The 72,089-nt window shown below is 34.7% G+C and overlaps 4 protein-coding genes, 1 non-coding gene and 2 pseudogenes across 6 annotated transcripts; 4 read left to right on the forward strand and 3 right to left on the reverse strand.

The window, feature by feature from the left end:
- Positions 1–9,486: 9,486 nt before the first annotated feature.
- LOC120120668 (ras-related protein Rab7) lies at positions 9,487–11,957 on the reverse strand. The gene is made up of 7 exons (XM_039140243.1): positions 11,868–11,957; positions 11,663–11,689; positions 11,434–11,533; positions 10,765–10,911; positions 10,592–10,672; positions 10,338–10,483; positions 9,487–9,709 (listed from the first exon to the last, which is right to left on the reverse strand). Exons 1-7 carry the CDS (start codon positions 11,918–11,920, stop codon positions 9,643–9,645), a joined length of 621 nt encoding a protein of 206 aa, XP_038996174.1. The 5' UTR covers positions 11,921–11,957; the 3' UTR covers positions 9,487–9,642.
- Positions 11,958–17,399: 5,442 nt separating this feature from the next.
- LOC120120658 lies at positions 17,400–22,988 on the forward strand (annotated as a pseudogene).
- A 1,858-nt stretch (positions 22,989–24,846) lies between these two features.
- Positions 24,847–25,683, forward strand: LOC120120657 (probable CCR4-associated factor 1 homolog 11). Its single transcript, XM_039140234.1, has one exon. It carries the CDS (start codon positions 24,847–24,849, stop codon positions 25,681–25,683), a length of 837 nt encoding a protein of 278 aa, XP_038996165.1.
- Positions 25,684–35,317: 9,634 nt separating this feature from the next.
- Positions 35,318–39,315, forward strand: LOC120120660 (cyclase-associated protein 1-like). Its single transcript, XM_039140235.1, has 10 exons — positions 35,318–35,751; positions 36,320–36,488; positions 36,805–36,869; positions 36,959–37,265; positions 37,339–37,486; positions 37,583–37,692; positions 37,853–37,908; positions 37,991–38,047; positions 38,228–38,368; positions 39,065–39,315. The coding sequence occupies exons 1-10, from the start codon at positions 35,476–35,478 to the stop codon at positions 39,149–39,151; spliced, it is 1,416 nt and encodes a 471-aa protein (XP_038996166.1). The 5' UTR covers positions 35,318–35,475; the 3' UTR covers positions 39,152–39,315.
- Positions 39,316–41,224: 1,909 nt separating this feature from the next.
- Positions 41,225–43,236, reverse strand: LOC120120659 (annotated as a pseudogene).
- Positions 43,237–47,231: 3,995 nt separating this feature from the next.
- Positions 47,232–47,321, forward strand: LOC120120677. Its single transcript, XR_005515916.1, has one exon. It is a non-coding gene; the product is annotated as a small nucleolar RNA U30 (small nucleolar RNA).
- A 3,912-nt stretch (positions 47,322–51,233) lies between these two features.
- LOC120120661 (transcription factor bHLH63-like) lies at positions 51,234–66,234 on the reverse strand. 2 transcript variants are annotated; one of them, XM_039140236.1, is made up of 6 exons: positions 66,228–66,234; positions 52,664–53,200; positions 52,351–52,569; positions 52,129–52,263; positions 51,664–52,027; positions 51,234–51,339 (listed from the first exon to the last, which is right to left on the reverse strand). In XM_039140236.1, exons 2-6 carry the CDS (start codon positions 53,165–53,167, stop codon positions 51,302–51,304), a joined length of 1,260 nt encoding a protein of 419 aa, XP_038996167.1. In that variant the 5' UTR covers positions 53,168–53,200; positions 66,228–66,234; the 3' UTR covers positions 51,234–51,301. The 2 variants fall into 2 exon arrangements, with proteins under 2 accessions (XP_038996167.1, XP_038996168.1); XM_039140237.1 differs by lacking the exon at positions 66,228–66,234 and having other exon boundaries at positions 52,664–53,312.
- Between the last annotated feature and the right edge of the window lie 5,855 nt (positions 66,235–72,089).

The following is a 72,089-nucleotide window of genomic DNA, read 5'->3' on the forward strand; positions in this document are numbered from 1 at the left end:
GCATGGATATTTGAGTGCTTGAAAGAAACCACAATCGCCACCTCTCTTGCAGATTAACTCTGAAAGAGTTAGCTTCAATCCCTTGCAGCGGACGTGGCATTTCGGTTACACGAAACAATTCACGGGTGCGAGAAAAATTTGTGACTAACATCCCATTTGATGCAGCCATTTTTTTCTGTAAATCAACTACTAGTCTTGGGTGGTAAATATGTCCGTTTTGCATCCAAGTAAGAGCTTGTCCACCGAGCTTTGCAAAGAGTTGACCCAAACGAAAATAAGTCGTTTTAACCAACGCCGTGACTGGTAAATGACACGCCCCCTTTAAGGTTGAATTTATTGCTTCAGCCAAGTTTGTTGTCATATGACCATAGCGATACCCCCCGTCATATGCATTTGTCCACATTTCTTTGCTGATGTCCATAATGTACTCGCACCCCTTCTTATTTTTGCCAAACAGCTCTTGTAGCATCGACTCAAACCTTTGAGGTAAGAGTTCGTAACCTAAGCCATTAGGAATATGTAATAGTTAATATGAAGTATAAATAAGTAATAAGAAATTGATAGAAAAATTGGGAAAAAGTAACATACCCATCCGCACGACTAACTGACGTTCATCGTTCTTCTTGTATTTTCCGTAATAGTTTGCAGCAATATGACGGACACAATAACGATGTTGAACATGTGGAGGTCTATACATTGTACCCAAAGAGTCCATTACTTCTTTTATCCCGGCTCCTCGGTCTGAAATAATGCATACTCGTTCCCTGGTGACAACATGTAAACGTAAATTTTTAAGGAAAAAAGCCCAAGACTCAGTGTCTTCTCCTTGAACGAGGGCAAACGCAACAGGAAGAATATTGCGGTTTCCATCTTGGACCACAACCAATAATAAAACTTGCTTGTATTTCCCATACAAGAAAGTACCATCAATTTGGACAACTGGTTTACAGTACTTGACTGCATTAATACACTGAGGGTAAGTCCAAAAGACACGGTAAAATTGGCAGCAATCGCGAACCATTCGATCATTCACGTAATGATGTTGAGTTTTGAACTCAACAATTGTCCCGGGATTAAGTCTTTGCATAACATGAAACCAACTGGGCAGCTCGTTGTAAGAGGAATCCCATTCGCCATGAAGTTTGCAAATGGCATTCTGTTTTGTCAACCACGCTTTTTTTATATGAGACAGTGTACCCATATTGTGACTGTATAGCAGAAATCAACACTGCAACAGCTATATGAGAGCTTTGCTTCACAATGGACATGATTGCTTGACAAATAACGTTGGAGTCCAAGTTGGGATGATCCTGGTTTATACCTGTTGCACAACATGTATGAGGACCGTTGTATCTGGTTAGTTCCCATAAGTTGTTCTTCCTCTTCCTCTTTGATACACGGACCATCCATTGACATCCGTTGTCACGTTGGACACAGTAGTATACATATTTCTCCGTGTTAGATCGATCAACTCGGGACTGAACTGAGTTACGAATATTGTAACTCTTTATTGCCATCATTGTTTTCTCCTTCGATGCGAACTCCATTCCAATATGTAAATTACCGTCATTGACTGATGATTGAAGTCCATAGTTGCCAACATCAGGAAGATCTGGAAATCCAGGCTCATACATTGCATCATAATCAGCCTCATACATATGTGCAGGAAGTTCGGCTGGTGTTGTATTTATCGGAACGTCATCCTCGTCATCATCAGAATGTACGTTAAACTGTGGTGAGTCAGGTTCAACGAATAATCCCGTTTCAGCACCATCTGCACCTGGCTCCCGCAGAGGTTCTTCTGGTGGAGATGAGGGTTCCTCCGATAATCCAATGTTGAGGTCAAATAAGTTCCCGCTTGCGTGTCCTCCCCTTGAACTTGAGGCCATTGTATCATGTGGGATGTGAATAGACTGTCGTCTCGTTGACATTTCCATATGTAAGTCGAAAACATTGGCAGATGAATGTCTGCCCCTTGAAGTAGAAGAGATGTTGCCATATGGATTATTGGTGAAGCCACGTGGGTTGAGATCATAAGCAGTTGCAGATGAATGCCTTCCTATTGAACTTGATGGCATGGTATCTGGCGTTGGATCCGCCATTAATGATGTGAAATCATTACAATCAGTTGTGTCGGGCTATCAACTTGATCAGTTTGATATGCAATGCCAAAGTGAGAGGAATATGAGAGACCACGAGTTACACGAACCTCAATAAAAGTGGCATACATTTCAATAAGAGATTGTGAACTCCCCATATGAGCATCAACCATCATAGAAACATCATCATCGTTTGAAAGCTGAAATGATGTATACGTGAGCGGAAAAAGTTCAGTAGGAAATTTGTAATGAAGTGAAGATAGTCTTCTCTGGCCTGCTACACGAATCTTTAACGAAATTTTTGTGATTAACTCCTCAATTGTGATGTTTCTCTTCAAGGTTAAGGGGATATAATGATCTGACTCAAAAATAACCCCCTCTTCAGCTTCCTTAATTAGTTCATCATACAAAACAACAGCAGAAAGACGACTCATTTTCAGAGAATTTGAGAATTTAGAGTTTGGGAATTTGAGAATTTGAAAGCTTGTGAACTGAAGTTTGTTTTGAAAGTTTATAATATGTTGCATATAATAGTGTCTATAATCGGAGTACTATTCACATGAAGGCGCGTTCCCGGGGGCGCGCCTTCCATTATTTCAGAGAATATGTTATCATTGCCCTATTATGTCACTCATGTCCCTCGGGGACACTAGATATATCAGTACCTATTATTTCACTATTCACATGAATGCGCGTTCCCGGGGGCGCGCCTTCCATTATTTTGTCATAGAATATGTTATCATTGCCCTATTATGTCACTCATGTCCCTCGGGGACACTAGATATATCAGTAAATCAGGTAAATTATAACCAAAATTTAACTTCTTTTGAAAGTTCAGCAAGTTAAGAATAACTTAAATTAAAACGTTATGTGAAGTTTGAATAAATTAGATAAAATGTTATGGATAAATTGAATAAATGTGAAGTGATAAGTTGATTGTGACATTGAAATTGTATGGAATGACCATTGAAATGTGACATTGAATAAATTGCCAATTCACCCCCCTCTTGGCCGATTCTGTCGATCGATTAACTCAACATAAGTTGATTTTAATATATACATTTTAATATATATGTTAATGATAAAATCATATGTATGGATAAATTTAATTTCAATTTAAGTATTGTGAACTATAATTGGAATATAACTTTTAATTTCGAATACAATTGGAATATTAAGTTGAAATTTAATGTTAAATTTCGAATACTATAATTTATATTTTAAATTTAAATTTCGAATAATATTATTTTTATTTTTATTTTAAATTTTGAATAATATAATTTGTATTTTAAAAACATTTATCAAACATTTAATGTTAAACGTGAATAAAAAATAACATTAAAAAATATGTATGTAACAACCATGAAACATTTAAATAACATAACCAAATTACATAAAATTCTGAAATATAATTATTTAAATAACATTAAATACAACTGGATCACCGATGTCTTCTTCTCGAATTAGTTCCACATGGCGGTGGTTGTCTATTTCGTGGAGGATTTCTTCGTGGAACTTGTTCTTCAGTCTCCTCATCTTCACTATCATCATCAACATCATTTTCTTCATTTGGTGTAGATGACGCTGAATGGGCTGAAGGGACTGTATAAAATAACGACCCTGGAGGAGTGCTAGTAACAATCCCACCGCTCCCCGGGAACTGTGAAAACTGTGGAAACATTGGCATCGATGTCTGTGATCCAGATGGAGATTGAGGTGTCTGCGGAGAAGAATCACCAGCCAAATAAGATGCATATGAACCATATGCTGGATCATTAAACATAGTCGTATATGCACCTCCATATGGTATAAAACCCTGCGGGCTAGGAATGTAACCTGGCGGGCTAGGAATGTAACCCTGCGGGCTCGGAATATAACCCTGCGGAGATGGCATATAAACTGGTGGGCTTGGCATATGAAGTGGAGGGCTGGGCATGTACCCCTGCGGCATCGACGAATAAGGATGTTGTGGTGGGACTGATGCAGAACCGGTAGCGCCTTCTCTCCATCCACGCATCGGGGGACGATGATATTGAGACGGTTGACGTCTTTCTCGGTGCCTAGGAATGTTAACCCCTCGTGCTTCCGTCGAAAGTAGAAACGGCTTCCCATTTTCATTAAACCAGTCCATATAGTTATCGTAACCATGACCAGTTTCAGCGTAATATTATCGAGGGGCCAACAGTGTATATCGGTTCTCCCAAAGTGCAATCCAATCTTGTGTCTCACCACCCAGTTAACATCTTTCTTTCCTCGTCTATCTATGTTATGCACGTCGTCTAAATTCCTAGGAGCTCCAGGAATATATTGCGTACAACCATACTGACGGAGCACGTGATCAACTAGATGCCACTCAATAATAGCATAACATATAAGAGGTATAACCGATATCCATACCTCTAATGACCCACTAAGGTGGGGTGGGATGCAAGCTTTCACTTCATCGCTCGCATAAGGTATCCACTGAAACTGAAATATAAATATACAATTCAAATAAATAAAATATTCTAATTATATCTAACATTTTAAATTAAAATATTAATAATTAAACAAATTTAAAAACATACCTCAGACCCAGCTTTCGTATCAATAAGTAAACGAATTTCCTCTAACCCAGTAGGTATACTTTTATGGTCCTTTCTTTTCATCGACCACCTATGAAATATAATATAAACTAAATATCACCCTATTTAATTGAAAATATTTAAATCAAAATTTAGTTCGAAAATTACCTCAACAATAAGGGGAATACGTATGGTTCATTCACGATCAGGCATAAGAAAGGCATGGGGAACCACGCCCATGATTGTAGAAGCAAAAGACATCCACCGATAGCAATTTTCTTATAATTCGTCGCCCGACACATTTCTCTAAAGAGAAATGCCAAAACTGCAGCGCCCCAACTATATCTTCCAGCTTCATCAAAATCGATCAGATGCCGCAACCACATACAATGCACCTGGTTGCGAGATTTGTCGGGCATCAATATTCCTCCAATTATTCGTAGAATATATGCCCGAGCACATGCCTTTGCTTGATCCTCTGAAGCATTTTCATTTAAAACCTCAAAATTAGCTTTCAACCAAGATAAAGCTATTCTACCTCCATTAAACTCTGGCGGAGCAGCTCCAAGATAATCAATGCACATTGATTGCCAATCACCATCCACCATACCACACATCATATTTCCGTCGACGGGAAGCCCCAGATGCATAGAGACATCCTCCAATGTAATTGTCGCCTCTCCACATGGAAGGTGAAAAGTGTGTGTCTCGGGCCTCCACCTCTCAATCAGTGCAGAAATTAGGACATGTTCGAGTTTGCAACCGCCTATAATTGTTGCAATATACCCGAACCCGGCAGAAGCCAAATATGGCAAAATACGTTCCGGTGTCGGTATACGTGGATTTTTAATAAAAGTCTCTAAAATACGATCAATATCCTAAATAATATACATTATAAAAATAAAAATTAATATAAATTCATAATAACTTTAAAATAAAAATAAATTTAAATATTAACATTAATTATAAAAAATTTACCATATCGCTAAAATGTCTGGAGATATGATCAATATCCAATCGCAACAGCATTTCGTTTTCCATTATAACTGTAGACAAAACAATATAATTAGCAAAAAAAAATTAATAATTCTAAATAAATAATAATTATATAAATATTATTTTAATAAAAAAATAATATTTACATAAATATATTAATATAAAAAATAATAACTATTTAAAAAATACTAACATAAAAATAAATTCTTACCACTAATAACAAATTTAAAACTCAAATAGTTGGAGAATTTGAGTTATATAAGAGAGGAGAATATGATTTTGGTGTGAAGAATGAGGGAGGGTTGAGGGGGTTTATATAGGGGAGGAGGAGGGGTAGTTAGGAAAAACGGATGGGGGCATTTATGGCATTTAATGGAAGGCGCGTCCCTGGGGATGCGCTTTCCACACGTGGCAGTCGAGTCAGTGAAGGCGCGTCCCCGGGGATACGCCTTCCACACGTGGCATCCAACTCAGCGAAAACACGGGTAAAGCGCGTCCCCGGGGACGCGCCTTTCCCAACTCAGCAGAAAGGGTGCTACTTCGGGAAATATTGGTCAAACGGTGTCAGAAAGGGAATATTAAAGAAAATTAGTGTCAGTTATGTCAAATAGCCGATTTTCCTACCATTTCCACTGTTGAGTGTCACTGTTTGATAGATGGATGCAGGTGAGGTGTCGGCAGCAACATCATAGAGCGGCGGCGGCAGTAGCAGCTAGGGTTAGGATTATAAAACCCTATTCATCTCGGGTCGGATCCTTTGCTGGGTCCTGGATTCGGGTCGTGTTCCAACTGGGTTCTGTTGGGTTGATGGTTGGGGCTGCTGGGTTTCTCTTTGTAATTGGGTCAGACCTTTGTTGGGCTTCAGGTTAAGCCTAGGTTGGGCCTCGTAATTTAGTGGCCTGCAAAATTTTGTACATTTGTATTAAAATAATAATAAAAATAATAGTAATAATAATAAAACAATAAAGTTAAATAAAAAAAACCTGGACAAAAAGGGTGTCTATAAGGAGGATGTTAAATGTTAAACTAGGGTGATGATAGGTTGGGATTGGAATCAATGATGTCTTAGGAACTGTGAATTTTTTTTGTCTGCTGGTCCGTTTAAGTTGGGATGTCTGAAGTTTTTGCAGCGTATTCTCTTATGCTGGTTCTTTCAATATGTCTTACTACAGCTTTTCTGCTGCAGGTTTTTTGATGACCTCCGACCTTATGGCATTGTCCAGTTTTGTTCCTTGCATTGCCATCCCCCTCATGGCTATCTTGTTGCTGCCAATGTACACACATTCTGCATATTGGCTTTGGAAGCAGGTTTATTCTTGTCTTCCATGGCCTTCAGGATTCCGAATACATTATATGAATACACATCTCTTAGCATAAATCTACAATCGCAGGATTCTATCTTTTAGCTAAGATAGAAGAAGCAATGGATAAAGTAATAAACAAATGGACCCATCATGTTGTAAGTGGGCACATCCGTAAGCACTTGTGCGCTGCCATGGTTCCTGTGTTTTTTGACACTTATGCTGGCGAAGAGGACGATTGAAACAAACAGGTAACCTTCTTCGTTTGTAGTAAAACGACGATTCTTAATCACTGCATTAAAGCCTTCATTGTCAACATCTCTTTGACCAAATCGTAATTTCGTATTCATTTTAAAATCTAGAATGGTATTTCAGATGCTTGCCATCAGATGTAATGTTTGGTAGATTTCTACCGAACTTCCAACTCGCACCAATTCTAATATTTTCTTGTCTAAATATCGACAACGAATAAGCCTTCCTTTGTAGTAAGAAAACCGAAACAGTCGGTTAAGTAATTCATTCTTGCTGGTAACTCTTTGCATCTTTCTATCATATGACACTTTTAGTTCTGGAATTTAATGAATTATTGTAAGAGAGTAGATGACGGGGTGCATGTAATCTAGCAGCAAGGGCAATGATGGTGTTAAATAAGTTGCGGTCATTGGGCTAAATGTGTGGATGTTAATAATGTCGGAGTAGCCAACGGTAACAGTGACATGTTGGTTGCAGCAGTGTTAGCAACGTATCGTGTTTAGAGGTTAATTTAGCGGGAATGCTTTTCGGTGATTAGCTTCTCTTAGTTTCCCCAAGCAGCTCGATCGAACTGCTAATTTAGTTTTTTCGAGAATCTGTTGTGATTGATAAGTCTGAAATGCATTACTCATGAGGGTCCTTACGTATGCAGGATAAGCCTAGTGAGGACATGGAAGGTTTCATGGACAGAGGTGAATGAGAATGGTTGCAATATGGAAAGTAGGGAGTATGCCTACACCAGTGTTCAGTCTGAGGATTCACATTCACGTTGAGCTGCAATTCTATTTTGTTTCTAACTACATTCATATTCTCATGTAACAAGAACAATATCCTGCTACAAACACTGCCATGTTTGTAAATACTTAATAGCCAAAAAACAGATATATTATTTTCTTAAGCGTTGATGGATTTCTTACACCTTTAACCCTTTTGTTTCTTCCATTTAGAGATTCAGTTCTGCGATTGAGACTTCAAAAAAAGGGCGTGTTTAAATAATGAAAACTAAGCGTTGATGGATTTCTTACACCTTTAACCCTTTTGTTTCTTCCAAGTTTTCATTATTTTTGTCTTTGTAGACCAAAAGGCAACTAACTACAAAGAAGACAACATATATATATACTTTCTACGTAAGCAGTAGAGCTACTTGCATGTGGTTTGTTGTCCTTCAAAGAGGATAGCCAAAGTCATGGTGAAATCAAATAATTCAACTCTCATTGAACGATTTAAGATTAGAAAAGATCACAATGAAAAGATGTACGGAATGTTGTTTGTAAGCTTTGATTGTTTCTTTCTGTTTTATTGTTGGAATTGTAATATTATGGAAGATTGAATGATGAGAATGCCTGCAATCTTTCATATTTGAAGAACTGAGATGATTGTCCTTCTGTAACCTTTTGCTTCTTCTGTTACTGACAAAGCTGGTTGGTTAAAAAAACATGAATAGCAATACAGGCATCTAGGGAAAATATAAAAGACCACTGACAGTGTTGGTTTGCAGCGACGTCTATGTTGCATGTGAATTTTTATTTTTTATTTTAAAAATCCGATCAAACATAAAATCATTTGATAATGAAAACAAATAAAAAGTCGGCTTTTTTTGGAAAATGTAACAAGAATAAGATAAATAAAATAACGTGCATTAAACTTGTTCAGGTCGAATTGGGGACTGATTTCGACCTCAATTTTGAGACGTCAAAATCAACTGGAAAAATCTTGGAAGTCGACAATCATCAATTTCTTTTCTCTAGCTCCAATATCGCCGCCAAAAACCGGAATAGCGATCAACCAACAACCCTTTTTGCGAGCTGAAGCACAGATCTCGCTCGTCTGCTGGTGTGATCTACAATGACAGCACCCGTTTAAGGTTGAGAGAACACCTTCTAGGTCGGATTGATGGGTGAGATGTTGTGGGGAGTCCACAAGATGGGCACCTAGGTATAGGAGAGACGCTTTTGTGGGGTGCGAGCGTACATGGTGAGGGAGTAGGCAGCTGAGAGGAGATGAGAAGCCATGGTTGCACCATTACGCCTATCCCAATCCAGCCTAAGCAGGTTTGGGACCAGAGATGGGCTTTGGGTACGGAGTTTCCATGGAGTTGAGTAGAGATTGAGCACCTAAACAAACAGCTGGGGATAACCAATTCTCTAATACTGGCTCGCACCACACGTCCAACTATCAGGAGATACGAGAAGTACGGTTTACCATAGGCAAAAGTAGGAATGCTAAACAAGTGAGGCAAAGGCACCAAACAAACCACTAAATCCAGCCAGAAAATCAAATAACAGACCATTTGTTTCTCATACAATTACTAACGTACGGTGTATAGTCCCACTTTGAGTCCATAAAAATGGTTGTGAAGGCCAAATCATTCGTGAAACTTGAAAGATGATTATTGTGCAAACATAAGCCAAAAAAATAGCATAAAGTATTTCAACATTCACATCCAGTTGACCTTGGTTGGCTGCTGCTTACAACGTCAATGGTGTCGGGCAAGTATCTACAGGAACAAAATATCCATCACAACATAAGAAAACAAGAAATTAAGTATTATTCACACAATACCAAAAAAAAGCAAAAGTAAAAAATGATTTCAGAATCCAAGCTTTTAACAACTTTTATTCTGCGACAATGGGACCTTGAAAATCAATATTTCAGGCAAATGTCCTTAATTCCTGGATGCCAAAAAAAATTCTCCCCATAATTTGAAATGCTAAAATGCTACAAAGAAAGATGATCGACTAAAGCATGAAATAACTAAAATCAAATACATTTGAAATAATAGTTGGTTCATTCAATTATCATATTGCAGTTCATTATGTAGCAACTAATTAGTGTGAGTACAGCTAAAGGTTTTTCTCAATATTGCATGTGAATGTTGTTAATTCTCAGATACCAAAATTGAAAATTCCCCTCATAATTTGAAATGATAAAATGCTACACAGTAAGATGATTGACTAATGCGTGAAATAAACTAAAATTGGATGCATTTGAAACGAATCAGTTCATTCAATTATCGTATTAAATTTCTCTATGTAGCAACAAATTAGTGTCAAGTACATATAAAGGTTTTTGCATGATTCAAAATTAAGAATTATTTGTTAACTGATTATGATTTGTTAACTTACATTTCTTCCTCTTCCCCACTCTTTAGGGCATTCTTTGCTATGCATTGGAATGCTTCTTCCACATTAACTCCCTCCTTGGCAGATGTCTCAAAATATGGGATATTTCCTTTTGAGGCACACCATGCTCGAGCCTTTTTCTCAGATACCTAAAGAATCCACAAGAAGCGGATAATTGTACCTTTGTAGAGAAGTGAGAGATGACATGTAATACTACTACAGAGGAAGAAAGAAGAATAAAAAATAAATATACATACTACTCTACTGTTTCCACCATCCACATCAATTTTGTTTCCCAAAACAACAAATGGGAAATTCTCTGGATCCGAAGGGCTTGCCTGCAAGAGGTTTCTCAAATTATCATTTCTCTATTTGATAAATCCTATAGAGCTGGTTTGCTGGTTTTAAACAGAATTCAGATTAAATGTACTTGAATAAGAAACTCTTCTCTCCAATTGTTAAGGTTTTCAAATGATTTCATCGAGTTGACATCATATACAAGAACACAGCAATCAGCACCGCGGTAGAAAGCAACACCTAGGCTCTGGAATCTTTCCTGACCAGCAGTATCCCAGATCTGGGAAACAAAATAATGTTGAAAAACCTTCTTAACGAAGATAAATTTGTGCAGTGATCATATCAACCAAAGTCCAATCAATACGCAATAAACCATAATTCCCAAGTCAGCCATAGCCCATCACAAATTTGCTTCTAGTCAATGCTACAACTAGAGAAAAAGTGATCATATCCGAGCTTTTTCCATGAATAAAAAAGAAAGTGCACTAGCACCTCCAAATTAGTGGAATCACATAGTAAAGTAAGATGCATTTGCAACAAATCATAGATGTTTTTAGTAAATCCAGGTTAAGCTCTATTCCACCATAGCTAAGCTTTAGTACAAGAGCTAGAGATAAGAATGAAGCCACTTCTTCATCATAAACACTAACCAGCACGAGAAATTAAGATCCCAAAAACCAAATGCAACAGCCGAAGCAAGCTCATCAAAATGTTAAAAAGAAATGCTTGTACTTGAGCTCAAGAAAAAAGATACTAACTTTATACAAAATCAGACATGTTTGTTCTCAGCATGAAATCTAACCTGTAAAGTGAATAGCCTATCCTCAAACTGCACTTCCTTTGTCAAGAAATCGGCTCCGATCGTTGCCTTATACTGATTGCTAAACTTCTTATTCACATATCTAAAAGCAAATTGTAAAGGCAAGCAAAAAAAAAAGTTCGAATCGATAACAACTACAATTAATTAATAACTACATACAAGTATACAACTTCAATGTCTTAGTAATCAATAAAATACAACTACAGGATACTGATTCATCAAAGACGTCTTCCCCACCCTGCAAATCACAGATCAATAACAATCACAAACATTGGATTGCATAGAAAACATACATACAAAAATTCTAAAAATTACAGGCCGAATTAACTAAGGCTGAACAACTTATGTATCCAGCAATTCCAATAGAAAGATGAGAGAGTAATAGGGGAAGCCTCAAGGAAAAGGAATTAACTAACCCGCTATCGCCGAGGATGATGACTTTCAAAAGGGTTCTACGGCGCGACGGCATCGTAAGGACACTAAGGATCTATATGATAAAGAAAAACGAAATGGGAAATTCAGTATATAGTGAGTGAGTTGCTGTTGGACTTTTTTGGTCCGACAGAGAATTCCGTAGGAAAATTGGGTGAAGTTTCCAGCGCTTTCCCCCTTCACAGTTTTTTTTAAAATAAAATTTTGGAAATTATATTTATTTTGGGTAAACTATACTAGTAACCACCCAACTATAGTCTTTTTTCATTTTGACCACTATTTTTGAATTTTTGTCAATCAAATCACTTAATTATTTAAATGTATTTGCCGTAATAGTTAACGGAAGTCCTGATGTGGCAACTAGAAAATTTGATATAATTACATATTTGGTTATTTTTACTTATATATTCTATTAATTTTGTCATAATTTTAATACGTTAAAATAAAATTAATCTTCAAATGGAATGGTGTCAAATATCACCATTCAATTTGATGATTACATTTATTTTATTTTAATTTATTAAATTAAAATAAAATTAATCTTCAAATGGAATGGTGCCATGTGTCACCATTCAATTTGATGATTATATTTATTTTATTTTAATTTAGTCCTAATTTTAATAAATTAAAATAAAATTAATCTTCAAATTGGATGGTGACCATTCAATTTGATTATTACATTTATTTTCTTTTAATTAATTAATTTAATTTTAATTTAATTTATGTGTCACCCCTAGTGAAAGATAAATAAATCAAATAGAGGTGGCCATGGGAATCGATCCAGGGTCTCCTCGGTGATATGAAGAAAAACTAACCAGTAGAGTAGCCAATTTACTTGGATCAAAGAATACTATATAACATATATATCTTATATCATAGGCCAAAGCTAAATGTTTGACCCAAGCTAACATTTAAAAAAAAATTATTTTTATCTTAACTTCATATATTAAATTTAGAAAAAATAACCTCATTGACCAAAAATGCCTTATAATATACGATTTTAACCAACTTTTTTTGGATTTGCCAAAATAACCAACTAAATCGCAATGCGATCGATAATTCGCAACGCGATCTCCGGTATCGCAAATCAGTTTCCAGATTCGCAACGCGAACTTCAACTATCGCAATGCGAACTTGGACTATCGCAATGCGAACTTGGACTATCGCAATGCGATAGTCGACTATCACAATGCGAATATGTAAATCGCAATGCGATAGTCGAAGTTCGCATTGCGATAGTCCAAGTTCGCATTGCGATTTACATATTCGCATTGCGATAGTCCATTGCGATAGTCCAAGTTCGCATTGCGATTTACATATTCGCATTGCGATAGTCCATTGCGATAGTCCAAGTTCGCATTGCGATTTATTCCAAATTCGTTACGATAGTCCAAAATCGCAACAACTGGTGGTATTGCATTTGTTTCTTAAGAATTTTCTCTAAAAAGATAGTATTCGCGCGGACGTGTCGAAGACACGTATTACCACAACCACGACCACGACCACGATCACGACCCGACCCGACCCGAGACGAGACGAGACGGGCGGCGGCGGCGCGCGAGAGACCCCCTTGTTCTCTATCACTCAACAAGAAAGTGGGAAAGCCAAGCCTTAACTATCATTCCCAATAGTGTTTCCAATACTATGTGGGATTGAGCATTACCAACACTTGTTTCCAATACAATGTGATTATTCAGGAAACAATTAACAATCATGCACCTTAAAACAACTGAATCAGCAACCAATTGCATTAGGATTATACGATTAAATATGTCATAATTAAAAGTCAATCTACAATCAATCGCGATTATTGCAATTTTAAGCAAAACATTCAAAAATAATATCACTATTTAAGGCTCAATCCCACATAGTATTGGGAATAAGTGTTGGTAATGCTCAATCTCACATAGTATTGGAAACACTATTGGGAATGGTATTTAAGGCTTGGCTTTCCCACTTCCTTGTTGAGTGATAGAGAACAAGGGGGACTCTCGTGCGCCGCCGCCGCCACCGTCCGTCTCGTCTCATCTCGTCTCGGGTTGAGGTCGGGGTCGTGGTCGTGGTAATACGTGTCTTCGACACGTCCGCGCGAATACTATCTTTTTAGAGAAAATTCTTAAGAAACAAATGCAATACCACCAATCGTTGCGATTTTGGACTATCGCAATGAATTTGGAATAAATCGCAATGTGAATATGTAAATCGCAATGCGAACTTCGACTATCGCATTGCGATTTACATATTCGCATTGCAATAGTCGACTATCGCAATGCGAAAATGTAAATCGCAATGCGATAGTCGACTATCGCATTGCGATTTACATATTCGCATTGCGATAGTCCAAGTTCGCATTGCGATAGTCCAAGTTCGCATTGCGATAGTCGAAGTTCGCGTTGCGAATCTGGAAACTGATTTGCGATACCGGAGATCGCGTTGCGAATTATCGATCGCATTACGATTTAGTTGGTCATTTTGGCAAATCCAAAAAAATTGGTTAAAATCATATATTATAAGGCATTTTTGGTCAATGAGGTTATTTTCTCTTAAATTTAATTCAATTCTTAACATTATATATTTAAGATAAAAATAAAATTTAAAATATATTTTAAACATATGAATTTAAGATAATATATATATATATATATATGTAAATTTAGGATAAAAATAAAAACTATTTTTTAATTTTAGTTTGAGTCAAACTATTAGCTTTGGCCTATGATATATATATATATATTAGCCCAGTGTTTGAGTCCATTTTCTTCTCACCAAAGACACCCAAGATTGATTCCCTTGGTCACTTCCATGTGCTTAAATTTTCTTTCCATAAATATATTAAATTTAAATAAATTAATTAAAATAAAAAAAATGCAATTATCAAATTGAATGGTAACACATGGCACCATTCCATTTGAAGGTTAATTTTATTTTAATTTATTAAAATTATGACAAAATTGATAGAATATATAAGAGTGACCAAATATGTAATTATACCAATTTTCTAACTGCCACGCCAGCACTTTCATTAACTGTTAATGACAAGTGATCTGATTGAATGCATTTAAATAATTAAATGGCTTGATTGACAAAAATTCAAAAATAGTGGTCAAAGTGAAAAGGAGCTATAGTTAGGTGGTTACTGTTATAGTTTACCCTTTTATTTTTTAATTAGCATTTAAGGAATATTTCTGAAAAATAGGATAAACTAGTGTTCAATCAACAATTATTTAAATCGTTTTGTTTTGATCACCTGATTATTATTTTTAATTATATCTAATGCTATGTTTTTGTTTCATTTTAATCACATGTTAAAATTTTTAATAGAACTACTGACGCGATATTTTTATTTTATTATGATAATGTGATATCATTTTATAATAACACGTCAACACTACCATTAATTTTTTTAACAGCTGAGGACTTAAATTAAACCAAAATGTAACATTAGGTATGATTATGAAAAAGTTAAAATTAATATAAGGGTAAACTATGGAGTTGGTCATTTGACTATTGAAAAAAGGCACGAACCAATTAACTTCAGTAGTTAAACGAATGTTTGTTATCTCTAAAAGTCTCAAATTCAAGCACTAGAGATTACAAGGATATTTAAGCTTCTATTGTCAAAATGGTTGGAGATTTTTAAAATAAATATTATTTTATAATCACTCTAGATTAATAAAAAAAACTATAAAAAAGGGAAAAATACTTTAAATATCAGTGGACTTTAAAGGTTGACTCATGTATACCACTAAACTTCTAATTTTATTAATTATAGCATTGAACTTTATTTTCCACTTTAATTATGTCACTCCATCATTAAGTCACTAACGACAGGTGACATGACTAACAATTAATGACATGACAACTATACCAAAAAATATATTAAAATTTGAACTCGTCGTGTGAATTGAATCAAAATTTTATGGAATGCTTTGTGTCCCCATAAAGAGTTATAATTATTTGTCATATTTTATGATATTCGTCTTATGGATACAATGAATTCCATATACACTAACAAATTTCCCCTCCTCCTATTTTTTTTCTTTGAGTTTGTGCCATTTTTTTTATAAAATAGATCAATTTTTTCTTCTTTGATTTTGTTTAGTCGGTGACGTCATCGATTTTGATGTTAGTTGTCGATTGTCGATTATCTCTTTTTTTAGCTTTTTTAATAAGAATAATTCTACTTTTGTAGTACATTTTTTTATGGGTTGGATTTGACAACGCCTCGACTTATCAAGATGACGCTTATTTGAAATCTTATTGATCTTTTCATTTATGGAACTTCAAATTAAATCTGGATGCGCGATTTTGCGTTCTTGGATATTACTCGTGACGCTCAACTCTAATTTGCGGTTCTCAATGGTCTTTCAATAGCTTAATTCCTTTTTGTAGTTCTTTTGCCGATGCAATCAGATTTGTTCATATTCAAGGGCGAAACTAAAAATTTATTATAGCGGGGTTAAGATATTTTTTATTTTTCATAAATACAATTTTCTTAATTGAGGGTCTGAAATTTTTTTCTTTATTTATTTTTCAAAAATATATATTTTTAATATTAATCAATACTTAAAAAAATAATTCACGGGGCCAAGGGGCTTTTTGTATCTATTTTTGTATGAGTATTTTAGTTGGATTTTTAACCTTTTTCATATATGATTCTTATATAATCTAAAGTGTCTATTTTCAATGTTATAGAAAAATGCATACTTTTTAAAAATAGATGTTTATATTAAAAAATTACACTAACAAATGACTTAAATTTCAAATTAATTTTATAACACTTACATTTCTCAAAATCTTTTCCGTCATGACTATTTGGCCAACAAAACTAACTCTTGTGCTTATTTTAAAATAAAGAGTAAAATATATTTACTATGTTAATTTCCTACAAACTTTCCACTGTCTTTCTAGTACTATAAAAATTTAGATTTTTCTATTAACACATGTATTAAGAATAAATTGCCTATTTACATTTTATACACCGATTTAATAATTTGTAATTTTATACTTCTTAAAAAAATTTATTTTATAACTAAATTATTTAAGTATTATAATTTAATTATATTATTTTAATATTTAAATTATGATTGGAATTTAAAATTTAAAATATAAAAATATAAATATAAAATTGTCCAAATCAAAACTTACGAACTAACAAAGGGTGAATTATATTATTCTTTACTTAACTATATTCTCTCTTCTATTTTGTTAATTATATTTTTAATTTTTTTAATTTATTCAATGAATTTTTAATTATTTTTATTTTAATTATTCTGAATTATTTTATTTTTATTTTAATATGACATTAAATTTTTATTATTACTTAATATAAAATAATTTAAAATATAAAATAAAAATAAAAGTGATCAGATATCACTTAACATCGTAAATGATGATCGTTCACAGGTGATTTGCTCCACCGTGATAGAGTTAAAAAATAAATTTATCGAAGGTGATTGCAAATTTTACTGGATCGACCAGATCTCCACCCTTTTTCTGATTCGGCCCGACTTCGAAAACCATTACGTTAAAGAGCAAGCGCGAGAGAAGAGATAAAAGAGGGAAAAACACACTAGCCTGCATCTACAAAACTGAATAAAAGTTGTTTCAATCTTCTTAGATCTCTTAGATTCAAAGTTTCACCCAGCGATGGCACAGCCTTTGGTGAAGAAGGATGACGATCGCGACGATGAAGGTAAATTCTATTATGATTTCCTTCGATTCCTATACTCCATTTTTTCTCTCTCTATTCTTTAATTCTATTTTGTTTCGAATTAATTGTTCCTTTTGTGTTTAGTTAATTGTGAATCTTAGATTTGAACTTCTAGATCTGTGCGATTTTGATTAATATGGTGATTTAGAGATGCATTTTGTGATTTGTAGATCTAATCTCGAGAGACTACAATTTAGTTCTAGTTGATCCGATCTCTGCTCTTGCTTTGCTAGATTTTCAGTGTTTGACATGGCAATGTATCTTGTCAGTTTCGAACTCTTAATGATTGCAGTTAATTTTAGTTGATTTGTGTGGAGATGTGAATTTTTTCGGGACTATTTGTATATATTAGCATTGAGTTATGTTCGTAGGCTTATTGAGTTCTCCTAGCTTTGTAGGTGTTCAGGGAAGGCTTTTAATTGGTTATTTTGTAATTATGTTTTTAAAACAGTGGACTTCTCTCCCTTTTTGGGGATTGAGAAGGGTGCGGTTCTTCAAGAAGCTAGGGTTTTCAATGATCCCCAGCTTGATCCTCGAAGATGCTCTCAGGTTTATACTGTTTAAGCCATCTTGAATGTCTTTTCTATTTTCATTTTTAGTGAATGTTTTTAAATTCTCTATGTAGGTTATCACAAAACTTCTTTATCTACTGAATCAAGGAGAAACATTCACTAAGGTTAGTTTTTCTTTTTTATTTATGCCTGAAAAGATTAGATTCATTTTTTCTTTTTTAGTTTGTTAAATTGCAATTGACCTCTGTTTTATAGGTTTCCACTGTAGGTAGCATGTATACTCTGTTGTGATGAAATTTCCCTTGTTGACTGACTATTTGTTGGTGTTGTATGGATAGGTGGAAGCTACAGAAGTTTTCTTTGCCGTGACTAAGCTTTTCCAATCAAAGGATATAGGCTTGAGGAGAATGGTCTATGTGATGATAAAGGAGCTATCCCCATCAGCAGATGAGGTTGTATGTCTTGATTTTTTTTTTGTTTTCTGAATAATTTGTTTTTCTTGTGGATGCTAATTATTTATTATTCTTTCTGAAAATAGGTTATTATTGTCACTAGCTCTCTTATGAAGGACATGACTAGCAAGACTGATATGTATCGAGCAAATGCTATTCGTGTTCTTTGTCGGATAACGGATGGAACACTTCTAACTCAGATAGAGCGATACTTGAAACAAGCAATTGTTGACAAAAATCCAGTTGTCGCAAGTGCAGCATTAGTCAGTGGCATCCATTTACTGCAGGTAATTCTTTTTTAATGGTTGTTCTATTGTATAGTTCTTTAATTAATTATCAAAAAGTCTAATAATTTATTAACATGTTATAAATATTTTGGCAGACAAACCCTGAGATCGTGAAAAGATGGAGTAATGAGGTTCAAGAAGCTGTTCAATCAAGAGCAGCCCTTGTGCAGTTTCATGCCCTGGCATTGCTTCACCAGGTAAGTTACATTCCTTCTTCAGAAAGTTTCACGAGCCTTTTGATTTCTTCTGACTAATTTCAGCAGCTGGTGTAATGTTTACTGATTTTAACACATAGATTGCATGGTTCAGTTGTCCTGGTTAGATAAGTACCTAATAGATCTGCAGCTAGCGGTAGTAAATAAAACAGAGTAGCTTCATGCAGTATGAATCCATAGTACTTTTGCATGGCTACATGGCTGTATAACACTGTATATGCATGGTTGGATTTGGGTTGATTATCATTCAATTGTTCTTTTCATATTAAAACTGAGTAACAACTATGTTGAATTTATCTGATTTAATATTTGCAGATACGGCAAAATGATCGACTGGCTGTTAATAAGCTGGTTAGTAGTTTGACAAAGGGAAGTGTCCGCTCACCATTAGCTCAATGCCTATTGATACGTTATACTAGTCAGGTATACACCATCTCTAATATATTTGCCCATCATTCTTTCTATTCATGGATATAGCAAAAATAATTGTAGATTCTGCAGGTTATTCGTGAGTCAGCCAACACTCAAGCAGGGGATCGCCCTTTTTATGATTTTCTTGAGGGCTGTCTGCGCCATAAGGCTGAGATGGTGATTTTTGAGGCTGCTAGAGCTATCACCGAGCTCAGTGGTGTGACAAGCCGAGAATTAACACCAGCAATTACAGTTCTTCAGCTCTTTTTAAGCTCTTCTAAGCCAGTGCTGAGATTTGCTGCAGTTCGAACTTTGAACAAGGTTGATATATTTTCCAGTGCTAAATAATATACCATGCTATTAAATCAACATATATTTTACTGGTTGATGGAAAATTAAAGTCAAGTGCTTTAGTGAGAGGAACTAGGGTAGTTATCCACTTTTCTGAAATTCAAACACACTATGGAGATTGCTGAAAGTGCTTTTACTATATTGTTTAGCAAAGATATAATACTTTTCAATCGTAATTGATTGTTGTTTCTTTTTACTTAAGATGCATGTACTATTCGGTTCATTCTGATTTTTGACTATGACAATATCTTTTCAGGTTGCAATGACTCATCCCATGGCTGTCACTAACTGCAATATTGACATGGAGAGTTTAATTTCTGACCAAAATAGAAGCATTGCCACACTTGCAATTACTACCCTTCTTAAGACTGGAAATGAGTCTAGTGTGGATCGCTTGATGAAGCAGATAACTAATTTTATGTCTGATATTGCTGATGAATTCAAAATTGTTGTTGTGGATGCCATAAGATCACTATGCTTAAAATTTCCATTGAAGCACAGAGCTTTGTAAGGGATACTTGGCTTTGCATTATTCATCACTTGGCCCATCACTTGGCCTCGGCTAATTCTTCTTTTCTAGTGCCTTAAAGCATTTTTTATCCATTGTTATCTTCAGGATGAATTTCTTAAGCAATATTCTAAGGGAAGAAGGTGGATTTGAGTACAAAAAGGCCATTGTAGATTCAATCGTGATTCTAATCAGAGATATCCCGGAAGCAAAAGAGACTGGATTGCTTCACTTATGTGAGTTCATTGAAGATTGTGAATTCACATATCTTTCCACACAGGTAGCGTTTTCATCTTATCTGTCATGCTCTTTTTTCTTTTTCCTTTTTTTGTCCCTTCATTTAAATTTGTCTAAATATTATATTATATTATAGATACTTCATTTTCTGGGGATTGAAGGCCCAAAAACTTCAGATCCAAGCAAATATATACGGTACATTTACAACCGTGTCCATCTTGAGAATGCAACTGTTCGGGCTGCTGCAGTGAGCACCCTAGCAAAATTTGGTGCTATGGTTGATACACTGAAGGTATGAAATCTTAATTTCTCGCTTTTATTTTTGTGAAGTATTCTCATCCTTTGACTCATTGCTTACCTAATTAATTTGGAAAATCTTGCTATTTTTTGCAGCCTCGGATATTTGTTCTCTTAAGACGCTGTCTCTTTGACAATGATGACGAGGTCAGCTTACCATCAATAATGTCATGTTTGTGCCATTGTATTATATGTTTATGTGTGCATTATTGTCTGTTTATTTGTTATTCATGTTTGTTGCATTCTTAATCTCAGGGAACTTGAATATGCTGTTTTTTCTCTCTTAATATACCAATATTTTAAGGACTTCTAAATCTTTTGTTGTAGGTTCGTGACAGGGCTACACTCTATCTTAATACACTTGGCGGTGATGGTGCAATTGTTCAAACTGGTGATGATGTAAAGGAGTTTCTCTTTGGTTCACTCGATATCCCTCTGGTTAACCTGGAGAACAGTTTGAAGAATTATGTGAGTTTCTAAATTTTGGTTACACTTTTTCTGCTTTTTACATCATCTCATGTATATAATTTGGGTCCAGGAGCCATCAGAAGAGTCGTTTGACATTAATTCTGTGCCAAGGGAGGTCAAGACTCAGCCACTTGCCGAGAAGAAAGCTCCAGGGAAAAAACCAACTGGTCTTGGTGCTCCTCCTGCTGGCCCTCCATCAACTGCTGATGCTTATGAGAAGCTGCTTTCATCAATTCCTGAGTTTGCGAACTTTGGCAAGCTTTTCAAGGTACTTCTATCTACTTTTTTGTGTTTTCCATGCATGTAATGATGTAGAGATTAATCCAATTTTGAAATTACTAATGCCTTGTTTACAATTTTTATGGCCAGTCCTCTGCACCTGTGGAGCTGACAGAAGCAGAAACAGAATATGCGGTTAATGTTGTCAAACATATTTTTTGACAGTCATGTTGTTTTTCAGTATGACTGCACCAATACCATTCCAGAGCAGTTATTGGAGAATGTAATAATCCAATTACACAAAGCATCTGTAAATTACTTAAATGTTACAGAGTATCCATTAATTAATCTGCGTTTTACCAGGTCATTGTTATTGTGGATGCTTCAGAGGCTGAGGAGTTTGCTGAAGTTGCTTCAAAGCCTTTAAGATCACTTCCATATGATTCACCTGGACAGACCTTTGTGGCATTTGAGAAGCCAGAGGGGACCCCAGCTGTTGGAAAGTTTTCAAATATGCTGAGGTTCATCGTAAAAAGAGGTGGCTTCTCCTTTTGCTGACATAGTCTGAGGCTTTTTGTAACCGACCATTATTTGAAAGTGTAATCACCATAAATCAAGTTTAAATTGGTTCTGAATTATCACACTTGGTGAAGACCACAGCAGGTTTAAGTGGGTTCTGGATGATTGCGTGTTTCGTGAAGAAATTTCTTTTACCCCCTTGCCTTACTTTTAACTTGAATTGAGGGATTTTTAAATTTCATTAATACGCTGTTGTGAATATATTTTCGGTTTTCCATTCCCATCTCATGCTTGCATTGGTCTTTCTAGGTTGATCCAAGTACTGGTGAGGCCGAGGATGATGGAGTAGAGGACGAGTACCAATTAGAGGAGCTTGAAGTTGTTGCAGCTGATTACATATTAAAGGTGGGCGTCTCTAATTTTAGGAATGCTTGGGAAAGCATGGGTGCAGATTGCGAACGTGTCGATGAATATGGCCTTGGCCCCAGGGAAAGCCTGGCTGAAGCTGTTAATGCTGTCATAAATCTTCTTGGCATGCAACCTTGCGAGGTAAGTTTACAGTGTTATTTACTTTCTTTTGCTCTGTGCCGTTGCAATGGATATGCGTTTTACCCTTGGTCTTAATTGCTTTACATTAGACTAAAATACCTTGTATTTTTTTTCACTGCAATTCTATTGTAATTGGACAATCTTTTTGTGGTGGTATCCATCCAGGGCACGGAGGTTGTCCCTAACAATTCAAGATCGCACACGTGTCTTCTATCAGGAGTATACATCGGCAATGTGAAGGTGCTTGTGAGGCTACAGTTCGGACTTGACGGTCCAAAGGATGTAGCAATGAAACTTGCTGTTAGATCTGAAGATGAAGCTGTTAGTGATGCAATCCATGAGATTGTAGCCAGTGGCTAGGTTGTCGCGAATCGACTGTTTTTGCCACTAATCCGGCTCCTATATATATAATTTTTTTTGGCTATTTTATATGGCACCGAAGTAGATGCTGCAGAACTGGATAAGGTCGTAGAAAGAACTGCAATCATTGTCGTTTTACCTTACTATTTCTTTATACAGAATTCTTATGTGGGATTACTGATTCCATCAAGCTTTGGTCGAGAACTACATTGCGTCTTCTCAATTGTCATGAATGGAACGTTTTATTACTTTGCATTATGACTTTTTTGTTAGGTTAATATTATTCTTAATTTTGATAAGCCCTATCTGATTGAATGTCTATATAAGATTTGAAATTAAATTTGCACAATTTTTTTAATAAAAATAATTATATAATTTATTTCAAATTTAAGGTTTTAAGAGTTAATATAACTTATTCAGCATTAGAAAAGTTCATATTTTAGCATATTTTTAATAAGAAAATGTATAAATACATAGAAATCCTTAATTTGAATTAGATGATTTCTAACTCGAACAAACACACACAGTTTGATAAACTCAAGAGATAAGGTCATATTTCATAGGGCAAATCACCAAAGAAAATAGTAGTACTAATACACCCTTACGAATGCTTGAGAGGAGCCGATAGATTTGTTCTAGGGAACTCCTGTTTTCGGGTTTAGGGTAATAAGCCCTAGTTTATCCTTAAATATAGCATAGTGTCATAAATAAGACATTATTAGACCTTTTATTATAGGATTAATTATAAAATAAGTGTCCAAACTATACTACTTTTTACGAATAGGTGTCTAAACTATTTTTTGAATGATCTAGGTGCCTAACGTTATAAAAGCTACCACTTTAGGTGCCCGAGCCAAACAATAGTTAATTTTCTCCATTAAGTAAAATGTGTCACTTTCTGATAATTTTGAAAATTATTTATTTTTTAAGAAATTAAAAATATTATTATATTTATAAAAAAAACCATAATTTCTCGTAAGTTACACAAAATCTTACTTTAAAACCCTAAATCCCTAACCTAGCATGTCGTCGTCGCCATTTTCGGTCATGACCACTATTGTCGACGTACTCCCTGCCATCCTCCTAGTTATACGTTGTCGTAGTTGTCGACGTTGGCTGTCGGAGTCGCGATTTTCATCCTAGGATTCACGTGATACAAAATATCAATTGACTGTCGATCGATTATGATTTCATAGGAGTATTGATCATCGAGGGAGGTGAGGTCGACTGGAGTTTCGTCAACTGTAAAGGTCGACGGTCAACACGGGTTTAGGGGTTGAAATGAAAGTTTTTAAAGTTTTGGAGCTATTTAAAAAATGTGTTTTTAAAAAATATTTTAGATTTTTTTAATTTTAAATAAAATTTTAAAATTATTAGAATGTGACTCGTGTCATTTAACGATTTGAGCATCTAAATTTGTGTAAAAATATACTTTTAGATTTTTTAATTTATTTTTTTTAAATTACTAGAATGTGACATGTGTCACTTAACGGAGAAAATTAACGGCGTTTACGGCTCGAGCATCTAAAGTTGTAATGTTTATAACGTTAGACGCATGGATCATTCAAAAAATTAATGAAGTAATTTAAAAGAATGATAACGGCTAGCTATTTCAGAATTTAAACGGGTTTTGGGTGGAGCTCGGGCCAGCTAATTCAAAATTTTCTTGACAAAAAGTTACTTGAGGAAGAAGTAGCCGACTTATACATCTATATAAATGATCTAATAATGCTTATGTATTACAACTGAATATATTTAGCGGTAAAGTAGGGATCGTTACCCTAAACCCAGAAACTATTATTGTTCCTCCATTGCATTACAGAAGCCATAAAGTCGGTAGATCACTGATTAGCACAACAAAAAGTATGGAGATGCTTCGCAAGAAACCAGTTATTGTGAGACGAGTCTTCGCGGATGGGTTAGAGTACGAGTTCAAGTTGATTAGGAGTGCTATTCCTATGTATCGTTTTGTCTCGATGGATACTGAATTCCCTGGTACTATCTTTAAACCCAGTAAGCAAATCATCCAAGAAGGTGACCCTGCTATCAACTACGAGTATTTGAGATCCAATGTCGATGCGCTACAAGTAATCCAACTCGGGTTGACCCTTTCAGACTCAGAGGGTAACTTACCGGATTTCGGTACTGCATTATGTTATGTTTGGGAGTTTAATTTCTCAGACTTTGATGTTGATAAGGATGACTGTGATTTGGAGTCCATCGAATTATTGAAGCGGCAAGGTATCGACTTTGTGAAGAACAGAGAGAAGGGTATCGCTTCTAGTGATTTTGCGATGTTGATGTGGAATTCGGGATTGTTGAACAATTGTTTCGGAGGCTTAACATGGCTTACCTTCCATGGCGCTTACGATTTCGGATTCTTGATGAAGATCCTAACTCAACATCCACTGCCAGTTCATATCCAAGGTTTTATGAGAGAATTGGTTCATATTTTTGGTCGGAAGATATTTGACATCAAGCATACTTTCAAGTTTTTTGGCTTGTTTGGTGGTTTGGAGAAGGTGGCGCAGATGTTGAACGTTGCTCGTCTAGCTGGGTCGAGCCATCAGGCTGGATCCGACAGTCTGCTGACGCTTCACTGCTTCATGGAGTTGAAGAGATACGGAGTATTTGAACACAACCAGAGTCCTCATATGCTGCCTGCACTTGCACTATATGGCCTGATTTCAGTTCTAGGATGAGAATTCTTCTAGCCTTTTTTTGTAATCTTCTTTTATAACATAAAATTCTTGATTCAATCCTTAAAGTTGAAGAAATTTTAAATGATATATTCTTTGGAATTCAATCAATTTACTTTAATGTACCATAAGAAAAGCATCGAATGCTTTGAGTTTTTGCCTCGGTTGCCAACATTGATTGAAACAATGGGAACCAGTTTTATGTAAAAAGAAATAAAAAGAAATCAATTTAACTCTACACCTGCACTGGTGTAGTACATACACAAAAGACCGACAGGAGGAAACCGAACCCTCTGTCATCAAGGCGGCACTGAGGGGGTGACTAATCGCCTAACAGCCTACCACCACCGTAGTGCAAATGCACATATTTCTAATCAAGATTTTCCATTCGAGTAGGTTGAGTTGCCCTGCGAAACCATGTATTGAAAGCTGTGATCAAGTGGGGGAAATCTTCGACATTTTGGGTTGAGAAGCTGAGACATTGTTGCAACAATACTTGCACATCCGACATTGGCAGCGTCGAGATGATTCGCAGGAATGTCTCCTCCAATTCAAGGTAGAGTGTTTTATGGCTGGGAAGCATAGGTGAGACATTGCCCTTGCACACTAGCAGAAAGGAAAGCATTAGTCCACAAGCTTCATTTCAACCTGAAATGTACAGAAACTAAACCATTTTAACAACTTATGACGGACAATAAAATAAGAAACACACTGCCTTCTCTAAAACTCAAGCACCACAAATGCGTAGCAACCGAAGTTCTAAATGTAATGGCATTGATTCTTTCTACCTCTGGCTTGTTAGTCTCAAACTTTTAATGGATGCGGTTAATTTTAGTTGATTTGTGTGGAGATGTGAATCTCGGGACTATATGTATATATTAGCATTGAGTTCTATTCGTAGGGTTGTTGAGTTCTCCTAGCTTTGTATGTGTTCAGGGAAGGCTTTTAATTGGTTATTTTATCAACTTATGACAGACAAGAAAACAAGAAATACCCCCCCAGCTTGATCCTCGAAGATGCTCTCAGGTTTCTACTGTATCTTATGTATTTGCTATTTTCATTTTTAGTGAATGTTTTTAAATTCTCTATGTAGGTGATCACAAAACTTGTTTATCTACTGAATCAAGGAGGAACATTCACCAAGGTTAGTTTTTCTTTTTATTTATGGCTGAAAAGATTAGATTCGCTTTTTATTTTCTTTTTCAGTTTGCTAAATTACAATTGACCTCTGTTTTACAGGTTTCCAATGTAGGTAGTATGTGATGAGATTTCCCTTTTTGCTGTTGCTACAGAAGTTACCTTTGCTGTGACTAAGGCTTTCCAATCAAAGGATATAGGCTTGAGGAGAATGGTCTATGGGATGATAAAGGAGCTATCTCCATCAGCAGATTAGGTTGCTGAAATAAGTTGTTTTGCTTGTGGATGCTTATTACTTTTTATGCTTTCTGAATATTATGTTTTGCTTGTGGATACTAATTTTTTCTTGTTCTTTCTGAAAATAAGTTATCATTGGCACTAGCTCTCTTATGAAGGATATGACTAGCAATACTGATATGTATAAAGCAAATACATGAAACAAGCAATCATCGACAAAAATCCAATTGTCGCAGGTGCAGAATTAGTCAGTACTGGTATCCATTTACTGCAGGTAATCAAAAGTCTGATGATTTGTTAACATGGTGTAAATATTTTGGCAGACGAATCCTGAGCTTGTGAAAAGATGGAGTAAAGAGGTTCAAGAAGCTGTTCAATCAAGAGCAGCCAGCCCTTGTGCAGTTTCATGCTCTGGCATGGCTTCACCAGGTAAGTTCCATTCCTTGTTCACAAAGTTTTCGGATTTTATTTGGTAGTTGAGGTCAGCTGCTCTGTTCAAGCCTAACCTGTTGACCAATTTATGTCTTGTCTCTAATTCCTTGTGAATAGGTTGTGGCTCACAGCTTTTTGATTTCTTCCGACTAATTTAAGCAGCTTGCGTTATGTTTAGAAAACATATACTTAGTTTTCAATCGTAATTGATTGTCGACTGCAAAATTGACAATTTGACATGGAGAGTTTAATTTATGACCAAAATTGATGCATTGCAATTACTACCCTTCTCAAGACTGGAAACGAGTCCAGTGTGGATCGCCTGCCCGGTGAAGCAGATAACTGATGAATTCGAAATTGTTGTTGTGGAAGCCTTAAGATCACCATGCTTAAAATTTCCATTGAAGCACATAGCTTTGTAAGGGATGCAATGCGCTGCAAGTAATCCAACTCGGGTTAACCCTTTCAGATTCAGAGGGTAACTTACCGGATTTCGGTACTGCGTTTTGCTATGTTTGGGAGTTTAATTTCTCAGACTTTGATGTTGATGTTGATGATGATGACTTGATTTGGGTCAATTGAATTATTGAAGCGACAAGGTATCGACTTTGTTAAGAATAGACAGAAGGGTATACCTGCTAGTGATTTTGCGATATTGATGTGGAATTCGGGATTGTTGAACAATTGTTTTGGAGGCTTAACATGGCTTACCTTCCATGGCGCTTACGATTTTGGATTCTTGATGAGGATCCTAACTCAACGTCCACTGCCGGTTCATATCCAGAGTTTGATATAATAGATATAAAATGGGAAATTAATATGTCCACGTAAACCAGCTGCAACAACATACAATTTCCATCCAATTAACAACGCCCTGGCAAAATACCATAAGAAAAGCATCAAAAGCTTTCAGTTTTTGCCTCAGTTGCCATCATTGATCGAAACATTGGGAATATATTCAGTTTTATGTACAAAGAAACCAATTTGATTCTATACCTGCACCAGTCTAGTATATGCACAAAAGACCGACAGAGAAAACTGAACCCTCCATCATCGAGGCAGCACTGAGGGGGTGACTAATCGCCTAACAGCCTACCGCCACCATAGCACAAATGCAGTTATTTCTGATCAAGATTTCCCATTTGAGGAGGTCGAGGTGCTCCGCAAAACCATGTATTGAAAGCTTTGATCAAGTGGGGGCAATTATCGACATTTCAGGTTGAGAAGCTGAGACATTGTACTTGTGGCAACAATACTTGTGCATTCAACATTGGCAGCGTCGAGATGATTTTTTTAATGGTTGTTTTATTGTATAGTTCTTAAAGTAATTATCAAAGGTCTAATGACTTATCAGATTGTTAGAAATATTTTGGCAGACAAACCCTGAGATTGTGAAAAGATGGAGTAATGAGGTTGAAGAAGCTGTTCAATCAAGAGCAGCCCTTGTGAAGTTCCATGCTCTGTCATTGCTTCACCAGGTAACTTACATTCCTTGTTCAGAAAGTTTTGGGATTTTATTTGGTAGTTGAAGTCCGTTGCTCAGTCAGTTCATGCCTAACTTGTTGACCAATTTAAGTCGTCTCTAATTCCTTGTAAATAGGTTGTGGCTCACAACTTTTTGATTTCTTCAAACTAATATAAGCAGCATGTCTTAATGTTTACTGGCTTTGAACACACTGCATCCTTTGTTCAGTTGTCCTGGTTAGATAACTAGTCAATAGATCTGCAGCAAGTGGTAGCTAAACAGTAAATAAAGGAAATTAGATTAGCTTCATGCTGTATGAATCCATAGTACTAAATAATTAACTATGCTATTAAATCAACATATATTTTGCTGGTTGATGAAAAAGTAAAGTCAAGCGCTTTAGTGATACGGACTAGGGTGGTTATGCAATTTTCTCATGTTCAAACACACTATGGAGATCGCCGAAAGTGCTTTTACTTTCAATCGTTATCGATTGTTATTTCTTTTTTACTTCAGATGCATTTACAGTTCTGTTCATTTATGATTTCTGACTCTGACAATACCTTTTAAGGTTTCAATGACTCATTCCATGGCTGTCACTAACTGCAATATGGACATGGAGAGTTTAATTTCTGACCAAAATAGAAGCATTGCAATTACTACCCTTCTTAAGACTGGAAAGCGAGTCGAGTGTCGATCGCCTGATGAAGCAAATAACTAATTTTATGTCTGATGAGTTCAAAATTGTTGTTTTTGGAAGCCATAAGATCACCATGCTTAAAATTTTCATTGAAGCACAGAGTTTTGTAAGGGATACTTGGCTTTGCATTATTCATCAGTTGGCCTCAGCCAATGCTTCTTTTGTAGCGCCCTGAAGAAGCATTTTTTTTATCCGTTGTTATCGATCAGGATGAATTTCTTAAGCAATTTTCAAAAGGTGGATTTGAGTACAAAAAGGCTATTGTAGATTGCGAACATGTCGATGAATATGGCCTTGGCCCCAGGGAAAGCCTGGCTGAAGGTTTCATTACTTTGCATGTAATCAGCAATTCAGCATCAATATTATGCTAAATTTGATAAGCCCCCATTTGAAGGTCTACATAATATTTGATATCAAATTTACACATATTTAGAGAACCCTATTTCTAAGTTTAGGGTAATGAGCCCTACTTTATCGTTGAATATAATTTATTCATTTATTGTCATTAATAAGACATTATGAGGGTTTTTTAATATATCATTAGTCGGTTACTTATTTCTCAAGTAACAATTTTACTGTTAAAATTATTTTATTATTTTATTACTTTTGCAAATGATGTAGGTAAAAAAAGTCACATATTGCTTGTAAATTAATTTGAGATTAATACATATATCCAAAGCTTTCAGTTTTTGCCTCCATCATCGTGGCGGCACTGAGGGTGTGACTAATCGCCTAACAGCCTACCGCCACCATAGCGGAAATGCAGTTATTTCTAATCAAGATTTTCCATTTGAGGAGGTTGAGTTGCTCTGCGAAACCATGTATTGAAAGCTGTGATCGAGTGGGGGAAATCTTCGACATTTCGGGTTGAGAAGATGAGACGTTGCTGCAACAACACTTGTGCGTTCGACATTGGCAGCGTCGAGACGATTCTCAGGAATGTCTCCTCCAATTCCAGGTAGGGTGTTTTATGGCTGGGCAGCATAGGTGAGACATCGTCTTTGCACACAGGCAAGACGGGAAGCCATTCTTTCACAAGCTTCATTCTAACCTGAAAGTACCGAAACTAAACCGTTTTAACAACTTATGACAGACAAGGAAACAAGAAATACTTGCCACCTTCTCTAAAACTCAAGCACCACAGATTCATAACAACCGAAGTTTTAAATGTATTGAAGAATTTTTAAAACTAATTAAACAAGCAGGCAGCAGACCCTTTCCTGGTAAGTTTCAGCATTATCCTCGGATCTTGTAAGAATAAATTACCTTTCATACTCTTCCATTCATCATTTTAATCCAAGATTCAACACATGCTCGGACCATTGCAATTCAAATATGATAAGAATTAAGAAGAAGTAAAAGAAAACGGTGAAGGGACACGACCTTGGTCAATTATTCATTAACAACCACATTGGGACTGGCCTTGAGTCGGATATATCGATTAGAAGCTAGGAGTTGACGAGCTTCATGAAGATAGTTCGGTTTAATTCATTTGACCCAACTTTAACGCATCCCTATCAACAAATGTCAGGAAAAATAATAGGATCGCAAACGAATCAGTAGCATAGCTGTTCAGTTTGTTCTCCTTTAGGCACGCCTCTGAGTATATGGTTAGGTGGTCCGCATCATGGTGGGTCACGCCAGATCAGTAACCATGGTTTGTTTTGGCACAATACTCCAGGTGGGTAAAAAAATTATGGTATTGGTCATACCCAAATTTTATTTAACAAACTAGGACATTTGTTACAGTCGACCTGAAACTCTTCATCCTCGGATATTATTTTTTTAATGGTTCCAACGTAGTGGGTTCCACGTAGGCTATTATTTAATTGGAGTTATAATGACTTGTCACGTTGAGATGATGAGTCCATTATATATATATATATATATATATATATATATATTAAATTTTAAAAAATAAAAAATAAAAAAAAAATCGATGAAACTCGTCATGTTGAAGTGTAGAGTTCCTTCGAATTCAAAAAAAAAAGTAATCATTGACTAGCCGTTGTACAACAAGCAGCAACGACCAAGGGAACTTATCACCTTGAGGTGACAAGTTTGGCCGGTGATAATTTTAAAAAATAAAATTAAAAGAAAAATCAATTTATTTAAATTTTACGAAATACAAAGTAAATAAATAAATGTAAAAAATATTTTTTTACATGAAAATTACAAAGTAAAAAATAAATTATCTATGTCTTCTAAGTTTTTGAAGATGTCGCGGAGTGGTCAAATGATAATGCTGCAGGGCTCGTTGAGTACGCCGAGATCGTAGGCCTTGATCGTCGTAGTCGTCGTCATCTTGCCAAAGAGGTTTACCTAACACACTCTACGATCCACCTTCGAAAGACGGTGATGGATTTATGACATTTGACACCATCATCTTCATAACTGCTTCGACTTGGCTTTGGTGACCATATAGAATATAGTCACTCACTTGTGACCTCTTGTTCTGTTGAAGATGTTTGAGTATACTGTATTGCATCCTATGAACCTCCAACCCAATTAGATCAAGTCTCAACTAAAGTATGAAAGGGAGGATTGAAATCAAAACTAGCCTGAGATGCATAATAATACTCTTCAGCCGCAGATGTTGAAGCGGAAAAAGACGACAACGATGCTTTCTTCTTGGACTTGGACTTGGACTTGGACTGATGATGTTGTCATTCTGCCTTCTATTTCGGTGTTGTGATATATGGTTTGCCATTTTGTTCGTAAATCCGAAGATAGTGGGAATGGTTGAAATCTAAGTCCAGCAGTGTAATATCCTGACGATGGGGGAGCGATAGTTCACGTTGATTACATAGGTCGATGTAGTAAGTATGTTGCACCGGCCACTTTTCATCATGTTTCCCACGCGTATCGATTGTATGGAGCGCATCCATATCAACCTCTATTTCCGTAGGAATCAGCTGCTGCGCCGCAAACTGGCGCTTCACTCTATCAGTCGCATGCCACTCAACAATCACTTGGTGCAATAACGGTGTCACGACACACCATAAGTGGGACCCCTCTAAAATCGTGCCGGCAATACGCGGTTGATCTCCTCGTCAACATACGGAAGCCAAGAGAATTGTAAATATTAAATATCAAAGTTAGTATATATAAAGTTAAAAAGATTAAAAAAAATAACATATATCATACCAAGAATCGACCGACGATCTCGATCCTCATCCGCATGTCTCGTGCATCACCTGCCAACTTTGTCTCTGTTATTTTATGACGCCATATAAAATATTAAAAATAAAAAAATATTATAAAAAATAAATAAAATTTTGAGATTAAAAAAAGGTTAAATAAATGAAGTTAAACAATTACCTTGCAGCAAGCAAAAAATTGACCGAGGCGCCTGTAATCGACGTAAAAAAATGGCAAGCGATACCAGACCCATGACTGTAACAGTAACAATATCATGTTACATCGACTTTTCAACTACGCTGGACAATTACATTCTTCCAAAGCTCCCAGTAAAGAAATGTCAAAATCGTCGAGCCCCAACTGGTATTCCGACACATAGCAAAGTCTTCCAAATATCGTAGATATTGGGTGTACGCCAAATTATCAGATTTGTTCGATAATAATGTCCTTCCGATCACTTGGAGAAGAAATGATCGAGATGCGAAAACAACCTCCGCCTCGATAGACTCGTATGTGACTTAGAATTCGAACTCCTGCCACATTATCATTACTCATAGCCCCTCATGAAGTCATATGGTGGTCATATTCCCAAGACTTAGAGGATCAACGTCGCGGGTCGTAAAAGTTATGACTCACAATGGGGGCTTCATTCACCGAAACACTGAGTTGGTAAGCGACAGCTTCCAGAGTAATCGTTGCTTCACCATTTGAGAAGTGGAACATGTGTGTCTCGGGGCGCCAATGTTCCATTAGACCGGATTGATGCAGATATACCATTATCTGCTGATGCAGCTCTCTAGTTGTCATCCCCGACTACGAATACTCCATTCTTCGTTCAGCCCGCGTTGGATCGACGAAATATGGAGGTTATCCATGCGCAACATTTATTCTCGAGTTGCCATTTTTTGAGATTTCGTACAATGTATGTTTTTTAGTTTTTTTAATTCAGGGTTTGGTGAAATACCAAACCCCTATTTATAATCTTACCCCCAACGACTATAAACGACTAGTGTTTCAAAATATCTGATCGAACTTGTCACCTTTGACGATTGCTGCCCCTCTGCACGTTGAACAACGACTACTTTTTTTTTGAATTCGAAGGAACTCGTCACCTCAATGTGACGAGTTCCATCGATTTTTTTATTTTATAAATTTTACTTTTTAAATTATAAAAATATATTTTTAATAGACTCGTCACCTCGACGTGACGAGTCATTATAACCCTAATTAAATAATAGTCCATGTGGGGACCATTAAAAAATAATATATGAGGTGACGAGTTCTAGACGGACTATAGCAAATGTCGTAGTTTGCTAAATAAAATTTAAGTATGTCCAATACCCTAAATTTTTTACACGCCTAAGATATTAGGAATTTGGGATGCCTTTGCCTTGTTAGCCCAATGGTTGGTGGACATGGAAAATTTTGTATTGAAGTCATAATATGATAATAGTTAGGGTAAACTACACAAATGATCACTTCTTTTTGAGTTTTATAAACTTATGGTCATTCTCATTTTGTTTTAATTAACATGTGGTCACTAGTACATTAGCTTCCGTTAGTTTGATGACATGACACGTTAGTAAAAGGGTTTAATTTTTTTATTTTAACCCTTAAAATTCAAATAAAATACTAATTATGGATATTTTTATAAATTCAAAGTAGTTTAGGGACAAAGTTCTAATTTACCCTTTTTAATATACTTTTCTTCTTCCCCTGGCTTCCCATTTGCGCCGTCAAATACCCCTTCTTGTCGTTCATCTTATTCGTTGCACAAGACATCCAACCGAATGAATACAGGAGGGGTGGCGATGGTACTTGGCTGGAAGTTATTGCCAAGTTAATGCAAAATGGTTTCGTCATCGAATCGAAGATAGCGTACCAAGGTTTCGATGGAGCGTATGTCGTTTAACGGAACTGAAAAGCTGAAGAACGTTAAGAACACAATCTTCTTTAATGGCTTGAAGGGTTTGGAATTCTTGTTGGCGGAGAAAAATGAGGCTACACCAGATGATCCAAGAATCCTCGGGAAACAACAATATGCAATTTCATTTACCAAGAAAAACACACCCCACATAGCAGTTTGAGAAGGCGACGTGTTACTTTTAAAGAATATGTATTCTAAATATTTTCAACGATATGGTAATGTACACTGAATCATGTTGATGTTATAATCGCTTGAACTCTTAATTTATATAAACAATAATAATTTCTTCAATTATTAAAATAAGTTGATTCGTAATTATACTTGATTTGTTTAATATAAAGGAATTAAGTCAATCAAAATCAAAGCATAACAAATCCAAATCAAGTCAATCAAATTACCAAAGCCAAATTCTTGCGGAGACCTAAAGTCCACCGTTTTGTTAGGAAACAACTAAATTTTGTTATTAGCAAGTTAACGACATCGCCATTAACTCCCCACGTTTCTATTATTGTCCACTTATCCGACACGTGTCCTTCTAATATTCCGTCTCTTACAAATAAAAATCCACCCTAACAAAAACAATAAAGCCCCAAAAATATTCGCTCACACTCTCTCTCCTGTCTTTCGGCGTTTAAAGTTGACAGAAAGAAAAGAAGAAATAGTTATAAAATCATTTCCAAGCTATAGATCTGCACTTCAGACAAAGTTAAGAAATCTCTGAGAAAATTTGAAATCTGTTCGAGCATTTTTTTCAGTATGGAAGCGAAGCTGGTAGAGAGGTTGGAGGCCACGGTGGCACGGCTGGAAGCTCTATCTGCCGGTGGAATCTCGGCGAGTGGATTACCTGATAGCGAAGCTGAAGTGTCTTCGGATCCATCGATTCTGGCGTTTGACGATCTGATGGCTGAATACGGGGCTAGGTTTTCGGCTGCTGCGGAGAAGATTGAAGGTCAAGTGCTGGATGTGACTAAGCTAGTTCTCGAGGCTTTCTCTGTGCAAAAGAAACTTCTTATCCATATCAAGCAAACTCAGGTTGCTGTTTTTATTTCTTTTTCATTTATTTAATTAAGTTTTATCTTTTTATGATTTGCTCTTTTTTATTTTATTTCGTGATGAATCACGTGAAATGCAGCTAATTTAGATTTACATTTATAGCTTGGAACCGGTCGTTGCGTTGATTTTGTAGAAGAAGATTTGGTTTTAGGTGCAAAGAGAAGATATCTTGACATTCGGATATATCTCATAGCTTTGATTGCATAGATTGTCCCTTCTCCTGTTTGAGATTTGACTATGATTGTTTCACGACCTAAGAAAGCATGGAATTATTAAGAATTAATATTTTTAATCATTTTTTGACAAAAAATATTAGCAGAGAAGCATTTAAGTGATAGACTTATTATGAACCTGTCACAAGATTTTGTCCTAGAGGAAATTAACATTTGGTGGCTTGCATGCTTTGTTAAGGTAAAGAAGTTTGTTTTTATGGTAGGGCAGAAGTATTGATTGTCTTGCCGCTATCTGCTTTTACTATCATGTATAGTTTTTTGTGGTTACTATCTGTTTCATGGAATTTTTAATGCCTTCCACTCTGTTGGTACAGAAACCTGATATGGCAGGCTTGGTTGAGTTTCTCAAACCACTGAATGAAGTGATCTTGAAGGTTAATGCTATGACAGAAGGGAGGCGATCTGATTTTTTCAACCACTTGAAGAGTGCTGGGGACAGTCTTTCAGCTTTAGCATGGATTGCTTACACCGGAAAAGATTGTGGTATGTGAATGCATGTTACAGTCTGTTTGCACATAGCAATATCTTCACAATGAAGTGGCCCGCATGTAGCGCGTAGCTTAACTCCTAACTTATGCTGAAAAAATCAGGAGTTTGATTTGTACTAGTTGTTTAATGTGTGGATTTACATTTCTGCCTTGGTTCAAAGCTTGAATTGGGTTCATGTTTTCTTTCTAATCACACTTTGGGAAAATTTCTGACCTCCACTTGTGCTTGTCATGCTCGAGAAAAAAAATTATATGATAATTGCATATAGAGCCACTTGCTCTGATTCTTGGTAATGCTTTTCTTATTCTAGGTATGAGCATGCCTATTGCACATGTGGAAGAAAGTTGGCAAATGGCTGAATTTTACAACAACAAGGTACTTCTTTATTTGTAGGCAACTCGATCTGGAAACTGCAATATGTTAATGCTCCTATCATTTCCTTGTTAATGAGTTGTAAATATCAGGTTCTTGTTGAGTACAGAAACAAAGATCAGAACCATGTTGAATGGGCCAAAGCTTTGAAGGAACTGTATTTACCTGGTTTGAGGGATTATGTCAAAAGTCATTATCCTCTTGGTCCGGTATGGAGTGCTTCTGGTAAAAAGCCATCTAGTGCTCCACTGAAAGCTCCTCCCCCTGGTGCCCCTGCACCTCCTCCTCCTCCACCTGCCTCTCTTTTCAGCCCTGAACCTTCTCAGCCTTCTTCATCACAGCCAAAACAAGGGATGTCAGCTGTTTTCCAAGCAATTAGTAGTGGGAATGTCTCTGCAGGTAATCATCTTTCCTTTTCTTCTGCTTTTCTGTCGATGTTGAGTGACTATGATCTCATTCTTTTCATGTCTAGGCCTGAAGAAGGTTACTGCTGATATGAAGACAAAGAACCGTACGGATAGAACAGGTGTTGTTAGTGCCGGTGAAAAGGAGACACGTTCCAGTTCCTCTTCTTTCTCAAAAGTTGGACCACCGAAACTAGAGCTGCAAATGGGTCGTAAGTAAGTGTGCATGATTTCTGTTTGCTTGGTTAACTTTATTTAGGTGGTTGGTTTCAGTATTTGACTTTTCAAGTCTCTTCGTTTTAATATTGGTAGGTGGGCTGTTGAGAACCAAACTGGAAGAAAGAACTTAGTAATTGATGACTGCGATGCCAAACAGTCTGTGTATATTTATGGATGCAAGGATTCTGTTTTGCAGATTCAAGGTAAATTTATTATATCATATGCACAATTCTTTTTTCCCACTTCATTTTGCTTTCTTTTTATGTGTAATCGTTTACTTTGGCACTATGAATCTCTTTGTTATTTGAAGAGATAACTTCTGAAAAGTTACTAGCAACTTAATGTTTCTTTAATATTGTGTAGGGAAAGTAAACAATATAACAATTGACAAATGCAATAAGATGGGAGTAGTGTTTAAGGTTAGTAGAGAGATATTTTTACCATTGAGATTTTCCTAAGCAAATCATGTACTCATTTATGTCTTTGACTTAAAATGGACAGGATGTTGTGGCTGCTTGTGAGGTAGTAAACTGCAATGGTGTTGAGGTGCAATGCCAGGTATCTTTCTTCTTTGTCTTCTTTCTTCTCCTGAGTCCTAACTTAGATACCTTCGAAGAGAATACTGGCCATGGTATCAAGTTGCATGGCATGTGAAGGTCCTCTGTTCCATGCTCTTTGATCAGTGTTACTAATTGATAGTTGTATTACTTATGATCGTCTACTTTATGGCTGTTGTAGGGTTCTGCTCCAACAATTTCAGTGGACAACACTTCTGGCTGCCAGTTGTACTTGAGCAAAGATTCTTTGGGGGCGTCTATAACAACAGCTAAGTCAAGTGAGATCAATGTATTAGTGCCTACTGGACCTGATGGTGATTGGGTAAGTTGACAAGATTTTTCCTGCATTTCTGAAAGCTTTCTTTGACGTGGCTCTCGTATCTGTCAGTTTAAAATATGTATATGCTTTTAAATTTGGTCAAAATATGCCTGCCAGTCACTATTGTCCAAAGTTTGAGATTTAATTGTCGTACTAAAAATTAAATCTTTATATTTTCAAGTCCAATTGTTGACACAATATTTTCCTTTGAAATTTGCTATAAGATTTAGCTCCTATACTTGAAAAGATAAAAATTAAATCATCCATCTTTTTTTATTTAGAAATTATATTCCAATTGTTGACAGTGTTTTCTGTCGAAATTTGCTTACGATATTGTACGCTTATTTGAGTTCACAATGATTTGCTTTTGAAGCTGTTGTGATTGTTCTAGGTGTACTGATTACAAAATTCTGCCAGAAAATACCAACAGTTTCAACTATTAGATTAGGATTTTAAATAAAAGAGGTATGGATTGAATTGTTAACTTCTTAAGCACATTGAGTAGACATCCAACTTTATTCAAGTACAGGGACTGTTAGACCAAATTGTTAACCTGACCTTTGTTGTAGATAATTTAGGATGCATTAATGTCAGTAACTTTACCTTACCTCCATTTTTAATCTGAAAATGTGGTGGGTTAATAATTCTATCAGACAATGGAGAATAGAGTTGGTTTACCGCTGTTGTTTTTGGTGTTAGGGGGAGCATTCTTTGCCGCAACAGTGTATCCATGTATTTAAGGATGGCCAGTTCGAAACTACTCCAGTCTCGCACTCGGGAGCTTAATTCAGACTTATTTTACTTAAAAAAGGTATTCTTTTATTTCCTTGGACACATACCTATGGGTTGTTTTTTACTTCTTTTGTACCTTTTATTCAATTATTGTATCACATATGGTTTGGTCATCGTATGTTGTGTATTCAACTCAAAAACAGTTTGAGTCTTTTCCATGACCATTTGTGTTTTTTTGGTGTGTGTTTTGTTCTATTGGAGATGAGTTGCGAATTTTTATTTTCTACTTTGTTGATATTGTAATTGGAACCTTAATTCTATATGAATATCAATATCATTTGCCAACATTTAAGTACTCTGATGAGGCATCATATCTAGGATTTTCCATTCTAAATTCATCTCACTGCAATCTTAAAACTAAAAATAAACTGATATTAGAAGTAAATCAACTCTCATCCTAGAACTGAAATCGGACCATATGGTGCAGGTACAGGCAACTATTCCGGGCTTTGATTTCATTCAAAAACTTTCGATTTCTTCATCTCTGTTCTCCTTTGAAATCAGACCATACGGCGCAAGTAAGTAGATTATCGGATCCTAGCCGAGCCACATTTAGCATTTTCACCACCTTTTCCGAACCATACTTCTTTGAGACTGTTCCATTGGTCGCACGTCGAACCCTTCCACTAACTTAAGCATTTGAGAGCGTGCTGGGCTCTCAACCCCAATACCCCATAGTTCACGTTTACTCCCTTGTGCCTAGGTGTTTCTGCAGAAACTACTTTCTTCACCTTGGACCTCGTCTTTAACTTTGACATCTCAATATCGTCACCAGCTGCTTTGCTTACCATTAATAGCAAGAACCAAGAATGTTTTCATGACCTAAAATTGTAAAAACAACAATCCATCATAGTCCAGTGATTTGGATATTTAATTTTTCACCTAAAAAGTCCGAATTTGAACTCCGATGAAGGAAAATTTTCATTTCAAAACCTTAAAGGGTGCTTTTATTTTGGACCAGATTTTATTTGGACCAACTTTCTTCGTTTAAGTTAAGACACATCTATTTGGTTACATGATTGTATGGAAGCAAAGTTGTAAATGTGAGGAGGAGCAAGATGTTATCAGCTAATACAGTGAAGCTTTAAGCAATTCATGACCCCAATTTTCTCAGCTATGATAATGTGTTGGTGATGTTCCCTCAATGTGTTGCCGAAGGAGTTTACGCCATAAGAATTAACCTTTGCGTGTTATTGTTAAGCAAAATAGAACATAAAAACTCCTGTAGGGCATTATTTTAGCAGCCGGGGGGGGGGGGGGATGCACCGATAACCATAAAAATTAACCCAAAACTAAAATTTCCATTGCCAGGACTTGATGCCAGCTCTCTTGGGTAAGAGCGAGTATCCTAACCAACTAGACTACAGCGGATCACTGATGTCAGTGGAAAATTGGTGGCATTTATCAAATATTTTAATTTTTGGGTCTTCTAAAGAGCTTGGTTTAGTGTGTTTGAACTTCGCTTCCCTAGCCGTTGCATCACTTTCCGGATCGAACCGAATTTATATTTTCAGTCGTCTTCTTCACATTTATCTTTCACTAAAAAATTTATGCTTGATTTCGGCTATAAAAAATGCTCCCTGGATTGAATTTCTTAATTCAATGTACCTCTGCTTAATTGATGAAGATAAAATAGCGATCTTTATGGGGATTTCAGCTGAATTATTGTTTAGTAATGAATTATTCTTCCAATTTCCACTTTTGATTGTATATTCTGAAGGTTTTCTCAAGCTGTCCTTTTAATTGGGTGATAAGAAAAGGCAATGAAGTGTTGTTTTTAGATGGTTTCAACTTTCAAGAGTATGAACGAATGAACTCATTGTAGATTCAAGGTGGGAACTTTTTTAATACCTTTTCGGGATCACCTATCTTCCCTAGAATTAGCATATGGGATCCGTACAAACGATTATAATTTTAAATGCATTTTGTATTAAGTTAAAGCTGAAGAATTTTATCAGGTACGATTCCGAAAATTTTATTATTTGCCTGCGTGTGTATCGAAAAACAATCCTCGGATGTAGTTCCTGCACACTTTGCAGGAAAAAATCATTATAAAAGTGGAGGCAGCTAACAAGGAGGAAGGTGTTTTGGAGGAGGCAAAATGGATTGACTTGGTCCCTTCCCATTCTCTACTACAAATGCTGTCTTCAATCCCCACGCCGTATGAAGCTCCAAGTGACGGTGCATGAATCATACTCCTGCAACAACATCCAAATACAATTACTTCTCATTTCAATGCAATGTTTAATGTCTAGTTTCTGATTGACGTCTACGTGGATTGTCGGCCTTGAACCTTATGGCCGTCATTCCGCCTGTCGGTACTCCAACCGTATTTCTTTAGGGAGGATCAATCAAGTATATTTGGCAGGATCTTTGGCCTGATCGAAGTTCCCGATTCCAGTCCCAAAGACAAAGAAATTGTAGCCATGAGGATAGAATGGATGGGATTCGACAGTTAGAAGATTGGTGCCCTGTAGTACTAACTCCACTGTCGAGTTGAAAGCAATCTTGTTTAGCCTGGTGCCTAAACTAGTGCCAAGATTTGCAGTCAATGGTGCGCCTGTGCAATTGAAAGGTTTCGAAGGTAATGTTGTTCAAAGATGCAGTTAGTTGTGTTCCATTCAAGCAAGTGGCACATTGGTTGATTCCTAATCCGATGTGTAGAAAAGATGGCTGTCAACTTTAAGGGGCACAATTGCAGGGTATAGTGGTGAGTTGAGGCTCCTATGTTTGGCATTGTAGCTCAATGCGAAAGCAGTGTCGTTGGGTAATGGTAGCTGAGGAAGCATTGGGAGGACAGTGTCTGGAATACCCTTGTATTGAAGTATGCCTGTCGCAGTTTTATTATCTACCGTCAATGGCGCATCCATGAAAGGCCTACCGGCCATGAAATATCTACCAGGTGTTTGGTTAGCTTGAATGAGAATATTTGTAATCTACCCCGGTGCAATTAAGATTGCTTGTGTTGTAAATGGTTTGGTATAAACTGCATCTATTTCGACCACCGTCAAATTATGACCCGCGACCGCAAAGAAAAGTTCGTCGTTGAGTGCAGCATTGATGATTCTCAAGAGATAAGTCTTTTCTTGCTCACCTCCATTGCAAATGTATCTGCAGCAGCAGGATAAACGAAGTAAAACAGGAATGCAAGGCCTGCCCTGAATTCCCCAACCCTATTAGAATGGCACTAAAAGCTTACATTTCTCGGAACATGGGAACAGCAGCCCTGGCTTTCCGTTTATGGTGTGAGCATCGGATGTATTTGGTAGCAACCCCAAGTTGTTTCCTTGTTTAACAATCTCTTCGACATCGTTATTCCACCATTCACCTGCCTTTTTTATGTACAAGAATTACATGAAGCGTGTAACTAGAATGGGGCAAACTCAACTCAACTCAACTCACCGCCATGGATCAAATCATCCCATACCTAAAATAATGTTTCTCTGTAAGGATGAGGAAAAGGAAAAGGGGTCCCTTGTTTTGGCATGATCACAATTGCACCGTAAACAGTGGCTCTTAGCCAAAGGATATGTGCATGCCACCACAGTGTCCCTCTCTGACCTGTTACATTAAAATCATAAGTACGCCCACTCTGTATTGGGCATTGTGTTATATAAGCCGGTCCGTCCTCCCATCCATTGCGAAATTGTTTGAGTCCATGCCTGCCAATGCCAAGACAGAAAAATCGTATGAAAACGACATGAGAATCACATTTTTCTCGGTAATTGCTTACCAATGAATAGACATGTTGTATTGAGCATAATTAGTGACATTAACGAGAACTCTGTCGCCTTCTCTAGCGTAAATGATTGGCCCCGGAAACATCCCATTTACGGTGACAATAGGTTTAGCATGGCATAACCTGCTAACATTTTTCACTTGAATCTGAAACAAACAATAACCCCAAGCATTAGTCATCAGAAAACAAATCCATAATTCAACCAACATGTCACTGTTTTCATATGCATACATCAAACTGGTATCTTTTCACTGCCGCATCTGCAGGAAGCGAACCGGAACCAAGTAAGTAGAGCAAGAAAATGAATGACACAGAGCTGAAAGTTTTGCCCATTGCCATCTTCTGATGAGACGAGGGGAGTTAAGGTTTCGGTGGGTATTTATTGTATGGTTTGCCTTGCACAGGAGAGTTTTGAGGTTTGCTTCAGATTCCAGCTGCCCCGGTTGTTCAAAATATTTATTTACTAAACTAAATTTCAACAGCCATTCAACTCACCTGAAAAAAAAACCGGGGGAAGAAGAAGCTTCTCATTTAGTGTTTGAATGGAATAAACATTGTATAAATTATGAATGTACCGTAAGCATGATAAACATTTATAAATAACAAATATTTATAACAGAGAAATATAAAAATTATGGAATAACTAAGCTTGTGGACCATCAACATTTAAATGCGATCTTGTTGGAGCCTAAACTCTAATCTCTTACTTGAATCTAAACCTTAAATCTTAAATTTAAACTTTAAAATTTATAATCATAAATTTTAAATAGAATATTTAATCTCTCAATCAGATGATGACACTTTTCGTCATTTAATTAAGTTTTCTTTTAATATATTTAAAACCAAATCAAAGGGTGACACATTTCCCCTTTAAATGGTGTCAAAACGGATTAATCAATATTAAAGCTGCCCAAGAATCGAACCCCAGCAAATAGGAGATTATATTTTAAACAATATCAAAACATTGAGCCAGGTGGATAACTTGGTACCGTGTTTCCAACTTATAATATGTATTTTGTATTTTAAATTCTAAATTCTAAATTCTTAATATATATCTTAATTTAAATTCAAATATTAAATTAAATTCATATATTAATTTTTCAAAAATATATTTTATTTTTATCTTTAACTTAGAAATATATACTATTTTTATTTTAACTTAAAATATATTTTATTTTATCTTAACTTAAATAATATATTTTATTTTTATCTTAACTTTTAAAAATATTTTTCTAACTAACTCCATTGTTTCTTCTTTTATTCGATATTTGATTTTCCATCAACCAGATGGTGACATGTGTCACCATCTAGTTGGAAGATAACAATTAAATTATAGAATAAAACGTTTAATCTAATGGTGACATGTGTCGCCATCTAATTGGTGGTTTAAATTTATTAAATTAAATTAAATTTAGGATCAAATTGATAGAATATATAAGTATTGAGGACTAAATGTATAATTATATCAATTTTATTAACTGCAGCATTAGTACTTCCGTTATATATTAACGGCAAATGGCTTGATTAAATACAATTAAATAGTTCAGTAGTTTGATTGACAAAATTGAAAGATCAGTGACAAAAGTAAAAGGGCTAAATAGTTAAGTGGTCAATGGTATAGTTTACCCGTAATATTTAATACACATAACATTTGTAAATTTTGGGCCTACTTAATTTTACTGAACATGTGGGCTATAAGTTGGCTTGGTAGTGTTCAGAACCCGATTTTTTCCCCAACTATGACAGCCCGCTAAAAAAGTTGGGAAATTGGGCTGTTGGAGTTTTATTTTGGAATCTACATCATTTTTGGCAGTTGGTCATGAGGTGACGAGTTCCATTAAAGTAATTTTTTTTCATATTTTTAATTTAAATTGATTTTTTTAAAACGTTGGAACTCGTCACATCGAGGTGATGAGTTCCTTTGGTTTCAAATATATGGTTGCTTAGAATTGAAAAGTAGTTGTTGGAACTAGTTGTGTGGGTGTAACTAGTTCCAACGTTCATTTTGAGAAATTTTAACTATAAATAGGAGTTGGGTTAGTTGATAGAGTTATATGAAAACCAAATCATGCATTTGTGGGAAGATTATTTCAGGCAATTTTTGAAAGATCATTTTGGGTCTGATTACTCTGATATTGATTATTCGGATTCAAGCTCGTCTTCATATGAGGAGTGTGTGAAAGAGTCAATAAAGTCGATTCATGATCAACATAAAGAGATGAAAAGGGAGGATGAGGAGGAGAAGAAGAATGAAGACTTACCAAATTGACGCAGCAAAAGACTTATCGAGATAAACGAGGAAAAAATAATAATATAAAAACTGAGAGGAAAATTGTTTATTTTATTGAAAATTTGTTTTAAATATATGTATGAATTTGATTTTCGTTAAACGTTATAGTTTCTAATTATATATGAAAAGTAAAAAAATAAAGAGCGATATTGATATTGATAAATTATCCAAAACATGTACAACAAACAACATGGGAATACAATTATTAAGGTTTTATTAGCCCACTCGATATTTTGGAAGATGTGGACAATGCTTCTTGATGTGGCTTCACCTCTGAGTGGCCACAAAGCTTTGGAAGATCTTGCTCTCGTTGAGGGTTATCCATATTAGTATGAATTCAACTAGATTCAAGACGACCCCTCAACTTCCTTTGTAATTGTGGATTGAGCAACGATTCTTCAAAAATAGTTGGTGGCCAATATGCACCGTTTGGGAGATACTTAAACTCGCAACTGCATATGTTGCGCATAGTATGTAGGATATAACAATCATCAACGTATGAGCATGGGTCAACATTCACATGCATACATGCAACAACCATGTGAGCGCATGGGTAACTGAAGTTTTGAAATCGATCACAATCACACCATCTTCTATTCAGATTACCAGTGTGGGTGGCAGAATTCCCACCATCATGTACATGGACATTGTAATCAGAATCGAGTCTGGAGAAATTATGAACATACATTGATGTTGCATGTGTTTGATTTTTGTTCATTGCTTTCTCCAGATCTGGAGCTCAATTTCCAGCTTCGTTGAGCATTGCCTCAACTTGGGAACTTTTGTTTTCCTATAATTTTCTCAATCTAAAGTAAGTCTCCCAAAAAATACTTGTCACTGGAAGATGTCTAATCCTTTTAAGCACTGAATTGATAAATTCGGTATGATTGGTTGTCATATGATCATAACGTCGACCCTTATCGTTATATGCATGTGACCATATTTCCCGAGGTATTTCAACTACAAAGTTATAAACCTTTTCTTTGTACTTTCTCAAATTTTCTAGACTTGCACGGAAGTTCGGTTGTAGTAATATGTATCCTAAAGAAAGAAAAAAAGGTTAGATTTAAGTATAATAATAAGAGAAGGCCATAAATGAAGGGGGGAAATGAATAAGTTACCCATGTAGACAATCTCTTTCTTGTTCTTTTTGTTCTTAAATATCATCGTAGCATTGGAAGCAATATGACTTATGAAATACGCAGGAAATGCATGGGGAGATGACCACCTACTTCCCGGTGTCAAAGTGAACGGTCTGAGATCATACAAACCTCATCTTGAGTGACAACATGGGAGCACAAGTTTGACAGAAAGAAATTCCACGTTTCCTCGAAGTCATTTTTAACAATTTCAAAGGCAATGGGGAAGATGTTTCTATCACCATCTTGTGCAACAGTCATCATCGAGACGTTTTTGTATACGCCATACAGAAAAATGTCATCCACTCGGACTCCTCACACTAAAAAGATAACAATAGCAACTGAATATAACCACTCAAATCACATCACCTAAGCATTACGACTTTCTTTTTTAAATAGACTATTACAAAAAAAGATAAAAATAATATTATTTAAGGAACTCGTCACCTCGTCGTTACAAGTTTCAACCTTTTTTTCTTAATTTTCAATTAAAATTTAAAAAATAGAAAAATATTATTATTTTAATGAAACTCGTCACTTTGAAGTGATAAATTCCCCATACATTGTAGAAAATATCGTAGATTCCAAATAAAATTGACTGCCCTAATTTTCAATTTTTTTAGCGGGCTGCCATAATGGGCCAAAGAAACCTTCAAAACCCAGCAAAAACCCTAAATAGGATAGCCGCATTGTTGTATTCGTAATTTTACTCTAAGTGTCGACTGCCTATAAATATATCGCCAGGTCCAGAACCCTAACTGCGAGCTTGCAGTCCATTCGAACTCAATTTTCTTTTCATCTTTTCTTCTGTTAAAATTTTGAAACCCTAATGTATTTTTTTTAATTTATTACTTTTTATCCCTTATGTTTTGCTATTCTTTTAGGGTTTAATAGGGAAAGAGAAGGTGCGATGATGATTAAGGAAAACTCAATCTCGTTAATCTGATTCGTAACATGAGGATCAACTTTTTCATCCATTATTAACAACTTCTGAGCTTCTTCCCTTTCCATTCTTATCTATTCTTTTAGATTTTCTCTAATGTCTCAGATCTAAGCTGCTATTTAAGAACTGTTAAAATAAAGGGTTTGGATCTGTTGCAAATTGCGTTGGAATTTTTCATACACATTACTGGCGACGCCAAAATTCTAGCAATCAAATGTTGCTCCCTTTGAACTGGGAATGGCCAATTCGTTTGTTTTTCTAAGATTTGAGTTCATTTTGTGTTTCAGTTATTTTGATTGAGTTATTTGAATTTAAAATAATAAAATTAAATTAAGTATGATTTTTAGAAAAATAACAGTTAGATGAATAAAACATAAACTACTAATAGGGGACCAAATAGTTAATTTACCCTGAAAATTTTAGGAGAGATTCATTTCTTAGCGGCTGGATGACATTTCCACCAGGGAAAATCTCTTAGGTGGCATGTGATTCGTTGCAATGTTTACGAGGGAATTTAAATATGTAAAGAAATTGGAATATGCAGGAAATGAAATCCAATTCTATATTATGTTTGGTTGACAGGAAATGGAATTGGAATCCAATTCTATATTCTGTTTGATTCGCAGACATGTTTGATTTCAGTAATGTAAAATGAAATAATTGCCCTTCTTATTTTTTTATTTTATTTTAGTTTATTTTACAACATGTAGTAATATATTATAAAAAATTAAAAAATATTAAATTTTCATTTTATTGATTGATTATTCATTCTAATAAATTATAAAAATCATGCTAATAAACATTACAAGTTAAAATCATCGCAATCAAAATATGTTAATAAATTACCAAAAGATAGAGCAATATTTCGATACATTCCAATCGGAGTATGTTAATTAGTTACCAAAAACTATTTTTATTCAATATATGAATTAGAAACTCGACCCGACACGACTCAAAATAATAAAAAAATTATTTTTATTCAATAAAAACATTGACTTTATTGAAAAAAAATATATAGAGAGGGGTATTATTGTAATTATTCCTAAATATATAAGGTAAAATTATATATTTTTTTCGGGTCGGTCCGGTTTTTTTCACCCTAAACCCGAACCTGACCCGAATATCACACTTAAAAAAACCTGACCCGACTCAACCCGAATATCACACTTAAAAAACCCGACCCGAACAAAATAAAGTTTCATCCGACCCGACCCGAATATATGAATTAGAAATCCGACCCGACCCGAAATAATAAAAAAATATTTTTATTTAATAAAAACAGTGACTTAATCCGACCCGACCCAAATTATATATATTTTTGGGTCGGTCCGGTTTTTTTCACCCTAAACTCGAACCCGACCCGACCGGAATATCACACTTAAAAAAATCCGACCCGACTCAACCCGAATATCACACTTAAAAAACCCGACCCGACCCGAACAAAATAAAGTTTCATCCGACCCGACCCGAATATATGAATTAGAAATCCAACCCGACCTGACCCGAAATAATAAAAAATTATTTTTATTTAATAAAAACAGTGACTTAATCTGACCCGACCTGAATTATATATATTTTCGGGTCGGTCCGGTTTTTTTCACTCTAAACCTAAACCCGACCCGAATATCACACTTAAAAAAACCTTATCCGACCCGACCAAAATAAAGTTTCACCCGACCCGACCCGACCCGAATATATGAATTAGAAACCTGGCCCGACCTGAAATAATAAAAAAATATTTTTATTCAATATATGAATAAGTTATCAAATGATTGATGAGGGTAATATGGTCAAATTTCAATTCCCTCCAACAAGAGAATTGAATTCCATCCATTTTTTTATAGAATTCACTTTCCCTCATTTGATGGAATTGAATTCCATCAGGGATTCCAATTCCCTTGAAAAACTTGAATCAAACATGGGAAAGTTGTGGAATTGGATTCCAATTCCAAGGGATTTCATCCAACCAAACGCCACCTTAGGGGTGTTTGGTTAAGGTAATATGGGATTACCGGAGAATGTAATGTCATTCTCTCGTTTGGTTGGCCAGTAATTCTATTCTCCGGTAATCTTTTATTTCCAGCAGTGGTATTTTGAGGAATATTATCGGGAATGTGATTACCCCTTCCCTTATGTATTGTTGGATTATCGACGTTTTGGACTAAAATGTCGTTGAATAATAAAATTTCTACAATGGTTAAATTACAAATTTATCCTTAAATTATTTTATATTTACAAAAAAAAATATAATTAGAATTTTATATAAAGTTTAAGGGTTAAAATAAAATTTTACCCTTTCATTAAACCTATTTATCTTTTCAATTTTGTAAAAAATATATATATAAATTTTATGAATTTAAAATTTTTAAAGAATATATATAAACTAATCATAGTAATATTATAGTAGAATTCAACTTGTTAAAAATAATATATAATAAGAACAATTTGATAAAATATATATTTCAATAATCTTTTATTCCTTTAACCAAACATTGTAATCTTACAACACAAAATACAACATTCACAGTAATCTTATTTCAGCCAGTAATCCTATTCTCACTAGTGATTTAAATTTCGTGAACCAAACGCACCATTAATCGAATGGTTTTCTGGGCTCTTTACCATCCTGTTTTCACAGTTAAATGTGTTTGAAAATACAGCCCCTGAAACGGCACCAAGCAACTACAGAGATTCAATTATACATGAAACTTGTCTGGACTGGGTCTTCCATTATTTCAAACAGGTTATTGTTATATCTTCGAAAACAATTAGTTAACTATAGTATACAAATAACACTTTTGACATACTTACATGATATACTAGAATAAAATTTAAAAATCGGTGACTAAATTTGATTAATCCATCAATTTATAAATAGTCATAATAATCTTACAGTTGATATAAACGTTAAAGGTCATCGTAAATACAACCAATCAAGATAATGAACCCTCCCTCTTGTAAATACCGGCCCATTTTTTTTACTGATCATGGTTCTCCGTCCAAATTAGAAATGTTGACCCATCAACGGTTTGTTGCTAGCAACACTCTAAACCTCGACCAATATGTTGCGGCCATAACTTATGGTTTAATGTCCTGTTCCGTTGGTGTTCTTGAAAAATATCAGCACGAAATGAATGAACTTATGGTTTAATGTCCTGTTCAAGTTCAATTTTGACAAGTAGTGGAATGGCGCAGATGATATTATTTCGCAGGATTCCTGATCCGCAGTGAAGACAAGCACTTGACTCGTTTGCTCCAAACAAATTTCACATATATGTAGTGAATCTCTGTGCCACTTTTTGGCTCTTTTTGTTCCTTGGAATTGCAGAATGTGAAAGTTGAGAGGAAAAAAAAACTACGAAAAAGAAATAAATAAAATTGGACCCAAGAAAGGGATAAGGCAATATCTTCTTTCACAATCAACACAAGACAAAGAGAATCCAAGAGATCCTGCCTGCAAATGGCTTGAAAAATGAACGAAAGCTGAGGCTCTTGTGATTCCAATAACAAGTATTCTCAATGATGTTGCAGCCAACCCCCCCCCCCTACGGTGGTCCCTGCCACGGCCTCAACCTATACCAAAAATCCTAACAGTACTTATTGGAATGGTTGTACGAACCGGACTTGATTGTTCCGGTTCACCCGGCCGATTGCTTGTTCTCTCACATCCCTATGCCTCCTTGTTCCTATTTATGTGTAGTTATGCACTAAATATCAGCGTATATTACTCAAGGGAGCCAAAGTTGGTCCACTTGTAGGTCACTGATTCAAGTTGTCAATTAAGCTTAATCCATCAAAGAAACAACTTGTTGCAAAAGGATTCAAAGCCTTTGTAGTTAAAATGGAAATTGTGTGGTCGTTGAACAGGTCAAATGGAACTACACTGTTCTTATTAATACCATTCGAGAGTATGATACAAAATATTTATACATATTATATATATACCATATGTACCTAACGAAGCAAAAAATAATCAAAATCAAAAGGCATTTTGAATTATCTCAATCATTAATCATCAGCTAATATTCTGACTTCACATCTCCATCTTTAGGTCACTTCCTTCAATGGAACCTGCATAAATCACATCAGACAGATCAGAAAGAAAAAGGGTAGAAAATCCCACTCAAAAAGTATTTTCATGGTTGCCAGTTCAATCCTCTAAGGAACTCATTAGCATGATATGATTGTTGTAACTGTAGATGACAATATTAGTAGGTCAAAATGTATGCTTAGTATCATCTTAAACTGAACAATGAAAAGAATAAAAATCTATGGTTTTGTGATCATTGTAGAGTGAAAATGACAGAAAGTTTTCCTTTTAAGCAACTTCAATTAAACCATTGTAATGGGACACCGTTCTTCCTTATAAGTAGCTTATCAGAGCATTAGTTGTACCTGTAAATGCCACATTGTAAAGATTCTGCAATTCAGCATCCCATGCTGCAGAGGGTTGAATTTGCTGCATTCCAGTGAAACAGGATGTGTTGAGGAACGAGGTGTCCGGGATCGAAACGGGGGCACTAATCGTTCTTTGGAGTGCCATTTCGGTAGAGTTGATTCCCATTTCCACTCCACAACCAGACACCACTTGTTGAAATGGATTGAACTGAACATAGGGAGGGTGGTTTGCCAATTCCTGTGCCATATTCCCAACCGTCGGAAAATTAGTAGTACAATAGGGGAACACGTCTTTGGCATAAAGATTGTCGATGTCGAAATTGAGCCTGGGATTTACAGTAGCCAGTTTCATAGACAAAAACTGCATATTTTGAACAATAAAAGCACCAAAATTAGCTGATAGTTCATGAATGTTCAATATATATACAAATTCCATATGTTCATTTTCTTTTTGTTCCTTACCTCGACTTGTCGTTGTAGAGATTGAACATAGTTGATGATTTCGTCAAGCATTCCAGCTTTGCCTGTGATTTTGTTACATCCAGGAACTAAATCTTGCAGATACTTCATCCTTTCACTGATTTTCTCCCTTCTAACCTATGTAATTAACATAAATAAAACATTATTGGCTAATGATAGAGTCTTGATACAACAATGAAAAACACACGTACAAATTTCACTTACTCTCTCGGCTAAACTGTGGCTGTCGGTCGCTTGGCCTCGACGTGCCCGGACGTGAATATAATCGGGCTTTTGAACATCGGAAACCTTTGAATTCTCTTTGGAAGTGTCACCGTAAGTTTCCTTCTTGTTGTTACTGCTTTTTCTGGTGTTTGGCCCTGTAATTTTAGACTCCTCTTCTTCACTGGCTTTGATCCTCTTGGAGTCGTCTTCTGCAACAACCTGGGTTTATAATCCAAAGCGAAACTCCAATTCAATGGTTGCTTACAATAATGACATACTGTAATAAATGAAGGAATAGAACAACAACACGTACCTTTGAGTTTTGCAACTTTTCAACTTTCCTTTTCTTCAAGCTATCTCTTTCAACAGCTAGACCCATCTTCTCTAAATTTCCCTTGACCTCCGCCGCCGCCACGGCTGGAGGGCAGCTGGAAGTTCTAGATATGGCTTGATTCATATCAAAACTCTGTCCATTACCGTACCCACACGGGCCGAACCCCATGGCACCCATGTCGACCTTTCCCAGCTCAGGCCAGGCGGTCTCCAAACCAGGGTCAGGCTTTAGTTGCCGAGTCATCACCACGTCGGATAACACCGAGTCACCGCCACCGGCGGCGCCGCCGCAACTCATCAAATCACCCTGCCGAAAGCCTTGAACGTGGCCGGTTTGGCTCGAAAACACCCCACTCAGCTCACTGAAATAACTTTCCTGCTGGTGTTGCTGGAACTGTTCCTGTTGCCATTTCAGGCGAGCCCTTTGTCTCTCCAGCACCGTCATGTCGGAACACTGTAATATCTCCGGCAATGCTCTATTCATTTCTCGGACACTCGAAAAAACAAAACAACAAAGCTTGTAGTAAACGAACAAGTTCAGGCAGGTTTGGAATATGACTTCATGCGGAACACGAGTTCATCGTGAGAGATAGTACCATATAACAACCATACACGACACAAGCCTATGTGATATTTATTAGTACCATTCTAATACTTCTATGGGGGATTTTTGGGGAAGAAAAAACATGAGAAAAGAAAGAGTGTTTTTAAGGGAAAAGGGGAGTGGGGTATATAAAGGGAAATAAAGTTGTTTAACAACGAATTATTAAGAGAAGCTGGCCATGCCTGGCTACCCATTCACTTATTATTAAACCTCAAACTTTCTAAACTTAATTCATATATTTATCTCATGTGAACCCCCCCCCCCAACAAAATAGGGCTAGAACAGGTTTTAATTTAATTTTGAATATAGTTAAAAATCATAAGTAACCATTTTTTTTGAAAAAAAAACGATTAAATATTATTTTTTTAAAATAATTATGATTTTTATTTAAAAAAATTAGAGATTTTGAATTGATTTGAATTAAATTGAAAATTAGTCGTCATCGACCTTTAGGTTATGTAGGTCAAATACCTAAAAAAACGTCTTTTAAAACAATTTTAATAAAAATCGTTTTTTAAGACAAAAGTTGGTCTACGTAATCAAATATTCAATTTAACGGGTTCGGGAGTCGGTTACGTATGAGGAAGGATTAGCACCCCCACAGCACCCCAAATTGGTACTGTGTCGCTTACACTTTGTCGTATTGGTGGAAATTATGAATCGAATATAAAGTTAAAATATGATTCATTCATTGAATATTGATTAATTTATTTCGACTTATTTATTAAGAAAAATTCTTTAACTTGAAAAGAAATCTCGAGATTAGCATTCCTCCATTGGGAAAACTATCTCGTCTATTTCTTATTTGTAAAAACTATTATCTCCCCGATAATAATATGTATCGAATATATAAATTTAAAATTGACATTTGCATAAAATAACATAAATTGTCATTTAGAAACATGCATTGCATCATTTGAATTAAAACCGATTAATTAGCACTAAAAATAACTTTGATTCATTTCAAACTCTCATTTTGTTCGAACGTCGTATCGGTTTGCAACATTTCGATTAAGTGGTACTTTCCACACCCGTTCTACAAATGCAGTTAATGAAAATATTCGAAAAATAATAATATTTAAGGGAATACAATAGAAACAAATGTGATTGGAAACATGCGAAATAAAATATTTACAATAAATAGAGCTAAGCATATTTATTTACATATAATTACAAAATATGTAAAATATATACATATGTAAAGGACTCAATCATAACTAAAAACATTACATATCAAATAACAAACAAATAAAATGAACAAATCCAGTAATTTAAGGGACATAATGAGAATAAAATGAACTTGAAGGAGCTAAACAGTAATTATGAACAAATCAGAGCCCCAATCTATATTTTAAGCAAATACAAACACTAGAAATGAGAATAATCCATAAATAATGTTTATTGACTAAAATAAATTACACCGCAAACATGAAGGACTAAATGATAATTAAACCTAAATACATCCATAAAAAATAATGACAAAAAAAACATAAACTCCATGGTCATAATCGAAAATAAGCAAAAACAATATAATCTACAAACTGGTGACTTAAATGTAAACATTCGAAGATAAAAGCTCAAAACGATATGACATCATTCTTCATTCAATGACTAAGAAATGAGATTACAAGGCTATAGGGACCTGAACAACTATTATCTCATCCTAAAAAACACGTTAAACCCCTTGTATGTGACGTCATTTCGATCGGGGATATAAGCCAAAAAACGGGTTTTTCTTCCTTCATCCTCTCATTTGCTTTATTTCAGAAACAGGGAGAGAGAGAGTCTTTAAGAACTCTCTCAACTTCCCCTTGTTGGGGAAGGAGGCCACCTCTCATCGGTGGCTCACAACTCTGAAGGGAACAAACGATCCCAAAAGGCTCCTCTCAACCTCCTCAGCCCGATTCCCAACCCCTTTCGGCCTAAAAACTACCCTAGCCTCCTAGATATAAGGTTTACCTCTTGGAAAAGAGAAAAAACCGGCGACTCTTGGCTTTCGACTTCGAACAGAGGTAAAACACTCATCTCCTTTTTTCCTTCAATTCTTATCTTTGTTTCCTCCTCGTTTGTTTTTTTTTTCTTTTTTAAAATTGTTTTATGTGTGTGTTTTTCTTTTCTCTTTTTTTCTCTGAAAAACACTTTCTTCAGTTCTTCTCCCCTTCGAAAAGTCTCATTTGCACGTTGATATACGAAAATAAATCCCCTCAGGATTTTGGTCTGATTTACTTTTATTTTATTTTTTATGGACTGTTGATTGATTTAGTCACTGTAGATTGAAAACAATAGGGACAGTGGGTGGCAACGGAGGTGACAGTGGAGAGCAGCTAGACGATGGCGGCAACATCAACTACCTTGGGTTATGATGAAACCCTAGGTGAATCGGGTCGGGTCAGCTGAACTGGGTCGAATCTTGGGACGGGTTGGGTTGGATCCGAGTCTGAAGTCTGGGCTCCAGTTGGGCTCGGGTCGACTATTGATGGGCTGCTGATTCGGGTTTGTTTGGTTAATTTTGGGTTGGACCTATGTACTGATTGTTGGGTTGAATCTTGGGGTACTAGGCTTGAGCTTCAGGCCTACAAAATGAAATTTGTAAATTAAAATAATAATAATAATATATTTTTGAGACCCGAACAAAAACGGGTGTCTACACATATGATTATTAAATTAAAAAAATATTTAAAGGAAAAGTTAAAATATTAAAGAAAATCTAAATAATTATATACCATATTTTAAAATATATTCAAGACATTTTATTAATATTATACAGAGAAGTTGGTTGAATTGAAAATCTTATCAACAATTAGTTGGATAATCTACGATTCATAAGTTTAAAAATTATGACTAATTCAATCGAATCGAATTTATTTTTATTTACTATATAATTATCTACTTTTGTAATCTAAAATAAGTGTTTTATATTTCAAAAATACATATAACTTAAAAATACACTATAAGAATTAATAATTATTTTTATTTATTAAAAATAAATTATTTAAAACATTTATGAAAAAAACTATGAAATATATATTAAATAAATATAAAAAAACTCTAAATTAAATTATTTCATCGTAATAAAATCAAATTTTAAAATCAATATAAGACAAACAAAAATCGAACAAATTAAATAGAATTAAAATAGATAATTAAAATATTTTAAAAATTGGATAAGACTAAATCGAACTTACCCATACTTGAAATGCATCACACGAGATGAGTTTGCTGACAACTTGAATTGCGAGGTCGTGGTTAAGTTATCGGGGGTCATATGTAAATTCTTATAAAAGGACTTCTATTTTTTAGATATATTCGATTCTGAGGCTCTTATTTTTATGATTCTTAATATCAACAACTAATATATATACTCGATTTCGAGACCTTTATTTTTATACTTATTAATGACAACCACTGATAGATATATTCGATTTTAAGACCCTTATTTTTATGCCTATTAATGATAACAACTAATAGATATATTCAATTCAATACCCTCTTTTTTAAGATCCTGCACGATCGCGCACCTCAGCCACGCCCCTGTGAACTGCTACCAGTGTTTCACTAGGTATGACTCATAAATGATGATAAGTATAAATACTAAATAATATAAGGGATTAAGATGTGCACATCTATAGAGAAATAAAAAAATAAATAATATTTTGAAATTGTATGGTCCAGATATCCTGGATAATTTATTATAATTCAACCTCTCCTCTTGCCATAACAGCTGCATCAGAAATCTAGGCTGATTTCCCCACAGAATCCTTTCTTTGCTAAACTTAGTTAAAATAATATTTTATGTGTAGTTTAATGTTTAATTGTTAATCGGTCAAGTTATGCCCCAAGTCCATAAATTTTGCATTTTTTTTGGATTTAGTACTTAAAAGCTACAAATCAATATGTAGTTTAATTATCTATTGCATTTTAATATAATGTTTAAATTATGTTTTAACTTATCAATGAATTAAAGGATGCATGCTAAAATTCAAATTCTCTTAGATATTATATTAATAAATATATGAATTAAATTGTGATTTAATCAATAAATTATTACTACTTTTTTTAACGATGATAATTGAATTTCATTAATAAAAATAGAGGAATCAAGAGAAAATTGGAGACAGTAGTCACTAGGGCTGTAAATGAGACGATATATATCGCGAGTTACTTGAGATCGACTCGATCAAGGCTCAATAAATACTCAGATTGAATGGACTCGACTCGATCTCGAGCTCGTCTTAAGTTCTTAACGAGCCGAAACGAACTACTTGATATTCGACTCGAAAAGCTCGTGAGCAGCTCGAAAATATAATATATTAAGATTTTATTTTTTTAAATAAATTATTAATAATATTAACATTTATGTATTGATTTTTTTAATAAAATACAGTAAGATTTTTATGTATTTAAGGTTAGAGTTTGAGGCTTCAATCGAGTTAAGTTTAAGATTTTTTTTTTCATTTCGAGCCTTTTCGAGCTGTTCACGAGCTTCAGTTCAGGATTTCGAGTTCGAGTTGAGCTTAAAAATTTTAAACTCGCAAGTTTTCGAGTCAAGTCGAGCCCCATTTCAAAATTTTTGAGACGAGTCGAGCTCAGCAATACACTAGATCGACTCAGCTCGTTTACACCCCTAGTGGTCACCAAAAACTCATACATAAAATTAAAATATTAAGCACACATATACGAAGAGAATGAAGCATTTCAAACATCAAAACAATCCAGTAACCTCCATAAAACTCATTGTTTATGTCGAACGAGATGCTTTACGATAGGATAAAGGAGTAGTGAGCAAACCAAACAATTTGGTAGACTGTTTCGCTGCACAATTATGATTATAACGACAAACGACCATTTACAAAAGAGGAGATATGACAATATGTGACCATTGACAAACCAATCAGAAAATAAATACTGTGAGGATCTTTGTAGAAGCACCAACACAATCGCAAAAGTATGGGAAAAACTTACCGAAAACCATAAGGAACATGCCACAAAAGCAGAGAAAAAACGTGCCACAACGATTGAGATTCTTATTTAAAAGTGAAAAAACTCAAAAAAAAAAACAAAGACATAATATGAAAAGGAACAAGAAAAATAAAAATCAATGACGATCGACAACTAATATTAAGATTAGTGCCACCTCCTACTAAAAAAAAGAAGAAAAGAACATGACACAAAGGACAAACTTTTAATTTTATTACTACTTAGATATATGTATTGACATAATAGAGTAGTCTCTAATCAATTTATCACATGATAAATTACAACAAAAAAATATCAATTATTTTAATGATTAAAAAAATCTATAAATCTACTTCAATAATAAAAAAGAGTATTATTCTTTTTAGATATTTCTAGTTCAAGCAACTATATCAGTAAGGCTTATACGTTTTCAATAGTTAAGAAAAATATGATCATATACTACATTATAATCATCTCATACTATTTAAAAACAATAACATAATTAAGAGTAATATATAAAAATTAAATCTTAAAATTTTAGATTTTAACTTTAAAATATCAAATTTTAACTCTAAATAAAACATGTAATATGAACATTTCTAAAATTCTACCTAACGTATATATAATGTGATTTTTCGTAAACTAAAAAAAAACAATTTTTTAAACATTTTTAATATTCAATAAAATGTAGATAATGGGAGAGTTGAATAAGTAAATGAAACAAAGGTTGGACTAAGAAAGATTAAATAGGGTATGGTCCAGCGTTTTTACCCAAAAATCACTCTAATATTAAAAAAAACCCTGTCAGGCACCCTTTCAGCAAATATGTCTGATCTAACACCCTTTGTAGGAGAGAGAAGATAAGGTGTGTTTGGTGAAACGCGCTTTAGGGAAGGCACACTGTGTGGGACACACCTTCATGCGCGTTTTGGTGAGGTGGCGCAACGGTGGACGCACCTTTGAAGGCGCATTTCATGGCATGCGTTTTTCGATCCCAATTTTTCGGGTTAGGTTTTCTTCTGGAGTGGTTTAGTGTTAGGGTTTTATAATGAGTTAGGGTTTTTTGTTTAGGGTTTAGGGGTAGATTAAAAAATAATTAATGTTAAATATTAAATTGAAAATATATATATATATATAAGAAAGGGACATCTTGTAAAATAAATAAGTTGAAATCACATTAATTGGAGCTAAAAGAAAATGAAATAACATAAATTGAACCATTAATAAATAGAATTACATGAGTAGTGGTCATCAATTACGTGTTGATAATAGAGATGAACAATTTTTCCTATCGTGGCTTAGGTTTCTAAAATGCTCGAATCTTTTGTGTTCTTTTGATGTCTCTCGAATATCCATATCACAATGAATTCGAGTGGATTTTGGACAACATGGCTCCTTGAATAAGTATGGATCTAGTATAATTGGAAGCCAAGTTTGAACCTCATTTGTGTCTTTTTCGTTACCTATAGGGGAAACTCATATTCATATACCTTGAATACTTCTGAAAGTTGATCAACGGGATCCACGTAACGCTTATAGTCTTGACGAGAATGTGAGCAAGTTGCTATGACATAGGATCATGGATACTTAAGAGCTTGAAAAAACCAAGAGTAATACCACCTCTCTTGTAAATTAACTCTGAAAGAGTTAAATTCAATCCCTTGAAGAGGTCGTGACATTTTTGTGGCACGAAATAATTCATGGGTGTGAGAAAAGTTTATCACCAACATTATGTTTGATGCTGTAACTTTTTGCTGTAGATATGGTACTAATCTTGGGTGATAAACATGACCATTTTGCATCCAAGTAAGAGCTTGACCCCTGAGTTTTGCAAAAAACTGACCTAAACGAAAATACATCGTTTTAGCCAAAGTAGTTACTAGTAAATGACACGCTCGCTTTAAGGTTGAATTGATAGCCTCATCCAAGTTAGTTGTCATATGTCCATATCGATATCCACCATCGTATGCATTTGTCCACTTTTCTTTGTTGATTTCACTAATGTAATTGTATTCATGCTCATTTTTTCCTAGCAATTCTTGAAGAATATCCTCGAACCTTTGAGGTAAGAGTTCGTAACCTAAGCCACCATATGTACTAGTAAGAGTGATATAGTAATATATAAGACGAAAACGATTGATAAACAAAATTGGAAAAAATAACATACCCATGCATATAATTAATTATCGGTCATCATTCTTCTTGTATTTTCCGTGGTAGTTTGTACCAATATGTCTGATAAAGAGACGATGTTGTACGTGTGGGGGTTTACACATTAGACCCAAATAGTCTATTACTGCTTTGATTTCAGCTCCTCGGTCTGAAATTACACAAATGCATCCCCTTGTGACAACATGTAACTGTAGATTTCTCAGGAAAAAAACTCAAGACAATATATCTTCTCCTTCAACAAGGACAAAGGCAACGGGAAGAATTTTGCGATTATCATCTTGGACAACTACCAATAAACTCTAATAAATCAATTCTAACAATTTAAATAATATATTATCGATTTCCTAATATTCAAAAATCTAAAAAGAATAAATTTTTGTATTCTTATTGTATTGACAAAATAACTCAAAATATGATCGTATCCAATCGCAACATCCTGACTTCAAATTTTTTAACTGCAAATAATAAATATAAATTGAATAAGTTTACAATTAAATAATAAGATAATAATCAATTTATTGAATAAAAAATAACAGCATACCTTCAAATACTAAAAAGTGGAACAACCTTCAAATATATGAAATTGGAAGATATGAAGAAGAAATTTTGGTGTGATTTGTACCACATGCGGAGGGGTGTTATATAGGGGTGAGGAGGGCAATTGGCGGGAGTTGGTGGTGGGAAGAGGCGGGAAGGGTAAAGTGCACCCCAGAGCATGCGTCTTCAGGCTAAAGCGCGCTCTACCAAACGTGTATTTCCCGTGGGCATTAACTCTGTGTAGGTACTTCCCATCAAACATGCCTTATTCCCTCTTTTCTCCAAAGAGTGTTAGTTGGTGTTTGTTTTTGCAGAGGTAAAATGTTTACAGTCTGCGGACCACATCTGCAGGCATCTGCAGCAGAAGAGGTGGACTAAAAGTCTGCAGTCTGCAAGAAGAAGACTGTTTTGTTTTTTAACGTCTACAGACTGCTAAAATAAACTGAAATATAAATAAACTGATTTTTTTTTAACTTAAAAGAGTTTTGCAATACTGAAATTTAAATAATTTTAGTGTTACAATACTGAAATTTAAATAATCCATACAACTACAATAATAAATTTTTTTTAAATAAATCAATCCATATTTTAAAATAAATCAATTTATGTTGAATAAATTATTTAATAAATAACCTTATTAAATTAACGTCTGCAGACTGTTAAAATAAACTAAAATATAAATAAATTGATTTTTTAAACTTAAAAGAGTTTTGCAATACTGAGATTTAAATAATTTTAGTTTTACAATACTGAAATTTAAATAATCCATACAACTACAATAATATTTTTTTTAGAAAAACAAACACCACTTTATTAATTATATTATAAGTCTCTCACATAATCACATGTATTATTAGTTTTATAAGTTTTATAAAATAAAATTTATAAATGATCATTAAATTATATGATTTTTTTAAACATTAAATTATCTAAAGTTATATAATAATATTAAATTTTGAATTTTATTATCATATGGCACAACAACATTAATTATCATTAAACTATTATTAATCAATGAAGCATACAATTCTCTTTTCAAAATTTTAAAATATTTATTCGAATATTTTCAATAATTTTTTGCAATTATGTAATACTTTTAATTTTTTAAATATACATATTCAGAATTTATTTTTATAATTATAAAAATATTTTTAGAAAATATTTTTTTAATTTATCATTTTATTTTATGATTATTTTTTATTTAATTGTGATTATATTTTAAAATTTTAAAAACATAATTTATATATTTTTTATTTTAAAATCTTAATTATCAAACAATGAAATCATTTTTTATTAAGCAATGTGGTTTAAATACTTACATTTCGTATAAAAAGTTTAAATATAATTTAAAAATAATAAATCTAAAAAAATATTATATTTAAATTTAAATCAAAATAATTAAAATAAATATAAAATTTTAATAATATATAAAATAATTTATATGATATAAAATTTATAAATTTAATGTTCTTTGAAGAGGTTAGAAGAGCTTTGAAGATATAAGATTACGTCTGCGCGACGCGTAGACGTTAGAAGAATTTATGTCTTCTAAAAAAAATAAACAATCTACGAAACTCAATGTGTGCACATAATTACACGACACAAACATAAAAACTTTAAATACCTTAAACATTAAAAATAAACACCACCTTAAATTGTGCATATTTAGTGAAAGAGTGTCTAGCAGATATTTTTTTTAATATTAGGATGATTTTTTTTTTTAGTAAAAACGCCTTTCGATTCATCCATCCATCGAATGAATCCCATAAGCAGAGGTCGTGATCAGTAGGGACCACTGACATGACAACCCACGTGGGCTTGTCTGGTTCACGGATAAAACGGCTTCTTTTCTCTCTTTTGTCCATCGTAAGAAAGAGGAAAAGTAAAAAACTAAAAACGGAAAGTAAGAGACCCCCTTTGAATGTTCCTATCTTAAACACTAATTCCAAAATTAAACAATGATTAGGCATAAAATAAATATTCAATATTTAAACAAGCCGATCGTCGCCCAAGTGTTGTCTATTATTGTTGCTTCGGGTCCTGGGTCCCTACCCCACATGATCGCTTACACGTGGCAGTATATGATCTTTTCATCTGACATACATACTGCTTACGTGTTCAAACGGGGTTTTGTTTCGGCGACTGTTGTACATTTGGATCACCAGGGGAAACGTCGTAAGATATTACGGTAGTCAGCTTACAGCAGCTTTCTCTCCACTCTCACATGTGGCGCGTGTATAGAACCGGATTTAGCCACTGATCGTCTCATCTGGTGTACTAAATCAGCCTCATCCAGCGCGTACAAATTAAAATTGCAAAAAATAAACTCTGTTGGAACTTGGAAGACCCACTCCCAAAATGGCCTCCGTATACGCAGAACCTTCATGAATTCAAAACATCGATTCATCTTGATTTAAATTTTATATATTTGATTTAATTTGAATTTTTAATAAAAATAAATTTTGAATAATGATATATAATTTATTAATTTAAAAAATAACTGAAATTTATTCGATTAACTCGAACATTCATCTCTAATTTCTCATATAGTACTTTATCTATTATTTTAAGTTTATTTTCGATCAAATTTGAATCACATGCTCTTCTAATAATATAAAATGTCTGTATAACTTTAGTTTTTATTTTTTAACAACAAAATTATTTGCATGAACCAAGTTATCTCAGTAGTTAAATGAATGGTTGTTATTCCTAGAGGCCCCGAGTTCCAACACCAGCGGCTACAACAAGATTGGTTGAGCGTTCATCGTCAGATAGTTGAAAATATTTAGAACTAATACTTCTTTGTAATCATCTTAACTTAATAAAAAAAATAAAATTATTGTTTATAATTGAGTCTCTCAATTTTATATTTTATTGAATTTAAGCTTTTATAGTAAATTTTTGTAATTTATACTTAACTTCGAATAGAAATGAAGAAATTTGATAAGGTGGTTGGATTGAAGGTTGATTTTAACGGCGAGAACATGACTAAGAAGCATGGCTTGTCGAGGGTCATGGTCGTTAACTTGTCTATTACGTCAAGAAAAATCTCAAGACTTAATTAGTTTAGGTTTTATTTAAGCTAATGAAAGTGATTGTTAGGATTAAGAAAAAGCTCTTCTCCAGACCGCAAATCTTAGCTTTTAGAGAAAAGTGATACCAAGATATTTATTTCATGCTTTCTTAAATATACTGACTAAATTGGATTTTTTTTAACTAATTCTTACAATTTATAACTTATAATTGTTTTTGGATTTTTTAATATTTATATAAACTCCAATTTATTAAAAAAACTAAATTAAATATATATTCGCATCGATGGTAGTGTATTTTCTCGTATCCTATTTATTATAGTGGAGGCAGTAGATATGGTACTCAGAACTGGTGGGAACAAGTCCAGAGAGGATGAAGGCTACTTCCATTATCACTTGAAAAAAGGGGACCCCTCCCACCATTTCCCTATAACTTTTTTATTTATTTATTACAATTACATGAACAAAGGGCAAATGCAGCCTCTCCTTCTCTATCTCGTTTCTTCCATCACTCTCTCTTGTTCGGGTCCTCCTGTCAACAGAAAACTACCCTTTCACACTCCTTCCCATTAAAATTATATTCGATAATTTCAGATACGATACGAAGAATAATTTGAACTTATGCTTTCAAAATAATACGTCCATGATTGCATTGATCATTTGTATTAGAAAGGACTTCGATTATCTTTATGGAAACGATTGTAATTTTAAATTATGGAAAAGTTTTCATATGTTAATGTTAGGGATCGTGGAAGACTCGTCGGATATTATCTATTAACGAGTGATCGTATGAATTGAAAAAATTGAGTTCGAAAATCGATTAAGACTTTATTTTTAGGGAAAGAGAGGTGCAATTGGAGGGGATGGGGTTGAGGGATTGAAAATGATATTCATACAAGACTGAGAGAGACATTTTAAGAAACTGCATTGTTGCTCGATGTAATGTCATTGTGCCAATGTGGTCCATTGAGATTCAATGGTTAACAAAATTTTGAGCTTTTGGCTAAGCCATTGCGATATACGACCATCTATACGCCAAAAAATAAATTTAAATATAACGATTTTTCTGGGTCAAGTTACAATTATTAATTTTTAAATGCTTAATATAAAATACTTTCCTAAACTATACTCAAAATTAATTTTTTTGTGCCTTAAGAATTTTTCGCTAAAAATAGATGTCTAAGTTTTCTCCGTTATACTTTTAGGTGCCTACCGTTAAATAACACGTGTCATGCTTAAATTTTTTTAAAAATTAGGATTAAAATAAATATCTCAAACAAAAATAGAATTCACAATAGAACTTTAAAATAAATAATATTGATTTATTTTTAAATTGTTGTGTGTAGTGGTGAATTATATATGAGATGCGCCTGAACTAAATTATGAAACTTAATAAAATAAAGGGTTAATTGCATGGTTGATCACTTATGTTTGTATTTTATCCACTTTTCCTCACTAATTCTAAAAAATATAATATATGGTCACTTTTGTTTTTATTTAATTAGGATGTGATCACGACGAGTTAACTGTCGTTAAATATTTTAGTATAATCACACATTTGGTGATTGTTATTTATTTATTCTCTCAATATATTCATACTTTTAATAAATTAAAATGAATTTAGTCATCTAATTGAATAAAATATATTTAATGATTTAAATATATATTTAATATTAAAATATTTTAAAGTTAATATAAGAATAAAATATATTTAATAATTTAAAGTAATAATATAATATATTTATTAAATTAAGATAAAATATATATACTATGAAATTTTAAAATAAAAATAAAACATATTTTTGAAAATTTTAAATTAAGTTAAAACATATTTTTTATTGAATAATTAAATTTATTTTAATTTATTAAAAGTATGACTAAATTGAGAGAATATTTAAATAATATGAACTAAATGTGTGATTATACCAAAATACCACGTCATCTAATATGTTAACTGTTAATGGTAGTTAACCCATGGTGACCATATCTTAATTAAATAAAACGAAAGTGATCATCTCTTAATTAAATAAAATGAAAGTTACCATATATTATATTTTTTGAAATCAGTGAGGAAAAGTGGACAAAACACAAACATAAATGATCAATCATGTAGTTAACCATAAAATAAAATAAATCATAACTTATTTAAATCACTTAATAAAATAAACCAACAATAAGATGGTCTAGTGAGATGAGCCACTAGATTCCTTAAGTAATGTCAAATGTTCAAATCTAGGGATGACAAAAATACCCGAACCTAAAGGGAAAAACTGAAAACTGAATTAAACGGGGATGGGGGAAAATTGTTTAAACTAAACGGGGACGGGGAAAAACTATTTATGTTAAACGGGATGGGGATGGGGATGGGTTTAGTAATCCCCGCCCCGATTACCCGACCCGATAAATATTAAAAATAATTATTATATATATATAATATTAATAAATTTTAATTTAAATTAACATATATATATATATATAATATTTATATATTTAATTTAAATATATATATCTGGCCTGATACCCGTTTAAATAACCGTTTATGCTAAACGGGGATACTTGTTTTCCCGCGGTTTTTCCAGATTACCCGATAGGGATCTCCGTTTAAACCCCCGTGGTTTTTTAAGCGGGGATGGGTACGGGTTTTTTAAACGGGGACGGGGATGTGAGAACCAATACCCGGCCCGAACCCGGCCCGTTGCCATCCCTATTCAAATTCTAACGATTGTGAATGGATCAAATTGAGTTTAGAAGGTCGGCCCCATAAATAAACCTCTGGAAAACTTGATCTAAATTATTCAATCAATATATTAGATACTATATTTTATAAGAAGATATTTCAAACCAAAATCAAATCCCATCTTAAAAAAGATTGCCTTTTCGTATTGTTTTCAATCTTTTTATAGTTAAAATATGAAATAAATAGTGAATTTCGTTCCACCTTATCTTTCAAATTTTTTTCTCTAAATAATAATAGAGGTGAGAGAGATGGGATAGGAGGAAGAGGCAATGAGATATTTGAGGAGATCCGATGCAAAAAAGGGTGGGGGTGTCCATTATTATAAAGAGAGATAAGAGATGTTATTTAAAAGAAACATAAATACAGGAATGGAGTTGTCTTCATCGGACACTGTTGTGTCTCTTGTTGGGGTATTCATTGTAAGAAGGATATCCAAACTCCATGCCCTACCTTTCTCTCTTTCAATGCTACCAATGTGCCCTACGACTTCCTTGTGCATTCATTTCCATAAAGACGACCCCCCATTTTTGTTCTAATACTAATAATATGAGGGTCCACATTGGCTTATGTTCTTTCACATTTTTCAATTAATGTATTCATTTGTCTTATTTTTATGAAAAATAGGCTTTATACATTATATAAATTATTTTATATATCAATTTTATGATTTCTTTATTTTATAAGCGATATAAAAAATATAAAATTACTATTTACTAGAACATATCCTTGAATTATATGTAACTCGGTGTGTCACGTATATAATTTCATATTTGAAATTTATATCACATGTACGCAGTCCTCAATAAATATCTTAAACCTAAAATGTGGATACTTATTCGATGAATGATAAATAACCATTGTATCTACTTGTAGATACTTATTATTGTTCGATCAATTTAATTCAAATAGTAAGAAAATAATGAGTTTAATCTTAATTAAAATATTTCATTTGATTTTTTTCATATCCCATTTAATCTCATGTATATGGATTGTATTGATAGGATTGATTTGATTTCATTAAATAAGGAGATTGTGTAGATATACTTTTAATCTAGGTCGTCGATATAAATAATTTAGATCATTGAATATTTAAAGAGTCAACTATAAATAGAAGTTTCTTCATTTCTTTAAGACACACATAAAAACACAAAAAAAAGAGAAAAAAAGGCAGTGGCCGAAGGCAAGAGGGACTAGTGGGTCATGGCCCCTCAAAATTTAAAAATTTATATTAAACTTTTTAATATTCTTGATTAAACTCCTTCCCATATTTTTTTAAAAATTCTCATTACATCTCTCAATTTTTTTAAAAAAAAAAATAGTTAGACTCTAATTATTATTTCCTTTGTGAAAAAAATGCAAACTTAACCTTCAAAATTTTTCAAAAAGTAGTTTAAACTTATGAATTTTTTAAAGTTTTAAAATAGCTTCCCAAACTCTATCACCAAGCCATGACATTGAGAAAAAAGGGGAGAGAGAGAAGAGAGAAAATGTGAGGAATTGGGAGAAACTCTTGTAAGATGAACGAAAAATAAAAGCAATAAAAAGTAGGTTTTCTATTTTTTCTCGTATTCTTCTTGCTTGCATGTCAGTATTTCAACATTTTCATGTAACCCCCTAGACCTGACCTATGCGTTTCGACTAAGTCTAGTGGATCACATTATGATTATTAAAGACATTTTCCGAAACCGTTATTCCATCACATTATAAATAACATGAAATTATAAACAAATTATAATATCAAAATCCAACTCGTAAATATAGTACCAATAAATAATAATTTAATTTAAAACATGTCTTCAAATTCAAAATCACAATAAACCGAACAGTAATAGCAAAAGAGTCATCATTATAAAATCTGATATTTTAAAATAAGGTCCATGTCACCAAAATAAAGTCAACTTGCAAGATAAAAACATTACTATCTGATTTTACTTCAAGAGATATGTTGATCCTCCAAGTGCTCGAACCGAGGTATCTAACCAACAGTATCTGAAAGGGGGAAAACATTTTCAAAAGGTGAGCTAGGCTCAGTGTGTCCCAACATTTCCATAAAATCACAATAGGTACAAATCATAGTCCAGTAATCTCACAAATTCGTAAAAGAGTTTAACTTTTGAAAATCATAGTTTAAACCCTTTTCTGGTACACCATCAGTAGTTCCCAAAATTATTTTCCATATAGCTTACTTTATGCACATAGCAAAAAGAAAGCCGACTTAAGGATAGGCTCTGAAGCTTGTATCCTTAAGCCCAAGTCAATAAGTCCATATAGCTTACCCTAAGCACACAACAAAGGAAAGCCGGCCTAATGAAACATCTTGGGGCCCTCAAGAGTCACATTATGCCCATTTAGCTTGATCAGATCTATTCCATCGTAATACAATTCCAAAATTCAATTGCACCGTGACATAAATTCCATAAATCCAAAAACATGGTAATCATATACCATTTCAAAACAAAAATTAGATAGCAACCATATTCCATAAATTGTCACATAAAATTGGTGCATCCATAAAATAATAACCAATGAATTCGGTGTACCACATATTAAAACCAATAAAACAGTTCAGTAATAAGTAAGGAACACACCTCGACAATAGGTTCAAATAGCAAATCTACTGATTGCTGGTTTCACCACGCTCTGCTACAGTTTTCGAACGCGTGAATAATGGAACACGTGGTTTAACTGATCTAAAAGAGGTGGGTCGAGCTTTCGAACGATCCGGAGAGTCTCTTGTACCTTCAAACAATAATAATCTATCAGTCCCAAATCCTATTTAATTGTTCAAAACTAGACTTCTTAAGTATATAAGCATTTTTCGGGTTTGACTATCAATTTGGGGTATTTCGAGTCTGAATTTGGCCAAACGGATTGCGGAATCGGAATCAGTACGTCGAAAAACATAAAGTATGACTTTTTGAAAATTCAGATTCTTGGTCAAAGTCAAAGTTAACCATTTTGACCGTCAATTTAGAGGCCTTAGGGTTCAAATTTGATGAAACGAACAGCGGAAACGGATTCGGCACGTCGAAAACTATCAGGATAGGTATACTCGGAAAAGATTAACGGTCGTTTAATGCTCGGTCAAAGCCATTTTAAGTTTTGGTCAAAGAAAGTCAACGATCAACGGTCAACGGTCAACGGTCGGGTCAACGGTCGGGTCGGGTTGGTCGGGTCAGACCGGTCAAACCGGTTCGAAACCGGTCAAACTGGTCAGAACCGGTTGAAAACTGGTTAAACCGGTTTCCAGCAGCCACTCTCCCTGCGACGGCACGTGTGGCGCGTGAGGCATCCTCCGGGGCCCTAAAAATCCCGAAAAAATTTCTAAAAATTATTTTGAGCGATTTTGAGATACTTACAACGATCGGTTCAAATTTTTGAACGGCGGAGAGCTCGATTTCAAATCGGCCGAATCTTTGACTGCACCACCTCCTCACGCGCCGCCATCGACGGCAGACAAGGTTGACACCGGTGAACTCGAAACGACACAAGGAACACGATGGTGCAGGAGGTGTCGTAAACTGAGCAACGATCAGTGGTGAATTTGAGATTTTCTCGGTGATAGAGCTAAAAAACGTCGATGCTTTGACTTGAAATTCCTGACGTTTAGCAGCGTTTCGCTTCAATTAATTTAAGGGGATTGTTCCTGACTCGATAACGAACACGATGGTGGTTTCAATTTGACGATCGGATGTCGAACGGCGTCGGAATCGGACTTGAAAGTCGAGGTGCGAGAGGAGTGAAAGTTTAAGAAAAGCTTTTGTGTTTTCTGATTGAAATCAGAAAACACGTTAAGTTATAACCAAACCTGCCAACACTTTTAGGGGAAATTCAGGGCTTGGTCCCTGAATTTCCTTTACTTCGAAAATGGCATACAAGTTTTCATAAATTATACTTTAGTCACTTAATTTCACCCATTTTCACAATTTACCTCCAATTTCAATTAATATTATTTTGTAAATAGTCGGGTTGTTACAATTCTCCCCCTCTACAAGAAATTTCGTCCTCGAAATTTACCTTATGAGAATAGTTGAGGAAACTGAGCCTTCATTGACTCCAATGTCTCCCAAGTAGCTTCTGAGGGGCCTCGATTACTCCACTGAACTTTGACCATTGAAATTCGCCTATTCCGAAGAACTCGTTCATCTCTCTCTAAGATATGAATGGGCTCCTCTTCATATGACAAATCAGGTCTCAGCTCTACTTCTTCAACCTGAATAATGTGACCTGGATCTGGACGGTATCTCCTCAACATTGATACATGAAAGACATCATGAATACGACTTAGCTCAGAAGGCAACTCAAGCTGATATGCAACAGGTCCTACCCTCTTCAATATACGAAATGGTCCAATAAATCTTGGACTCAATTTACCCTTACGCCCGAATCTCAATACTTTCTTCCAGGGTGAAACTTTCAAAAAGACCTGATCTCCCATTTCAAACTGTATATCATTCCTTCTTTGATCAGCATAAGATTTCTGCCTATCAAATGCCTCTTTCAGACAGTCACGGATTAATCTGACTGTGTCCTCCGTCTCTCGCACTAACTCAGGTCCCAATGTTTTCCTATCACGCAACTCAGTCCAACAGATCGGAGTGTGACATTTACGCCCATAGAGTGCTTCATAGGGTGCCATACGAATGCTGGTCTGATAACTGTTATTGTAAGCAAATTCAGCCAACGGCAAAAAGTTCTCCCAACTACCATGAAAATCGATTATGCAACCCCGCAACATATCCTCCGGAATCTGAATTACTCTCTCAGATTGACAATCAGTTTGTGGATGAAAGGATGTACTATAATCCAATCTTGTTCCCAAATCCGTATGTAGCGCCTTCCAAAATCTCGAAGTAAATCTCGGATCTCGATCAGAAATAATAGACAATGGAACACCATGCAATCTGACAATCTCTGAAATATACAATCTTGCCAGCTTATCCAAAGTATAATTTACTCACACAAGAATGAAGTGAGCTGACTTTGTAAGTCTGTCAACAATCACCCAAACTGAATCTTTTTTCGAATGAGTCATAGGCAAGCCAGTAACAAAATCCATAGTAATACGCTCTCATTTCCATTCATGAATCTTGATAGGCTGTAACAAACCTGATGGATGTTGATGTTCTGCCTTAACTTGCTGACAAGTCAAACACCTAGCCACAAAGTCAGATATGTCTTTCTTCATCCCAATCCAATGATACCTCTCTCTCAAATTCCGGTACATCTTATCTCCTCTGGGGTGCATAGCATATGGACTACTATGAGCCTCAGTAAGGATAGTCTGCCTCAACTCAGCATCATCAGGCACACAATATCTACCTTTAAAGCATAAAACTTCATCCTGATCAATTGCGTAATCTGAGTT

The sequence above is a fragment of the Hibiscus syriacus genome, unplaced genomic scaffold, assembly GCF_006381635.1.
Source record: "Hibiscus syriacus cultivar Baekdansim isolate YM2019G1 unplaced genomic scaffold, ASM638163v2 tig00110344_pilon, whole genome shotgun sequence".
Lineage (NCBI taxonomy): Eukaryota > Viridiplantae > Streptophyta > Magnoliopsida > Malvales > Malvaceae > Hibiscus > Hibiscus syriacus.

Bases quoted from the DNA above. Each gene is read 5' to 3' on its own strand.
- LOC120120668 (XM_039140243.1), bottom strand. From the start codon at position 11,920: ATGCCGTCGCGCCGTAGAACCCTTTTGAAAGTCATCATCCTCGGCGAT. The intron at 11,690-11,867 runs GTTAGTTAATTC...TGTGATTTGCAG, and splicing joins ATCATCCTCGGCGATAGCGG to GGTGGGGAAGACGTCTTTGA. The intron at 10,673-10,764 runs GTACATTTAATC...AACCTCTTGCAG, and splicing joins GAGAAGAGTTTCTTATTCAA to GCAAGCCCTTCGGATCCAGA.
- LOC120120657 (XM_039140234.1), top strand. From the start codon at position 24,847: ATGGAGATGCTTCGCAAGAAACCAGTTATTGTGAGACGAGTCTTCGCG.
- LOC120120660 (XM_039140235.1), top strand. From the start codon at position 35,476: ATGGAAGCGAAGCTGGTAGAGAGGTTGGAGGCCACGGTGGCACGGCTG. The intron at 37,909-37,990 runs GTTAGTAGAGAG...TAAAATGGACAG, and splicing joins AGATGGGAGTAGTGTTTAAG to GATGTTGTGGCTGCTTGTGA. The intron at 38,048-38,227 runs GTATCTTTCTTC...TGGCTGTTGTAG, and splicing joins GTGTTGAGGTGCAATGCCAG to GGTTCTGCTCCAACAATTTC.
- LOC120120661 (XM_039140236.1), bottom strand. From the start codon at position 53,167: ATGAATAGAGCATTGCCGGAGATATTACAGTGTTCCGACATGACGGTG. The intron at 52,264-52,350 runs GTAAGTGAAATT...TTAATTACATAG, and splicing joins GCCACAGTTTAGCCGAGAGA to GTTAGAAGGGAGAAAATCAG. The intron at 52,028-52,128 runs GTAAGGAACAAA...CAAAATATGCAG, and splicing joins CTCTACAACGACAAGTCGAG to TTTTTGTCTATGAAACTGGC.